This window comes from Lepidochelys olivacea (assembly GCF_965140295.1).
Source record: "Lepidochelys olivacea isolate rLepOli2 genome assembly, chromosome: 3".
Lineage (NCBI taxonomy): Eukaryota > Metazoa > Chordata > Testudines > Cheloniidae > Lepidochelys > Lepidochelys olivacea.
In genome coordinates, this window is record NC_140413.1 from 835673 (window position 1) to 904257 (window position 68585).

Genomic DNA, 68585 nt, shown 5'->3' on the forward strand with positions numbered 1-68585 from the left:
TCCAGCAACCCAATAGTCCCTTTAACGTGCTTGTCCCTTCTCTGCACCTCACTCACAGTTACTTCCTTGACCAGTGCAGTCCCAGAGTTCAGAGGTTCATCTGCAGAGTTCACCTCCCACCCTGGGTGGAGGGGGGGTAAGGAGGCACCTTACACGTTCATTGCCGCAACAGCCGATTGCTGTATCTCTGCGGGGCTCTGCTCTGGCCCTCTCCACCAGCTTCCCTGCTGGCCGCTGGGCATGCCTCTCCCGCAACCACCCTGCTGGCCTCTTACTGCGCCTCTCTGCCAGCTGTCCACTCACCAAGATGTCTTCAGGCCCCCCCACCCACCACCACAGCGCTCAGCTGTTCGTGGGGGAGCCTCACTGCTGGTGCACACTGGGCAGTCTCCTGCAAGAGAGGGGCTGTCCCAAAGTAGGTCTAACACATAGACCTAGGTATCGGTGATTTCAGTTCTGCAGCAAGTAAGAAGACTCTCAGTTGAATCTAAATTAGCTCTTTTATTATACCATAGGGAGAGAAAGGGTCAAATTGTGTTTAGGACCCTTAAACGGGGCCCACACCAGCAGGTACAAATACTTATCCCCACCCTCTCTCAACTCATCAGGCTTCGGAACCTATGTCTCCTGCCTAGCAAGTGCCATTCAGTTGAGGGTGAGTCCCTCCACTGGGATGTAACGTTGCTGCCTTTGGTGGGACACTTCTGAGTGTATCAATTCAGGACAAATTGCTTAGAGCAGGGCAGTCACAGCCCAAGGCTGGGGTTTCTGTGCACCCCAAGGCAAACCAAACCAGCCAGACAGAGAGGACTTTGGTCTCACCCCACTGGCTAACCAGAAGTCACACAAGCAATTCCCTCAGACACTCCAGTTTCCCAGTATCCCCACCAGTGCCCCTCGTTGTGGGGACAGATGGTTATGAAAACCAATGCCCCAGTAAAAGAAAAAAGGTTCTCTCGGTCCCAAAGGACCAAGCCCCAGACCCAGGTCAATATACAAGTCAGATCTTACCCACAAATCATGCTGTTGCCAATCCTTTAGAATCTAAAATCTAAAGGTTTATTCATAAAACAAAAAAGATAGAGATGAGAGCTAGAATTGGTTAAACGGAATCAATGACACACAGCAATGGCAAAGTTCTTGGTTCAGGCTTGCAGCAGTGATGGAATAAACGGCAGGTTCAAATCAAGTCTCTAGAGAACATCCCCAGCTGGGATGAGTCATTCAGTCCTTTGTTCAGACCTTCAGTTTGTAGCAAGTTTCCTCCAGAGGTCAGAAGCTGGATTGAAGACAAGATGGAGGGGTTTCTAGGGTCTTTTATATTCTCTGCCTGTGGAAGGACCCCTTTGTTCTTACTGTGGAAAATCACAGCAGCAAGATGGAGTCTGGAGTCACATGGGTGAGTCACATGTCCATGCATGACTCAGTTTGCAGGCCAACGCTATTGTTTACATGTTAGCTTGAAGGTTCCCAGGAAAGCTCAGATGTGATTGGCATCTCCCAAAGTTCATTGTTAGTTAAGTGTTTCTTGTTTGGGCGCTGACTGAGAATAGTCCTTTCTCAAGAAGCTGACCAAATGCTTCACTGAGGCTCCTTGGAATCAAATACCTTTGAGACACAAGTACATAGCCCATATTCATAACTTCAAATACAAAAATGATACACACATACAGACAGCATAATCCTAACCAGCAAACCATCACCTTGTCACAGACACCTCACACAACAACCTTTGTATAATATTTGCTGCAAATATATAACAGTGGTTGCAACAATGCTCTATATGGTCACAGTTTATGTCAATAATGTCACATGGGGTATGCCAGGTACAGTTCTGTTGCCCTCCGTTCACACAACAAGGATAACAACCCTTTACTACTCCTGCCCCAATAACAAGGAGACTGGGCATCCGACATCAGCCACAAGTGATCCTTTGGGCAAGCAATCCCATCATGCTGAGCACCTAGGCAGGGTGGGTGTGTCCATGCAAATGAGATCAGCTTCTGAAGTCTTTTTCCACAGCTCACCACTAGATGTCAGGAGAGAGCTCATCCAGACCCTGCTTACAAGTGTTTCAATAACAAATGAGCGTGCAGAAGAACCCTGGGGTTAAACCCACAAACTCTTACGAACAAAAAGTCTCAAAAAGCTTTTCCCTGTGCTTTTAGTGAGGGAAATTTGAAGCTGCAGCAAAACCAGCATCTGTGAGCCAGTGGATCAGAGATAAGAAGATTGCTTCTTCTCCCACTCTCTAACAGATAGAGGTGAAAGTTATGGTATATTAAGTCTTGTAAAAGAATAAACACTTTAAAAGACAAGCCTATTTGAAGACACATCCTTTCATTTAGCACTTTTGCATATGTTTCAATAAAAATTTAGCATGCAGAATGATCCCAGGGTTAAAACCACAGAGAACCTGTTTACAAAAGTAATGTATAGTGATAAAACCATTTCCCCCCTATGGTTTAGCCGAACATTGGTCATTTTTTAGTAAGGACAATTTGAAGCAGCCTGCTTTTGCAGCAGGGCCCCTGTTAGCAAAAACAGCATCTGTGAGGAAGTGGATCAGAGATAAGAAGATTGCTTCTTCCGCCACTTTTTAGCAAATACAAGGGAAAGTTCTATTAAGTTTTGTCAAGGAATAAACACTTTAAAAGACAAGCCTATATGGAGACTCATCCCTTCATTTCACATTTTTACAGGTGATTTTCAATAAAAAAAAAAAAGAGTAGAAACACCCCGGAGTGAAAACCACAGACCCTTAGTAACAGCTAGTTTATAGTCAATCCCCTTATTCTGTAATCCTGTGGATCAGAGAGAAGTTTATTTTCCTCCCCACTTTTTAACAAATCCATGGGAAAGTTCTATTAAGCTTTCATTTTCGTAGGACTTTTAGATTAAGTATGCATTTTTCTGTTGCATTATCAGAATCTCTTTGTTTTTAAATGTTTACAACCTGTGCTGAGACACTGGTATAAGCTCCTGTGTTTGTCTAGGGTCCATAGATTGTATTAAAATAATACATCACAGGCTGGAGCTGTGGCTTTCTCTACATTTTAAAAACAGATACGACTAACTAGGCTAGCCAGTGATCCATGCACTATAGCAGGGGTGGGCAAACTTTTTGGTCCGAGGGCCACATCTGGATGGGGAAATTGCATGCAGGGCCATGCGTGTAGGGCTGGAGTGGGGGGCTGGGGTGCGGGAGGGAGTGTGGGGTGTGGGAGGGGGTGCGGTGTGCAGGAAGTGGCTCAGGGCAAGGGGTTGGGGTGGAGGAGGAGTGCGGGGTGCAGCAGGGGGCTCAGGGCAGGAAGTTGGGGTGCGAGGTGCAGGAGGGGTTTGGGGTGCAAGCTCTGGACGGGCGCCGCTTACCTGGAGCAGCTCCGGGGTGGCAGTGGCACGCACTGGGGCCCAGGCTAGGCTCCCTGCCTGCCCTCGCCCCGCGCCGCTCCTGGAAGCTGCTGGTACCACGGCCCTGCGGCTCCTGGGGTAGGACGGCAGAGGGCTCCACGCTGCCCTCGCCTGTGGGTTCCACACCCGAAGCTCCCATTGGCCGGCAATCCCGTGGGCTGGATCCAAAGCCCTGAGGGGCCGGATCCGGCCCGCGGGCTGTAGTTTGCCCAGCCCTGCACTATAGTCTGCCTTAGCACTGCTCCAGGGCTCACCCCTTCAGTTTGCTTGTTTTTTCACACAGCCTTCTTCCTCAACTCTTTAAACACTCTTCAAGTTTTAACAAATGGTGAGATTGCATTGAAAGACACTTTGTGAGAAGTTATAACAAATATTTTATTCCATTTACTGATGGTAAAAGACAAAACCCATCGCTTTGTGACTACACGAAGCTCAGAGATAGCCTATCTGAAGACCACCCCTCGACTTTTCCCCCATACTTTCGACACTTGCTAAACATGCCGTGTTTCGTTATATAAAGGTTTTTTGTTTTTACATTTAACATTAGATGTCCCGATTTTTGGGCCTTTTTCTTATATAGGCTCCTATTACCCACCACCCCCCGTCCCGATTTTTCACACTTGCTGTCTGGTCACCCTATTTAACGTGAAAATACAGCTGTGACTGAGCTGTAACATGACAAGACCTCGTTACATCCCGTGTGCAGCGAGGCCTATCGGACGCGTTATCTGGGTGGGTGTGTTTAAAATTTTCACATGAAAAAGCGGTATTGGCTGAGCGGCTCAGGGATGTTCTGTGGAAGTTTAGTGAACTAAAAAGGCTGAAGATACTGGTCTGGCCTTTTAAAAATTATGTTTTTAACGTACCAAAACAGCAGCCGGCTAAGAATATGAAAACGGGCAATTGAGGGGAGTTTACATCTGTGTTTTAATAAAAAAACAAAATTAACAAAAGAATACCCAAGATTGCGTTTTAAAGCTGGGATTTATACAAAAAACACAAGGAAAAATAGCTTATGTAAAAAAAATTAGCTGTTTTTTAACCAGAGATAAGGAGTCTGCCCCCCCCCACCTTCCTACTCCCCTCTCCCCCCCCCACCCCACTTTCTTTCTGAATGTTTTTTAAAATATAAACTGAGGACAAAGAAATTTCTTAAAAAGCCCCAGCCCCAGATTTAGATTCTAGAAGCCAAGGCCACGGGGTGAGAGAGGGCTCCCTGAGTTGTAGGGGGGATGCTGATAACGCTTTTAGTGCAAGAGGGCTGCAGGCAGCCAGTCCGTGTGAGCTGCCGTGCTTTAGCACAGGCAAGCGTCCGGCATTCGGAAGCACTTTCCCCTTTGTGAGGTATTAGCTCCCACTCCTCCGGCCTGTCAGAAATATTAACACAAACAAACGTAAAGATACTTTGTAGCAGGTCCTGCAAAGCAACATTTACAATGTTGTTGATCATTAGCTTGTCTAAGCCCCTAGAAAGTATTTTTTTGTTTTATTTTGATAAAACACTTTTATGCAAACTGTAACCTTAGATGCTGAACAGCATTAAATAATATGAACCAGTCGACGAGAGACCTGAGGCATTGTTGAAATCAGAGGGGTCATGATTAAGTCCTAATATAGAGGGCCTGCGGGGGGAAATGAAAAGGTCCAGCTGAAGCAGAAGATGGAATGATTAAAGAGGGGTTCTGGGGCTGCTTTGCAATGGTCTGGCTGCCCCAACAGCCTATATCCCTCACGCACAAGTGCAGGGCTGGGTGGGCCTTTGTTAGAGGAACAGGCCACTCATATACCTCTTCTCGTTGTTGACAAACTGTAACCTAACTGCACGTGTACCACGGAGGCAACCTACTTCCCCTTTGACAAACCCCACACCCCGTGAACTCCATACAAACACGCTTCACACTGTTATTTTCAACTGACATTTTATTTTACAACACACCCTGTTTTGTTTCCAAAACACACTCTAACTTTTAGTGTTCTTTCTTAGCAAGATTTTGTAATTTGCTGAACGAAGAAGAGGGATTGCCATTCCATACGGCTAAATTCAGTGCCTTGCATAATGACAGGTTTCAGAATAGCAGCCGTGTTAGTCTTTATCCACAAAAAGAACAGGAGGACTTGTGGCACCTTAGAGACTAACCAATTTATTAGAGCATAAGCTTTCATAGGCTACAGCCCACTTCACTGGATGCATAGAATGGAACATAGAGTAAGAAGAGATATATATACACATACAGAGAAGGTGGAAGTTGCCGTACAAACTGTAAGAGGATAATTATTTAAGATGAACTATTATCAGCAGGAGAAAAAAACTTTTGTCATGATCATAGAATCATAGAATATCAGGGTTGGAAGGGACCCCAGAAGGTCATCTAGTCCAACCCCCTGCTCGAAGCAGGACCAATTCCCAGTTAAATCATCCCAGCCAGGGCTTTGTCAAGCCTGACCTTAAAAACCTCTAAGGAAGGAGATTCTACCACCTCCCTAGGTAACGCATTCCAGTGTTTCACCACCCTCATAGTGAAAAAGTTTTTCCTAATATCCAATCTAAACCTCCCCCACTGCAACTTGAGACCATTACTCCTCGTTCTGTCATCTGCTACCATTGAGAACAGTCTAGAGCCATCCTCTTTGAATCCCCTTTCAGGTAGTTGAAAGCAGCTATCAAATCCCCCCTCATTCTTCTCTTCTGCAGGCTAAACAATCCCAGCTCCCTCAGCCTCTCCTCATAAGTCATGTGTTCCAGTCCCCTAATCATTTTTGTTGCCCTTCGCTGGACTCTCTCCAATTTATCCACATCCTTCTTGAAGTGTGGGGCCCAAAACTGGACACAGTACTCCAGATGAGGCCTCACCAATGTCAAATAGAGGGGAACGATCACGTCCCTCGATCTGCTCGCTATGCCCCTACTTATACATCCCAAAATGCCATTGGCCTTCTTGGCAACAAGGGCACACTGCTGACTCATATCCAGCTTCTCATCCACTGTCACCCCTAGGTCCTTTTCCGCAGAACTGCTGCCTAGCCATTCGGTCCCTAGTCTGTAGCTGTGCATTGGGTTCTTCCGTCCTAAGTGCAGGACCCTGCACTTATCCTTATTGAACCTCATCAGATTTCTTTTGGCCCAATCCTCCAATTTGTCTAGGTCCTTCTGTATCCTATCCCTGCCCTCCAGCGTATCTACCACTCCTCCCGGTTTAGTATCATCCGCAAATTTGCTGAGAGTGCAATCCACACCATCCTCCAGATCATTTATGAAGATATTGAACAAAACCGGCCCCAGGACCAACCCTTGGGGCACTCCACTTGATACTGGCTGCCAACTAGACATGGAGCCATTGATCACTACCCGTTGAGCCCGACAATCTAGCCAGCTTTCTACCCACCTTATAGTGCATTCATCCAGCCCATACTTCCTTAACTTGCTGACAAGAATACTGTGGGAGACCGTGTCAAAAGCTTTGCTAAAGTCAAGAAACAATACATCCACTGCTTTCCCTTCATCCACATGTAAGCAGTGTCAGGATGAGCTCCACCCTGACATCTGGTGGTGAGGTGTGGCAAGTTGTGGAAAAGAACTTCAGGGGCCGATCTCATTTGCATAGGCACACCCACCACGCCTAGAATGAGACCATAGCTGCCCAAATGGTCACTTTGGCTGCTGTGGGATCCCCAGTGTCTCTGTTATTGGGGCAGGAAGAATAAATTGCTATTACCCTGATTATGGGAACTGTGCTTGGAACTGTACGTGGCCTTTTGTTATGATGGAGGGATTCACCATCAACTAAGTAGCACTCGCTAGGCAAGGGTCATGGGTTCCAAAACTGTGTGAATGGAGAGAGGCTGGGGACAAGTATTAATACTTGGTGGCATGGGCCCCTTGGTGAGGGCCTTACATGCTGATTGCACTTCCTCCTCTCTCCACTGTGGAATATCAGAGCTAATTTTGATTTCATTTGAAGTCTAGTTATAGGCTGCTGAGCTCACTTTGGGCTGACAGTGCACCAGCACTGGGGCTCCCCTACTATAAGCTGAATTCACCTAAGAGCTGAAATCACTGAGTGTTGTGTTAAGTAGTGGGGGAGCCTGAAGATATATTGTGGAGCAATTTGCGGGACGGCTGGTGAAGCAGTTCGACGCGGAGCAGTGTGTGGATGGCAGGAGCTGCTTGTGGGCCGTGGAGCTGAGTGAAGGAGTTCGTGGGGCGGCTGGCGGAGCGGAGCGCAGCTGAGTGAAGGAGTTCGTGGGGCGGCTGGCGGAGCGGAGCGCAGCCGAGCGAAGGAGTTCGTGGGGCGGCTGGCGGAGCGGAGCGCCGCTATGGAGCTATGGGGCGGTCAGCTTCAGATCACGTAAGGTGCCTCTTACCCCTGTCCCATTTCCACCCAGATTGGGAGGTAAAGCTCCGCCGATAAACTTTCGAACTCTGGGGCTGCCCTGACCAGGGACAGAGACTTTTGGGGCATTGGACTTTTGGGACTTTGGGTGATTTGGGGTTGCTGGACTCAAGAACCAAAGGGAAAAGGGCATGCCCCAATTTGCCTGGGGTGGGGTTGTTTTTGCTCATGGGTTGTGTTATGAATCCTGTTGGTGGTGTTTCCCCAACATAATGCCACATTGTTTCTCTCTGTTATTAAAAGACTTTTGCTACACTCAGACTATGTGCTTGCGAGAGGGGAAGTATTGCCTCTTGGAGGCGCCCAGCGGGGGTGGTATATATTGGTCCCAGGTCACTGGGTGGGGGCTCGAGCCGGTTTGCATTGTGTTATTGGAATGGAACCCCTAGATATTGAACCCGGCCCTTGTTGCTGCCAACTCTGACGGGCAGAAGGGTTACATTTTTGGGGGCTCGTCCGGGATCGCCTGGGTCAGTACCCCTCGCAAGCACCTGTTGAGTGATCCACTACATTGGGAAACAATTTATATTTTTTTTTTGTTTGTGCTTATATTTTGAGGAAATTACTGTTTGTATAATGGCTAATATGTCAGGTTTGTTGGGCCCTGGCTCAGCAGCTTCTAGCTCAGAGGCTGCAGCCTCGGCTGATGATTGGACAAAAGCTCTGGGGCAAATATTGGAAAAGGTTGTGCTTCCCCATGCTGAGTCAGACTCTTGTCGTAAGTTAAGATTATTTGCTGGGGAGGAGGAGTTTGAACCCTGGTTAGAGCATACCACTGAAATGCTGCAAGAGTGGGCCGTACCAGATGCAGAAAAGCGAAGATGCCTTATAGAGAGCCTTGGCGGCCCAGCATTAGATGTGATTCGCACCCTGAAGCTCATTGACCCTGGGGTCAGTGTGAAGGACTGCCTAGAGGCCCTTGAACACAACTTTGGGAGCGTAGAGGGCCCTGAAGACAGCTACTGTAAGTTCCTTAATTCCCGACAACAAAAGGGCGAGAAGGCTTCAGCCTACATACAGAGACTGGAGAGACTGCTTCAGAGAGCTGTCATGAGGGGAGCAGTGACTGCTGAGCAGATGGATCAGACCAGACTGGCTCAAATTGTAAGAGGAACTCAGTATCAGAACCCGATTCTACTTCATCTCCGGCTAAGAGAACGACGGGAACATCCCCCAAGTTACTCCCAGCTGATAAAAGAGGTCAGAGAGGAGGAAGAAAGGCAGGCTGCCAGTGAGTTTTGGGAAGCCCAAACATCGGAGCCAGCCAGCACAACACCACTGCAAATGGCCAGTGTACTGATGGTGAGCACCAGAGAGGAACTTGCCCAACAAATGCAGGTCCTGACGGAACGGATAGCTGAGCTGCAAAGTACCGTTGACCGAGTTAAGACTTCTAGGAATAAGAAGCCTCAAACTGTGGTGATTGAGAAGCCCGCACTTAGAGCCACCATCCCCCCCAGGCGAAGGGGGAAAGGTCAATTCTTCTGCTACCGATGTGGTCAGGATGGACACAGTGCTGCCAAGTGCCGTAATGAAGAAAACCCCTCCTTAGTGTATGGAAAGCTGAGGATCAGTTGGGAGAGATCCGGTAGCTGCCAGAGGGTCTGGGGACGGGGACCCCCCAGGTCTGCAGGATTTGAAGATTCCCCCAGAAAAGACTGTCCAGCTGGGATCCCTGCAGGACTGATAGGGCCTCGAGCAGAGGTCATGGTGAGGATCGAAGGGGTGGAGTGTAAAGCAGTGCTTGACACTGGATCTCAAGTGACTATTATATTTCAGTCATTCTACCAACAGATGCTTAGGCACCTGCCTATACAGCCACTGACTGGCCTTGGCCTATGTGGCCTCAGCATGGATGAATACCCCTATCAAGGGTATGTCATAGTGCACCTGGAATTCCCAGAGGAGGTTGCTGGGGTAAGAGAAGAGGTAGACACAGCTGCCTTAATATGCCCTGACCCTAAAGGGACTTCTGATGTGTCTGTGCTGATAGGGACCAACTCCAGTCTCTTCAAGGTACTCGCGGATTACTGCAGAAGGCGGGCTGGGGACCAGTACCTGAATACCCTGATGATCCATACGCTTTGTGCTGAAGCCTATAGGAAAATTGAGAGCGCTAAAAGGGACACATCTGAGCTACCGCTTGGGGCACTGAAGTATGCGGGCACAACCCCCTTAGTAGTGCCTGCAAGGACGGAGCAAGAAGTGCTTGTCATGAGTACCTGTCTGAAAGGCAGTAAAGGGACGTTAGCAATGATAGAGCAGCCGATGGGAGGAGAGCTCCCTGAAGGAGTGCTGGTCCCCAGTGGAGTCATAACCCTACCTGCTGAAGCCCAGGAAAGGGTGACTATATTGATTGCTAATGAAACGAGTCGTGATATTTTTGTGAAGCAAGGACAAAAGATAGCAGACCTCTTTGAGCCTGAGTCGATTGTAAAACCCCAGTATGAAACTCCAGTTTCGGCAATAGACCCAGCAAAGTTTGACTTTGGAGATTCACCAGTGTCCGAGGACTGGAAAGATCGCCTGAGGAAGAAACTTTGTGAAAGATCCAAGGTGTTCTCACTGCATGAGTGGGATGTGGGATGTGCAAAAGGAGTAGAGCACAATATCAGACTACATGACTCTCGACCTTTCAGGGAGAGATCTAGGAAGATTGCTCTCTCTGAGATGGAAGATGTGCGACATCATCTTCAGGAGCTGGCTGCGAATGGCATCATTACAGAGTCCCGCAGCCCATACGCCTCACCCATTGTGGTAGTCCGCAAAAAGAATGGGAAAATCTGGATGTGTATTGACTACCGCACCCTAAACAGCCGTACTGTGATCGACCAGTACACTATGCCTCGAGTGCAAGACGCCTTAGACTGTTTGCTGGGAAGCCAGTGGTTCTCTGTGTTGGATCTTCGAAGTGGATACTACCAGATCCCTCTGGGAGAAGAAGATAAGGAGAAGACAGCCTTCATCTGCCCATTAGGGTTTTATGAGTTTGAACGCATGCCCCAAGGGATTTCTGGAGCACCTGCCACCTTTCAACGTCTCATGGAGAAAGTTGTGGGAGACATGAATTTACTGCAAGTGTTAGTTTATTTGGATGACCTGATTGTGTTTGGAAGAACCTTAGAGGAGCATGAAGAAAGACTTCTTAAAGTGCTTGATAGGTTGGAGGATTATGGTCTGAAGCTTTCAATTGACAAATGCCAGTTCTGCAGAACCTCAGTGAAGTATGTGGGTCACATTGTGTCCCAAGAAGGTGTGAGTACTGACCCTAATAAAATAGAAGCACTCACTACATGGCCACGTCCAAGTAACTACAGAGAACTCAAGACCTTCCTTGGATTTAGTGGCTACTACCGCAGATTTGTGAAAAACTATGCTACGATTGTAAAGCCTCTGAATGATCTTACCAGGGGACATCAGTTCAGCAAGAACAAATCTAAGTCCAAGAATAAGGGGAGGTCCCCAAAGCCTCCTGTGCAGAGACACAATGGCCCCTTTGCACCATTTGGGCCACGGTGGGATGAGAGATGTGAAAGGGCTTTTCAAGAAATCATTACTTGCCTAACTCATGCTCCAGTCCTAGTTTTTGCTGACCCAAGCAAACCATTTATCCTGCATACTGATGCCAGTTTGGAGGGTCTGGGAGCAGTCCTGTACCAGGAAGTGGAAGGCAATACCTTACCTGGTGATGGAAAAGCTGGGAGATCTGCCGGTCTACAAGATCAAACCTGAAGACGGTCCAGGGCAAATAAAGACGGTGCATAGAAACCTTTTGCTCCCTGTGGGGGAATTGGTAAGCACCCCTTGTGAGATGGGCCACGGCAGGGCCGCCGGGCAGAACAGAGGTGCTAGACCAAAGCCGCCATCCAACACAGACAGTGGGCCCCCTGCAGCTAACTTACCCCTATTCTGCACATCTGAGAGTGAGTCTGAGGAGGAAGACACAACCCTGGTGTATCCTGGGATGGAGACAAGATTTCAGTCTCGATCAGCTGAACCAAACGAGAGTTCTCCCTTTTCCGCCCTAAACCCATTGGCGGAACTATTTAGGCCCCTTTCTGATACCCCGGTGCTGCTGATGAGACCCCCCTGTGATGACAAACACAGGTTATTGGACAATGGGGACAGACAGGTAGAGGATGTCCTGGGCACCTTGGACCCTCCAGCGTTAGAACTAGGAGTGCAGGGGCCTACGCCAGTAGCCGAGGGACCCTCCAGGGAAGCCTCTCCATCCGTCACTCAAGAGGATGTTCCCCTTACTTCGGCAACAGAGATTCTCAATAGACGAGACAGGGTGATAAGACCAGTGAAACGGTTAACTTATGATGCACCTGGGGTGACTAGTGAGGAGCCAATACATTTAGCACACAGGCTTGTGGAAGCTAAAGTGGGCTTCCTGAGGCCCTTTGGAGGAAACCAATGAGTTGGTATAAAGGGAGTGTGATTTGTCGGGACGACAAAGTCTCGGCTGGGGGGAGGATGTAAGCAGTGTCAGGATGAGCTCCACCCTGACATCTGGTGGTGAGGTGTGGCAAGTTGTGGAAAAGAACTTCAGGGGCCGATCTCATTTGCATAGGCACACCCACCACGCCTAGAATGAGACCATAGCTGCCCAAATGGTCACTTTGGCTGCTGTGGGATCCCCAGTGTCTCTGTTATTGGGGCAGGAAGAATAAATTGCTATTACCCTGATTATGGGAACTGTGCTTGGAACTGTACGTGGCCTTTTGTTATGATGGAGGGATTCACCATCAACTAAGTAGCACTCGCTAGGCAAGGGTCATGGGTTCCAAAACTGTGTGAATGGAGAGAGGTTGGGGACAAGTATTAATACTTGGTGGCATGGGCCCCTTGGTGAGGGCCTTACATGCTGATTGCACTTCCTCCTCTCTCCACTGTGGAATATCAGAGCTAATTTTGATTTCATTTGAAGTCTAGTTATAGGCTGCTGAGCTCACTTTGGGCTGACAGTGCACCAGCACTGGGGCTCCCCTACTATAAGCTGAATTCACCTAAGAGCTGAAATCACTGAGTGTTGTGTTAAGTAGTGGGGGAGCCTGAAGATATATTGTGGAGCAATTTGCGGGACGGATGGTGAAGCAGTTCGACGCGGAGCAGTGTGTGGATGGCAGGAGCTGCTTGTGGGCCGTGGAGCTGAGTGAAGGAGTTCGTGGGGCGGCTGGCGGAGCGGAGCGCAGCTGAGTGAAGGAGTTCGTGGGGCGGCTGGCGGAGCGGAGCGCAGCTGAGCGAAGGAGTTCGTGGGGCGGCTGGCGGAGCGGAGCGCCGCTATGGAGCTATGGGGCGGTCAGCTTCAGATCACGTAAGGTGCCTCTTACCCCTGTCCCATTTCCACCCAGATTGGGAGGTAAAGCTCCGCCGATAAACTTTCGAACTCTGGGGCTGCCCTGACCAGGGACAGAGACTTTTGGGGCATTGGACTTTTGGGACTTTGGGTGATTTGGGGTTGCTGGACTCAAGAACCAAAGGGAAAAGGGCATGCCCCAATTTGCCTGGGGTGGGGTTGTTTTTGCTCATGGGTTGTGTTATGAATCCTGTTGGTGGTGTTTCCCCAACATAATGCCACATTGTTTCTCTCTGTTATTAAAAGACTTTTGCTACACTCAGACTATGTGCTTGCGAGAGGGGAAGTATTGCCTCTTGGAGGCGCCCAGCGGGGGTGGTATATATTGGTCCCAGGTCACTGGGTGGGGGCTCGAGCCGGTTTGCATTGTGTTATTGGAATGGAACCCCTAGATATTGAACCCGGCCCTTGTTGCTGCCAACTCTGACGGGCAGAAGGGTTACACACAGAACCAGTAATCTCATCATAAAAGGCGATTAGATTAGTCAGGCATGACCTTCCCTTGGTGAATCCATGCTGACTGTTCCTGATCACTTTCCTCTCATGCAAGTGCTTCAGGATTGATTCTTTGAGGACCTGCTCCATGATTTTTCCAGGGACTGAGGTGAGGCTGACTGGCCTGTAGTTCCCAGGATCCTCCTTCTTCCCTTTTTTAAAGATGGGCACTACATTAGCCTTTTTCCAGTCATCCGGGACTTCCCCGGTTCGCCACGAGTTTTCAAAGATAATGGCCAATGGCTCTGCAATCACAGCCGCCAATTCCTTCAGCACTCTCGGATGCAACTCGTCCGGCCCCATGGACTTGTGCACGTCCAGCTTTTCTAAGACTGGGTCTGGACACAGAGAATAGTCGACACCCTGTTTCCTGGCCACTGATGGCCTGGGCCCTTCCCCCTGCAAGATGGGAGCTAAAGGGTTGGAGAACAAAGGAATCCCGTGACCTCCTGGCCCGGGAAAGGGGAAAGCCCAGAGAAGGAGGGGCTGGAGGGAGTTTTCAGTTTGGGGCTGGCTGGGGACGTGGAGTGAAGGGCAGATGGGGTTGTCTGGCTCACGGCCCCCCAAAATGGACCCAGCTGAGGGGTCTTGTTCTCTGCACCTACAAGCTCTGTTTTAGACCATGTTCCTGTCGTCTAATAAACCTCTGTTTTATTGGCTGGCTGAGAGTCACGTCTGACTGTGGAGTTGGGGGGCAGGACCCTCTGGCTTCCCCAGGAGCCCGCCTGAGCGGACTCACTGTGGGAAGCGCATGGAGGGGCAGAGGAGGCTGAATGCCCCGAGGTCAGACCCAGGAAGGTGTGAGCTGTGTGTCCTGCAGACAGGCTGCTCCCAGAGAGGAGACCTCCCCAGAGTCCTGACTGGCTTTATGGGGAGCAGTTCCAGAGCATCGCCCGGGGACTCCATGACAGAAGGGTTGCACCTCGATACGTCAGAAGTGATGTGTAACTTGTCTGTACCTGTGCATAAGATGCATCCCTGGGGCGGTCTCTCTGTCCAGCCTAGGGGGCAGTGGAGAATCCCGCCAGGGACTGAGCTGTGTCCATTGCCAAGGAGCACATAGGGACTAACAGAACTGTAGACATCTGATCCGGGGAGCTAGAGATTGTGTTTCTTTTGACAATAAACCTGGCCGGGTGCCTTCGTACCTTATTGGAGTCTGTGGTCATTGGGGGTTCTCTGGGGGTCTGCTGTGTCGGCGATCTGCGCAGAGCCGGGGCAGCACACAGGGAGAACACACACGCACGCACGCAGCCGACTGTTCTCAACATTGGATAGAGCAGAGCACCACACCCGTGGCGTCTGCCGAGACTCTCTTTGCCCCCCAGGGATTGCAGGGATGTGCTGGCTGCTTTCAGGAGCAGCATGTGGCCAGGGCAGGCAGCCTTAGCCCCCCTGTGCCGCTGGACTTTTAGCAGCCTAAAATCTCCCTGTTTGGCTCCAGTAGCCCCTGGGAGATTGAGGCCGATTCCGGGAGACTCCTGGGGAAACCGGGGGGGTTGGCGACCCGAAGCACACTGGGCACAAGGGACGGGGCAGGGCAGCCAGTGGGGATGCAGGGAAGCTGCCTGGGGCTGGAGTGGACAGAGGGGGCTGGGGCTCCGTGACCCAAGCTGGCATCGTCCCTGCATTTAGCATGGCCCATGAGCTGTGCTCTGCAGCTTCCCCCGGAGACCCATCGCCGGGCGCTCGTCTCCCCGCATGGCGTGGGGCAGGCTGCAGGGGACAGGGGCTGTGGGCCAGTGCGGCCGCCATGCAGCAAATCTGGCTGGGGGCTTGTGGGCGAGATGGGAGCCACGCGCCACATGGGCCGCAAGGCCCTGGCTGGCGGCAGCCGGCGGGTCCCGGGGGGCCAGGACAGGCCTTTAGCGGGGCAGACGTGGCCAAAGCTTTTGCGATGAGCTCCTGGCAGAGGGTGGGGAGCCCAGCCGGGGGCGTTCACCCCTCCCCACCCAGCCGGGGGGGCCTCCCCCACCCAGCCAGCCGGCAGGGGATTTACCCCCAGAGCCCGTCTTGCCGTGGGGGGGGGATTTACCCCCAGAGCCCAGCCGGCCGGGGGGGGGGGGATTTACCTCGCAGAGCCCGGCCGGCCGGGGGGGGGGGGATTTACCTCGCAGAGCCCGGCCGGCCGGGGGGGGGGGATTTACCCCCAGAGCCCGGCCGGCCGGGGGGGGGGGGGATTTACCTCGCAGAGCCCGGCCGGCCGGGGGGGGGGGGGATTTACCCGCAGAGCCCGGCCGGCCGGGGGGGGCGGGATTTACCCGCAGAGCCCGGCCGGCCGGGGGGGGGGATTTACCTCGCAGAGCCCGGGGGGGTCACCCCTCCCGCGGCGCGGTCCCCCTCCGGCCGGGGGCGGCGCTGTGAGCGGCCGGGCCCGGCGCAGGCGGCAGCGATGGCGGAGCGGGGCGGGCGGAGCGGTGAGAGCGAGCGGCGGGCCGGGGTCCCCTCCTCCAGCCCCCCCCGGGATCAACCCCCCGACCGCCCCGCGAGCCCCCCCGGGATCGACCGCCCCGCGAGCCCCCCCGGGATGGCCCCCCCGACCGCCCCGGGATGGCCCCCCCCGACCGCCCCGCGAGCCCCCCCGGGATCGACCCCCCCCGACCGCCCCGCGATCGCCCCCCCGAACCGTCCCGCGAGCCCCCCCCCGGGATCAACCCCCTCCAACTGCCCCGCGAGCCCCCCCCCCGCGATCGCCCCCCCAACCGCCCCGCGAACCCCTCCCGAGCTGCCCCCGAGCCCCCCCGTTTCACCCCCCAAGCCCCCTCACTCCCCGCTCTTCTGTTTCAGGGGCCGGCCCCCTGCCGAGCCGCGAGACGCCCTCAGACGGACAGGTGAGGGGCCCCGGGGTGGGGGTTGGTCTGGCTGCAGGAGGGGGCTGCCCCCGGGGTGGGGGTTGGTCCGGCTGCAGGAGGGGGCTGCCCCCGGGGTGGGGGTTGGTCCGGCTGCAGGAGGGGGCTGGGCAGGGGGCTGCCCCCGGGGTGGGGGTTGGTCCGGCTGCAGGAGGGGGCTGGGCAGGAGGCTGTCCCCGGGGTGGGGGTTGGTCTGGCTGCAGGAGGGGGCTGCCCCCGGGGTGGGGGTTGGTCTGGCTGCAGGAAGGGGCTGGGGGGCCGGCGGGGGGCTGCCCCCGGGGTGGGGGTTGGTCTGGCTGCAGGAAGGGGCTGGGGGGCCGGCGGGGGGCTGCCCCCGGGGTGGGGGTTGGTCTGGCTGCAGGAGGGGGCTGGGGGGCCGGTGGGGGGCTGCCCCCGGGGTGGGGGTTGGTCTGGCTGCAGGAGGGGGCTGGGGGGCCGGCGGGGGGCTGCCCCCAGGGTGGGGGTTGGTCCGGCTGCAGGAGGGGGCTGGGGGGCCAGCGGGGGGCTGCCCCTGGGGTGGGGGTTGGTCTGGCTGCAGGAGGGGGCTGGGCAGGGGGCTGCCCCCAGGGTGGGGGTTGGTCTGGCTGCAGGAGGGGGCTGGGCAGGGGGCTGCCCCCAGGGTGGGGGTTGGTCCGGCTGCAGGAGGGGGCTGGGGGGCTGCCCCCGGGGTGGGGGTTGGTCTGGCTGCAGGAGGGGGCTGGGGGGCCGGCGGGGGGCTGCCCCGGGGTGGGGGTTGGTCCGGCTGCAGGAGGGGGCTGGGCAGGGGGCTGCCCCCGGGGTGGGGGTTGGTCTGGCTGCAGGAGGGGGCTGGGCGGCCGGCGGGGGGGCAGGGTCAGGCTGCCCACAGGGGGCCGGGCTGACTCGTGGCCCCCCCCAGGCCCAGGAGCTCTCCAAGGAGGAGAAGCTGCAGCTGCGGAAGGAGAAGAAGCAGCAGAAGAAGAAGCGGAGAGATGAGAAGGGGCAGCCAGCTGAGCCCTCCCTCCCTGGGCACCCGCAGGGCCAGCTGCCAGGTACAGCGGGGGGCTGCCCCTTCTCAGCACGCCCCTGTCACTGACCCCCAGGGCCGGGCTACGGCCCAGCCTGGGAGCAGGCCCTGGGAGGGGCCTGCAGTGACCCAGAGCCCCGGGGTCTCGCTCTTCCCCCAGGGTGGGCCACGTGGTCTCACCGCCTCCTGAGACTGGGCCCCTGGGCCTGCAGCCCCCCTGCCCCACCCCGGGAGCCCTGGGCAGCGAGTCTGGGACAGACCCTGGGGGAGACGTGTCCCATCTGGGGGAGCAGCACCCCACTGCCAGCGTCTGCAGGGACACCCAGCCAGCGCGGGCTGACAGGCGGGTGTATCGGTGGCCTGGCACACAGAGAAGTGGTTCCAGCAGAGTCCGTTCTGGGCAGCCAGCGCCCAGCCCAGCCACAGCGACCCCCGGGGTTCAAGCTCTGTCTGGCTCCGGCTCGCTCCTTGGTCCGAGCCCCGGGCAGTGCTTCCAGCAGCCAACGCTTATCCCCCCGCCTGCCTGTTGCTCTCCGCTGGGGAGTGGTGTTCAGCTGCCCTGTGGAGAGGTGGGACGTGATCTTCTCCCCCTTGGAGCTGCCACTGTTTCCTCTGGTAGGGGGCTTGGGCAGCTCTCCCCCTGCCCTGAGAGCACACAGCCCTTTTCCCCCCACTCAGTAACGATGCAGCACAGGGGGAAACTGAGGCACGCACAGGGCTCATAAAATATTACAAAAAATTCCCACTTTGTCTCAAGCCTTTGCTCATTTGCACGTGACCCCTGGGTTATGAGCTCTCTGTCTGTCTGGGTTCCATCTCTGACCGGGGCACACCCGACCAGCCATGGCACAGCCCGGCTACTGTCCCCATGCTACTGGTGGGGACTGGAGACCCAGTGCCTGGCCAGTCTGTGGTGAAGCAGGGACATGACCCCTGGTCTCCTGCATCCTCGTTGCGTGCTCTGACCACTGCGTCCCCTCTCCCTCCCGCCATGGGCCGTGTGCTCTCTGGATCCTGGGGGTGCAGGAGGCTCCTGCATGCTGAGCGGTCTCTCCTCTTGTAGGGGCTGTGCCCCCCATGCTGGCCCCAGTGCCCAGCGAAGGCCTGGCTGGCAGTGAGAAGCCGGCGGTGGGGAAGAGCAAGGCAGAGCTGCGAGCAGAGCGCCGGGCCAAGCAGGAGGCTGACCGCGCCCTGAAACAAACCAAGAAAGTGGAGTCGACCCCGGCAGCTGCGCCGGCCAAGCCCAGGCTGCCACCCAGCGAGCCCCAGTCCAGTAAGGCATTCCCCTCAGCATTGTGGGCTCAAAGGGGTGCGGTGCAGCGCCCGGGGTCCAAAGCAGCGCCTCCTGGGTGGGCTGGGTGAACCGATGGGGGTTCAGGGCAGCGACCCTGGGTGGGGCTGGGTAAGCTGGTGGGTGGCCCGGGGCAGTGCCCCCAGGGTAGGGCTGGGTGAGCTGGCGGGGGTTCTGACACAGCATCCCCTGGGTGAGCTGCCAGGGAGCCCAGAGCAGTGTCCGCTGGGTGAGCTGCCAGGGGGTCTGACACAGCATCCCTGGGTGAGCTGGCGGGGAGCCCAGAGCAGTGTCCGCTGGGTGAGCTGCCAGGGAGCCCAGAGCAGTGTCCGCTGGGTGAGCTGGCGGGGAGGGGGGGTCTAGCTCAGCACCCCCTGGATGGTGCTGCCGCATCTCCCCTGTGCCCAGGTCGCTGTGATTGTGCTTTTGCCCTCGTCCCCCACCCCCTTCCCGGGTCCCCATGCTCTTTGTTGCCCTCCGCCCCTCCAGGATGCCTGGGTCACCGTGGAGTGTGGTTGTGCCCCTCCCCCGGTGCCTGGGTGGCTCCGTGTTAGGGTCATGCCCTAGCCCCCAGCTCAGCCTGTTCTCCTGGCTCCTGCTAGTGGTGAAGCGGGTTCCGGAGCACGTGCAGGTGGACGACCCAGCAGCACAGAGGAGACTGGCGAAGAAGCTGGAACGACAGCAGGTACGGGGTGCCCGGGCACTGCCACATGCCGTGTGGTCTCGTCTCCGTGAAGGGGGGCGCCTGGGGTGGGCGGGCGTAGTGGGCTAGAAGGCTGTGCCCAGGGGGGGTCAGGGGCAGGAGATAGGGGCATGGGGCAGGCTGGGTGGCAACGGAGGCGGGGCAGGCGGGTGGGGTGGCTGTGGGTACAGACAAGGTGTGTGGATGCAGATCCTTCCGTGTCAGCGCATTCTGTTATACCCAGGGGCTCTGCCCGCTCCCTCCCTGGTGCGTTCGGCTGTGACCCAAACTAAGGGTCTCCCTTCACGCCAAGTGAGGGAACTCACTCATCTGCTTATTAACGATAACCAGCCTGTCTCCGTGCTGGTCAGGGGCTTTGGGGCCCTGCCTCGCTGGTTCTGTTCGGCGGGGCCGTCGTGACCTGTCGTAGCCCCGTCCCTGTTCTGTGCCTAGATATCAGGGACGGTTCCAGGTAAGCCAGATGGCTGTGTTTGGTACTGCTCCCCAAAGGGTAATCCCAGGCACCCCCGTTGTATAGGTTACATTGGCCAGGTGCTTGTTCATGTAGGTTCCTAAGCAGCATGTGATATCAATGTGTATATGGATCCTTTACATACACTTAGGCCCTAATCGCTGGCTCACCTCCTGATGGGCAGGTTGGCTGTGCCAAGCGAGGGGGTGTCGGGGCTGTGCCCGGCGGGGTAGGAGTGGGGAGTGCGCCGGGGCAAGCTGTGCCCACTGGGGAGGAGGAAGGTTGGCGGTGTCTGGCAGGGGTGAGGCCAGGGGTGGGGGATGTGCCATGGACAGGCTGTGCCCACTGGGAAGGGGGCAGGTGGGTGGTGTCTGGGGGGGCAGGGGCAGGTGGGCGGCACCCAGCGGGGTTGGGGGCAGGGGTGGAGGTGTGTGCCATGGGCAGGCTGTGCCCATGGGGGAGGGGGCAGGTGGGCGGTGCCTGGTAGGGGAGAGGGCAGGGTGGAGGTGTGTGCCATGGGCAGGCTGTGCCCATGGGGGAGGGGGCAGGGGCAGGTGGGCGATGCCTGGTAGGGGAGAGGGCAGGGTGGGGGGTGTGCCATGGGCAGGCTGTGTCTGGCAGAGGGCCTTTGCCGACCTGCACTGAAGCAGCGTGCTCTGAAATTTCCGTGCCAGGTTCCTCTGAGGCCAGACTATGGCGCCAAAGTCAATCTCTTCTCCCACTTGCACCAGTACAGCCGGAAGAGGCCGCTGACCCAGCAGATGAGGTTTGTGCTCCCCGCCCGGCCCTGAGGCTGGTGAAGATGTCTGCTGCAGCCTGTGCTCTTGGGCTGGGCTGTGCCCACGCAGCCTGGCCTCCGTGTGTCCTTCCTGGATGAGGGGAAGCTGGTGAGCCCCAGCTGGGGCGACGCCCTGTTGCTGTGGGCTGCCCAGCTCTGTGTGCCCACCCCAGGGGCAGGTCTTGCTGCCCCGGTGGGGCTACAGGGCGAAGGGTGAGCCATGGCCAGTTGGGGTGGGTTGGCCGGGACATCCCATTTGCCTCATGTGGGGAGGGTATGGGGCAGGGGACGTACTGGCTGTGTGTGTGTGGGGGGTGGTGGTGGTGGTATGGAATGAAGGGGGCACCCAGTGTGTGTTGGAGGGGTATGGGGTGAGGGGGGCACCCTATTACTGTGTGTAGGGGTGTCTGGGGGACGCGGTAACCTGGATGGTTAGGGGAATATGTGACAAATAGGGAACCCTGGCCTGGAACAAGTGTGGGGCAAAGGGTGATGCCCCAGGTGTGTGCGTGGCCGGGTGACGGGGATGTGCTGGAGGTGTGTGGGGGGGAGGAGGCGTGACGGGGATGCCCTGGGTGGGTTACGGGGTGACGGGGATGTCCCGAGTGTGTGTGGGGGTGTGTGTGACAGGGATGTCCTGGGTGTGCATGGGGATTATGGGGTGACGGGGATGCCCTGGGTGTGTGTGCAGGGCTGATGGGGATGCCCTGGGTGTGCGCGGAGGTTAGGGGGTGACAGGGATGCGGTGTGGGGGTGACGGGGATGCGCTGGGGGGAGGTGATGGGGATGTGCTAGGTGTGTGTGGGGGCTATGGGGTGATGGCGATGCCCTGGGGGTGTGTGCAGGGCTGATGGGGATGCCCTGGGTGTGTGCAGGGGGGTGTCTGGGATGCCCTCGTTGTGTGCGGGGGTTACAGAGTGACGGGGATGTGCTGGGTGAGTGTGGTGGTGATGGGGATGCCTTGGGAGGAGGTGATGGGGATGCCCTAGGTGGGTGTGGGGGGGTTATGGGGTGTCAGGGATGCCCTGGGTGGGTGTGGAGGTGATGGGGATGCCCTGTGGGGAGCTGATGGGGATACCCTGGGTGTGTGTGTGGGGTGGCCTGGTTCATGAAGGGCACATGTGCCTCTCACTGACAGGTTGATCGCTTGGGGGCTCACCATGGAAGCTCTGGGGAGGTGACCCAGCACTGGGGGCCGTAGGGTCCTTCCCCTTCCTCGCTGGTGGAGCCTCCCAGCTCCAAGGCCTCTCATCTGTGCCCTGTGTCCCCAGCATCCCCTCCACGGCGATCCATCCCGCCGTGGTGCGGCTCGGCCTGCAGTACTCCCAGGGGCTGCTGAACGGCTCCAATGCACGCTGCCTCGCCCTGCTGCAAGTCTTCAGACAGGTACCGCTGACCCCCCGCTGCACCAGTGCCGGCTCCCCCCAGGGGCGCAGGCTGAGAGGCAGCGTCCTGCCCTGGCTCGGGGCCTGGACCCGGGCCCCTCGCTCCCTCGAGCTGCGCCAGTCTGTCGTGTGCCGGCTCCCTAGGCTGGTGAGGCCAGGCCCTGCATGGTGCCGCAGCCCAGCCTGAGGGCAGAACGGGTGGGGCTGCTGGCAGCTGCCCGCCACGGAGCCTGACTAACTGCCCCCCTCCCCCCACAGCACTGCGGGTGCCCCCTGCCCCACCCCAGCTCTGCCGGTGCTCCAGCCCCAAGCACCCCAACCCTCCACTGCCCCACCCCCCCGTCGTCTGGAAGCCTTGCTCTCCCGCTCTGCCAATGCCCCTCTGCAGTGACCGGCGAGGCAGGCTGTGCTAACCGAGCAGAGGCAAACCAAGACAAAACGGATCGTTTACATTTTTTAAAGTTTATAAGGGAAAACCCCACCACTGTACCAGGCGCAGAAATACCTAGACGGTTACCGAGTACTCACTGCTTGTGACGATAAGCTTTTGGTTCCCCCTCACTAGCCTCGCGCACGCTGCTCTTCCTCACGCTGTCCAAGAACACGGAGCTGGATCAGCGACAGTCCGGGTCACTCCGGAGAATGAACTTTTCCTCCCCTGGGCTGGAAGTCCAGCTCCTCGCTGGCTGTCCTGCTCTTTGCCTCTCTTCAGCTTGCCGTTCTCCTTAGAGTCGCTGTCCTGCGGCTGCATCTCTTCCCATGGCGTGTATCCACAAGCGGGCTTCCTACACCTAGTGGGCCCTCACCTGCCCACTGGGCGCATTTCCTTCAGTACCTGTCACGCTCAGTCCATACGCTGCAGGCCTGGGGAGGGCGGGCTTCTCGTTTGCTGGTTCCAGGATCTGCTTTGTGATCAGTTCCCTTTTCACCAAGCATCTTTCCCTGATACTTTCTCCAGCACGTCTGTAGTTTTTATTCCCATGCCCTCCCGTCTCTGGTAGTGCCTGTTCACATACCCAGCTCTGCTTTCTTCTGCTCCTCGGGCCCTAAAACCTTCCCTCTGTCCCTCCGTTGCACTTCCCAGCTCCTCCTTCTCATCTTCCTATTTGATCACCTCGCCGCCCAGCCCAGCCCAGCCCAGTTCACCGCTAGCTCAGCACCTCCCTTCTCCTCCGCCTCCTCAGAACCTGTCCCAGCTGCCCCCTCCCAGCTCGCCCTGCCCCTCGCCCCATGACAGCACTCTGAGCTAGCACGGGCTCGGGTATGCCACCTCCGCCCCACACCAGCCCAGTCTCTCTCCATGTCCCGCCCGCCCATGCCTGCTCCTGGGAGATGTTCCCAGTTAACACGCCTGGGTACCTGCTGCTCTCCCTAGATGAGCCCCGGCTGCCTGCCCCCTCCACTCCTCTGCCAAGCCAGGATACCCTGTCCCGGTGCCTGGGTGTCATGGTCTCTTGCCCTGCTTGTTCCAGGTGATCCGGGATTACTCAACGCCACCCAGCGAGGAGCTCTCAAGAGACCTGGTGGCCAAGCTGAAGCCCTACATCAGGTGAGGCCGAGAGAGATGGGACGGCAGGATCTTCCAAGGGAGGGGCTCTTGGGGCTGCAGTTCATATGGGTACCGTGCCTGTGGTTCTCCCCTGGCCCCCCCAGTCCAGGCTGGTCATCTCCACTGGCGCTGCCATTCTCCCCCAGCCTGCTGTTCCTGCTCCCCGCCAGGCCCAGGCTGGGTATTACTGGGCAGGGGCTTCTCTGCAGATGCTGAAAAGCTGCTAATCCCCATTAATGAGCCTAGGTGCTCCCCCGCCCTGGGGGTGCTGCCTGCCCCCCCCAGATCTGGCTCCAGTCCGTGCCCCTCAGCGTTTGTCTCCTCTCTGCAGTTTCCTGAACCAGTGCCGGCCCCTCTCTGCCAGCATGGGCAATGCCATTAAGTACCTCAAGAAAGAGATCTCAGGCCTGTCCAGCACCCTGAGAGAGGAAGAGGTGAGCAGGAAGCCTGCAGAGGGGTCTGTGGGTTCACCAGGGCTCCAGGAGGGGCCTGCTCAAGGGGCGGTAAAGACACTAAGTCGCTGTGGGCTGAGGCAGGTACTGCCAGGGATCAGAAACTGGTTAGGAGACAGGACACGGGGTAGAGTAAATGGTCACCTTCCATCACGGCTGAAGGCAAACGGAGGCCTTGAGGTGCTGAACTAGATCTCGTTAATGTATTTATTGATGATGGGAATTGGGGGAGCAGTGAAGGGCAGAATGTGCCGATGACACTGAGTTACGTAGGGTCATCAGGACCAGAGGAACTTCAGGGTACATCTGCACTGCACACTGCGTGTAGAATACATTCACAGCCAGCCCCCAGCACTGGTATAACTAGGACTGCGGCCAGGGAGCTCTGCTCAGGTGAGTACAGACCCTCCTGACCTCTGGGAGTACGCACCGGGGCACGTACCCTACATGGCTGGGCTCGCCCACGCAGCACCCCATCCATGCTGATGTTCTTAGCATTGTAGTGTCCCACCGCTAGACTCCTACCCCGCTGCAGGGAGAGGCTCCGGAAGTGGATGGGAGGCAGCTGGGGAAGGCTCTGGCAGTGGGGAAGCAATGGGGAAAGGCGCTGGCGGCTGGGAAGCAATGGGGAAAGGCTCCGGCGGCAGGGAAGCTGTGGGGGAAGGCTCCAGCAGTGGGGGAAGGCTCCGGCGGCAGGGAAGCTGTGGGGGAAGGCTCCAGCAGTGGGGGAAGGCTCCGGCAGCAGGGAAGCTGTGGGGAAAGGCTCCGGCAATGCGGGAAGGCTCCAGCAGCTGGAAAGCCGTGGGGGAAGGCTCCGGCAGCTCCCTGTTGCAGGAATCTTTCCCTACAGTGGGGAACGTTTCCCGCAGCTCCCTGCTACCTCCCACCTGCCAGGGCCTTTTACCGATACGTGCAGCTACACATCACAGTGTGGACGCAGCCAGCGTGTACCTACCTTAACCTACGTGCTGCCCCAGGAGCGGTGCCGTGTAGATGCATCCTCAGAGAAGGCAGCAGAACAGGACTGCCTGCAGTGATTTCCGTGTGCTCGTAACACCTGCAGCTCTGCATTGTGGCAGCGACTATATTCAAATCTCATGCTTTGTGTCATCGGCCACTGACCTGCAGGGGGTCAGGAAGGAATTTTCCCCTCAATGCACAGGTGGCAGGATGGATTCTGTTTTTTTCGCCTTCCTCTAAAGCATCAGAGACTGGCCACTGCTGGAAATGGAACACTATGCAGGGTGGTCCATTGCTCTGGGGTGGTGCAGAGAATCCTTTCTACGTGCCCAGCTGCTGGTCTTGCTCACAGGCTCAGGGTCAAATTGATGGATAGATTCGAGGTCGGGAAGGAATTTTCCCCAGGTCAGGTTGGCAGGAGCCTTGGTGATTTTTCATCTCCCTCTGCAGTGTGGGGCTTGGATCGCCTGCTGGGATCATCTGGGCATGTCTGACCTGATCAGTTCTCTGCCACTGCAGGGGCCACAGCCCTGGGGGCACCTTGGTCTCTCCAGTTCTCTGCCTGGTGCCACAACTGCTCAGACTCCTGAGGGCTGAATTGTTGTAGTTTAACTAAAACCTTTTTGGGGTTTGTGTAGGGCTGGAGAAGTGGGGTTCTGGGAGGGTAAGGAGTGCGCTCGCGGTGTCTGATAACAAGTGACACGTCTGGAACTGGGTGTGGAGGCCTGGGGTGGAGGAAGGTTGCCTCTTCCACAGTGATAATCACTTTGTGGTGCCAGGGATTGTGATCTTGTAGCGTGAGAGTTCTTTGACAAGGGCTGTCTTGTACCCAGTGCTGCTCAGTGTTAACATGTTCCATATGGTGAGAGACCCCAAGGTCTAGTCGGGACGTCTGGAGAGCTGGGGCCATGGGGGCTGGGCCTTCACATGGCACATATTGACATCAAAGTGGCATTTGCTTGGTTGCCGAGTCAGCAGCCCTCCCTCGGTTCCCTCGCGCCACTGTTGTATTAATTTAGATGGAGCAAATGGGCCAAAGGTGGTAACAGAACCCAGCCACCGTCCAACATTAAACAGTTTTGAACCGGGGGCAGGGCAGGGGTTGGTATCCAGAGACCTCAGCCTGCCCAGAACCAGGGCAAACACCCCATTAAACAGCCTGTTCACCTGCTATTACAGCTACAGAAAAGAAGGGCAAACAGTTAAAGCATTTGAAATATAAAGCATTCAATCAGGCTTTCCTTCCAACAGCATCCCTTGTTCCCTTGCCCTGTAGCCGGAGAGGGTTTTAGAAGGAAATTCACCCAGCTGTTTGACCCTCTCTCGACGGTATCGGCTGTCGTTATGGGCAGAAAAGAAGTGCGTTGCGATGAGCTGGAGCTGCTGCTGCTGCTGTTAAAGTCCAATCCTGCTTCATCCCAGGTGGTATCTGGGATTCGACTATGGCCGGTGGAGGTGGCGATGTTGTCTGGATCTCTGTCTGGCCTGTTCTGGTCAGGATGCCTCTAAGGGCAGGAGGTGGAGGTAGCAGCCATGATGGTGAAGTTCAGTTGAGTAGTCACCATCTGTTCTTCCTCCCCATCCTTCTGTCTGTCTTCTCCCCCCCTTCCAAAGTCTCTTGAAGGACCCACAAGGGGAGCAGTAGGGGAAGAGCTCATCCCCTCGTTATTTTGTCCACCAATTAGGCCTGATCTCTGTTTCTAACCATTAGAAGGTCAACACTCCTCGGATTGGATCAGCATGGCTTTCTTGGTGCAGGCTACTCCCGTCTCTCTCTGGTTCTCTTGCACCTGTTGATAACATTCTTTATGGAAAATGACTTGACCTACTTTCCACTGTACGTTTCGAAGCAGGCAGAAGTTACAGACCACCCGTGCCAGAGATAAGGAGCCTGGCGAGCACTCGCCTGCTGACTTTCTCCTTCCTTCAGACTCCTCTTCTACACCCAGTTCGGTGACAAACTGCTGCTTCTTCTGCTCTTCGTGTCGCTCCGCGCTCTCCTGTGGACATTTCCGCTGCCCATCCCCCATGCGGCGGGAGGCAGCGCATTGCACTGACCATGTGTTAGACTCTAAACCTGCAGGGTGTAAGCCAAGCCCCTCCTGCTAGGGGCTCGGTCCCCTGCCAACAGACATGGCCGATGCCTTTTCTGCCTGGGGCAGAGCCACTTCCCCATTAGGTGCACAGGGGGTAAGGACTTGCAAGTCGAGGGAGGCGTGGCTGAAATGCACCTGCTCGAGCAGTCCGTGCGTGTCACTCAGACCTGGAGGAGACGTCCACCTCCCTCCAAGGAGCCCACAGGCTAATCCTCAGCGCGTGCCCTGCGAGCAGACCCATGCCCGGGCAGCAAGACAACTTTAGCAAATCGGCACGGGTGACACCAACGCTGTCAGCACCCCCTGCTGCTATCTCAGCCCAAGGCTGGCTACTGCCTTGGCACCGGTCCCAACAGAGCCGGAGCCAGCAGAGACACTGTCATCGCTGCAGCAGGCAGGAGTGTGGGGCCAAGCAGAGACAGGCACGACTCCAAGCACAGAGACGTCGCCCCGTTGGGAGGAGAGGGCAGGCTGCCGTCGCGCTCTGCCAGGAGAGCAGGGCTAAGTCACGTGGCACTGACAGAGTGCCCCGGGAACGCCCTCACTGAACTATTGGGATCCCTGCTGGGCCACTGCTGGTGCAGAGCTGGAGCAGAGGCCTCCCCTGTGGCACTGGCCGAGGAATGTGCCTCGTCACCCTCACCAAACTGTGCCTTCTTCCCAGCACCAAGCAGAGACGCCTCCCCGCGTCTGTCTGACGGAGGCCTAGAGGTGGTACCGGGGACCCCTCTCGCAGGAGGCCAGAGTGGCTTTGAGCTGACCTGTATACCATGCTACACTGGCTCCGTGCGGCTCATCATCCCACATGTTCCCCAGCAGATCCCCTTTGGGATGTCTAGGAGGAGGAGATCGAGCTCTTCCCGGTGGCCTCACTGCCCAGACCACCGTCTCCAGAGTCTGACGTCAGCACTCCAGGATGGAGAGCACTGGAGAAACCCTAGGAGCCCCAGTCTCTGCTGGAGGAGGCGGTCAGACCAGCCCTTGCCTAGCAGTTGATGACGGAAGCGTTCCAGCATGTCCTGGCTCAATGGCGGAGACCCTGGATATCCAAGTGATGGCCATACGAGAGGAATCTCACAAACGTTGACTCCCTCACTGCGTCAGCCCTGGTCAGAACTGTTCCACCTGTGACAGAAAGCACACTGGAGCCAGTCGGGGGGTCCAGTCACTATCCACCCTACCTCTGAACAGGTGAAGTCAGATCAGAGACCTCTGAAAAATGGAGCCCTTTGACTCCCACCCAAACTCAGGATTGTGAGGTAACTACAGCAGTGTGGGAAAATCAAAATAGACAAAATGGACAAGGACCCCCCCAAAACTGGATGTGTGCAGGCGCGAGGTCTCCTCAACTGCTTCATTGCAGCGCTGGGTGGCGACTGCTGGGGGTGTTCACCAAATCTAATTTCCTGGGGCTGGAGAGGGTGACCCCGTCCTGCTGGAAGTGCCACAGGGTGCCAGGAGGACTTAAAGGAGTCATGAGAGATGGCCAGAGCAGCCGTTCAGGCTCTGACATGGCCACAAGGTCGCAGGCCATGGCTCTGACCAGGAGCTGGGCCTCCTGTCAGCCTCAGGAATGCCGGGAGAGATGCAGCATGCCGTGTGTGATGTGTCTGGGAAGTTATTGAAGGTGGGCATAGCAGTGACTTACTGCCCGGGAACTGCCTGCCAGTGACTAGGGAAGGGTTCAAATGCGGCCCGGGAGCAGAGCAGGAGACTGGAGGTGTCCGTGGAATTGGCTAGGGGGAGGCGAATGGGTCATGAAGGACTGGCTGAGACTGACTGTATCAAGGGGTGATTTCGAAAGACAGCGGGAATCCCAGCCTCTGAACAAAGGACACTTAACAGCAGGTGGCTCTCGCAGGAGGCAGGGGTGAACTCGGCAGGCTCTGCGAAGGCGAGGCCGCTGTGGTAAGAGCTCAGCTCACAGAAAAAGAGGCACTTGGCCAGTCTGAACCCTGTCTTAGCCTGTGTTTCTCTCTGCTAACCGAAGGGCTCCTGAGGCTGTGTCCAGGTGACTGGGAACCCAGCTCTCTTTGGAAAGGCTGCCTGGAGCTGCTGCAGGTAGCGCCCAAAGATCCCCGAGGGGCTGGAAGTTTCTGAACAGGGCTCTGCTTGGGTTGGCCTGGCTGGGTAGAGCTCATGGTGAGAAGCAGGAGTGCTGGAGCATGGAGGCTCAGTGTTGGAGGCGTTGAGGGTGCACGGCCAACCCTTGTGGAAAAGGGTGGCCCTTTGGGGTCTGGCACGTTGACGGGGTGCTCTCAGGAAAGGCCACAGCATAGCACAGTCAATCCGGTGGATCCGTGACACCATGTGAGGCTCCCATTCGGGAGGATAGAGCTCTTCAACAAAGGAAGCGACCCAGTGCTCACTTCGATGACTTCAGAGCCACCTTGAGAATCTACACACCAACCCCTTACAGCAGGGGTGGGCAAACCTTTTGGCCCGAGGGCTCATCGGGGTGCGAAACTTCTGGAGGGCTGGGTAGGGAAGGCTGTGACCCCCAAACAGCCTGGCCCCCGCCCCCTCCTCCCACTTCCCGCCCCTGACTGCCCCCCTCAGAACCTCCCACCCATCCAAACCCCGCCCCGCTCCTTGTCCCCTGACCGCCCCCTCCTGGGACCCCCCACCCCTAATCACCCCCGGGACCTCACCCCCTATCCAACTCCCCCTGTCACCTGATTGCCCCAACCCCACCCACACCCCCGCCCACTGACAGGGCCCCTGGGACCCCACCCCCTATCCAATCTCCCCTGTTCCCCATCCCCTGCCCCTGCCGCCCCGAACCTCTGCCCTATCCAACTGCCCCCTGCTACCTGTCCCCTGACTGCCCCCCAGGACCCCCTGCCCCATATCCAACCCCCCTGCCCCGACCCTCTTACCAGGCCACTCAGAGCAGCATGTCTGCAGACGCGCCGCCCCACATGAGCGCACAGCCCTGCCAGCCAGAGCACTGCCCATGCGGCAGCATAGCTGCGGGGGAGGGAGGACAGTGGGGGAGGGGCCGGGGGCTAGCCTCCCGGGCCAGGAGCTCAGGGGCCGGGCAGGACGGTCCTGCGGGCCGTAGTTTGCCCACCTCTGCCCTACAGAAAACCCCAACTGAGGCAGCAGGCTCCCCTCTTCTCCCAGGGCAGGCAGCCACGGTACCCGTTGTAAAAACTATTGTGATATCCTCTGTCACCCACCCTTCCCCACTGCAGACTTGATGGGAGTGTTTGGCTCCAGTGCAGGTCCCATCAGGAGCCAGTCTTTGGGGGCTGCCTTGCCCGTTCCGTTGAGCGTGGGACGATCTCACCTCAGACAACGGATGCTGAACGTAGTCTCTGGAAGACAAAAGGGGGCTTTTGTTTCATGCATGACCAGAGGAGACTGAACTGCTTCAGGACAGCAACACTTCCCTCCATGGTTCCACCTCTGCAGCCCAGGGCTGGTGCATGGCTCCTGGCTTCAAGACACGGCCACCCAGGAAGACCCAGACGTTCGTGGGGGATCAAAGCGTTACCATTCAGGCTCCCTGCGGCCCTGAGAGTCTCCAGGAAATGCCTCACGCTGGTTGCGGCTCCCCTGAGAAGTCAGGGCACTTACGGACTTGCTGCTCAGAGGCAAGTTGCAGCAGGCGGAAGTAGTAGGCTTGGAACATGCTCTGTCCCTGTCCCCCCCACTGGTGAACTATTACTAATAACTGTTAGGGGCTTCCCCTCCGTGCCCCCGCCCCTTGTCCCGCAGACAGAAGACAGAAGACCAGGAGTCCGAAGTGCAGGCAATCCCATGTTAATTGGGGTTGATCAAGCAAGCATATCCAGAGCTCTGCACACTGGGAGAGCCTTTTTCCCTTCCCTCCTTCTTCTTAGCAGGCCCAAATTGACCTGTAGTGCCCGGCCCTAGCCCCACCCCTTACAACCTGTGATCATATTCTGTCTTGGGGGGCCTTGAGTCTGGGGGCTTCAGTACCACCTCTTGGGAAGGGTAGGGAGTGAAGTTGTGTTTCGGGCAGGGTCACTGTTTCTTTGGTTTTTAGTGTTTCTTATGCCCCCCGCATGCACACAATTCCCCTTGCCCCTCCTGACCAGTTGCTTAACCTTGGCTTGGGAGAGGAGTCGGGCAGCCTTCAAGTGTATGCTCCTACATTAAACTCCCACCATACCCAGCAACACTTTACCTCTCTTCCTTGTCTTTTCACATTGTGCAATAAACCCCATCGATAGCGGGCAGATGCAACACACAGCGTCTTTGTTCACACATGTTAGTTAGAATATCAAAGATCAAACCCCAAATTCTCTCTCAGGCTAACAAAGAGGCCTTGATCCTAACAGTAATGTCTCACCCTCCTGGGCACAGCATTCACAGGAGCCTTGTCGACGCCAGCCAGAAAAGTCATGCATGACCAAGGGTGGGCTCCAGCACGGCAGGGACTCACTCTTCATGGCTGGGGCCAGGACAGCCATGGCTGGCAGCGCTAGCTCGCATGTTAGCATGCTCAGGAAGTCTCGTGCCAGACGCCAGCTGCGGTCCCTCTGAGTCTGGATCAGGTCAGTCTCGTCTCCACTGAGCCTTCAGATAGCAGGGACGTGTCTGCCCCAGCATGTCGCGGCAGAGCTGCCGGTGCTTGGGCCCCACACACACTTGGAAAGGGTTGCCCTTTCCATCCCCTCACCGATGAAGACACTGATCACGAATGTCTCAGGCTGGGGCCTCACTTGGGTCACTTACAGATTCACGGGACTTGGTCCCCGGCTGGCATGGAGGGAATGTCTTGGAGCTCAGGCCGGTGTGACATTCCTCCCTGTCCACTGGAATTCAGCCCTGCAGAGCCTCCTGCATGACACACCCAGCATCGAAAAGGGGAGGCCTGCTCCTCACACGTCCGGAGGCCGTCAGGGTCTGGACTCGACGCCATCCAAACAAGGTGACGCCGCTGGCCCTACCATCCCCCATGGCAGCCAGCAAGAACCCAGAGGGTTTCGTGAGCAGTCTGTGAGCAGCCCCTTCGCCACCATGGACGATGCTGACGCTCAGAACTTTGGCTCCCAAGAAGGACTGAGCCCAGGATTGTCCCCAGAGCTCGTCCTCCTGCAGTGGAACAGCCTGCTGCACCCCATTCCACCTGCTCCCCGATTCCCATGGTGATCTCCCACAGTCCGTCTCATTGCCCTGTCGGGCAAGACAGCTGTGGCTCACAGCCCTGTGACAAATGTCTGTCAAGCCGCCGATCCAGCTCCTGGACCTGATCTCGCAGCACTGTGGCCAGCTGCTGCATCCAGACCTGTGGTCGCTGCACCTGATATTGGCTGTGGGCTGACTCAGTGCTGCAGGTAGGCACTGTTCCCTCTGGGCCTAGGAAATCCTGATCGAATGCAGGAAAATATCTGCCAGACCGATGGACTCATCTAGGTGGAAGGTGGTCTCAATGTGGCAGCCCAGCCCAATTTGTTCTGAGCCCAAGTTTCAGTACCAAAGATCCTGGACTCCCTGTTACACTGGAAGCAGGCTGGCCTTCACTTCGCTCTGTTAACGCGCCCCTCGCAGCATTTCAGCTTGCCCATCTGTGCGGTTGTGCCTGGTCTTTTCACACACCCCTCTCCCCAGTATCGAGATTTCCAAGGGACTCCTGCGTTGATCAGAGAACCTGCCTCTGTCTGGGACCTCCATTCAGTCCTCCTGAGAGTCGTGGTACCTCCGTTCGAGCCGCTCTCAGGACGTTCCCTGCACCACCTCACTCTGAAGTTGGTCTTGCTAGTGGCTGTGACTTCAGGGACATATTGTTGAGCCTCCCTGTGGGACAAGGTGTGCTGAGCCCTTAGCTGATGTTCACAGCTGAGTTGGTCTCAGATTTCCATCTGAATGAGCCAGTCCACTGCCAGACTTCCTCCCCCTGCTGCACTCGGTGCCAGGAGAAAAGAAACCACACGCGTGATGCTTTGCTTTGTTGTATTGACCAAACCATTCCGACTCCCCCATCCATTTATTGCCAGAGCACTGGACCAAGCCATCTCTTCACGGAGAATATCGAAGTGGATCACAGGCTGTCCCTGGCTGCGTTACCAGCTGGCTGGCGCGCCTCCCCACCGAACACGCTGGCGCTCTCCTTCAGAGCCCAGGCAGCTCTTCCGTCTGCTTCAGACATGCGCCAGGATCAGGGACCTGCATGTAACCCGCGGACCTTGCCAAACCCTATGCCCGGTCTGAGCCAGGTCCTCTAGTCCTGGCCAGCTGGAGCCCTTCATTCCCCCGCCGTGAGGGGCACTGCTTGACAGTCACCAGCAGCGGGCTCCATGCTGGCCTGTACTCGGAGAGACTGGTTACTTACTGGGCCGGAGCTGGGGTGCTTCGCGATGATGCAGTCCGTGTGGATCCCATGACCCACCCTCTGTCCCTGCTTTCAGAGCCCTTAGCTACCAGGGGCTTCGAGCTGCGAGGGACCGTCACAGCCGCCCTGCCCCCCTCCCGTGGCACGGGAGCAGGAAGGGGGCTGGGGTGCATGTGTAGCCCTGAGGCACATGGCTATTAAAACGTTACATCCCATGTGCACGAGGCGCCTGGCCACGTCCAGAGGGACCGGCACTGCCTACACCCAGCATCTCGCAGAACCACCGCCCCAGCAGGGGTGTAACAGCTCGCGAGGTGCTCTCTGCCTCATCGCTACAGGGGATGAGACTCCCATTACCGGTGGATTTCCTGCTGCTGGCTGATCACTGATGAATAAAGAGACGGGGGACTCAAGTTCAAGAGTATCCTGCCTCTGTCTCCCTCTGCCTATATCCACCCCTCAACCTGGCGTGTCCCCCCTCCTGCCTTGGCTCCCGCCTCCTCCGCACCCTGTCCCCCATTTCACACAGCTCTGCATTTGAGTCAACAACTTCCTCTTTCTCCTGCTGCCCGGAGCCGGGCTGGGGACTCGGCAGGGAACATTCCCCCCTGCAGCCAGGTCTGGCCCCAGTGCAGAGCTACGAGCAGTGTGCTGCAGGGAAACGGGCAGGGGACTCGGCAGGGAACATTCCCCCCTGCAGTCAGGTCTGGCCCCGATGCAGAGCTACGGGCGCTGTGCTGCAGGGAGCCGGGCAGGGGACTAGGCAGGGAACATTCCCCCCTGCCGTCAGGTCTGGCCCCGATGCAGAGCTACGAGCAGTGTGCTGCAGGGATACGGGCAGGGGACTCGGCAGGGAACATTCCCCCCTGCAGTCAGGTCTGGCCCCGATGCAGAGCTACGAGCAGTGTGCTGCAGGGAAACGGGCAGGGGACTCGGCAGGGAACATTCCCCCCTGCAGTCAGGTCTGGCCCCAGTGCAGAGCTACAGGCGCTGTGCTGCAGGGAAACGGGCAGGGGACTCGGCATGGAACGTTCCCCCCTGCAGCCAGGTCTGGCCCCGATGCAGAGCTACGGGCGCTGTGCTGCAGGGAAACGGGCAGAGGACTCGGCAGGGAACGTTCCCCCCTGCCGTCAGTGCTGGCCCCGATGCAGAGCTACGGGCGCTGTGCTGCAGGGAAACGGGCAGGGGACTCGGCAGGGAACATTCCCCCCTGCAGTCAGGTCTGGCCCCGATGCAGAGCTACGGGCGCTGTGCTGCAGGGAAACGGGCAGGGGACTCGGCAGGGAACATTCCCCCCTGCCGTCAGGTCTGGCCCCGATGCAGAGCTACGGGCGCTGTGCTGCAGGGAAACGGGCAGGGGACTCGGCAGGGAATGTTCCCCCCTGCAGTCAGCGCTGGCCCCGATGCAGAGCTATGGGAGCTGTGCTGCAGGGAAACGGGCAGGGGACTCGGCAGGGAACATTCCCCCCTGCCATCAGGTCTGGCCCCAGTGCAGAGCTACGGGCGCTGTGCTGCAGGGAAACGGGCAGTGGACTCGGCAGGGAACATTCCCCCCTGCAGCCAGGTCTGGCCCCAGTGCACAGCTATGGGCGCTGTGCTGCAGGGAGCCAGGCAGGGGACTCGGCAGGGAACATTCCCCCCTGCAGTCAGCGCTGGCCCCGATGCAGAGCTATGGGCGCTGTGCTGCAGGGAAACGGGCAGTGGACTCGGCAGGGAACGTTCCCCCCTGCAGTCAGGTCTGGCCCCAGTGCAGAGCTACGGGCGCTGTGCTGCAGGGAAACGGGCAGTGGACTCGGCAGGGAACGTTCCCCCCTGCAGTCAGCGCTGGCCCCAGTGCAGAGCTACGGGCGCTGTGCTGCAGGGAGCCGGGCAGGGGACTCGGCAGGGAACATTCCCCCCTGCAGTCAGGTCTGGCCCCAGTGCAGAGCTACGGGTGCTGTGCTGCAGGGAAACGGGCAGTGGACTCGGCAGGGAACGTTCCCCCCTGCCGTCAGGTCTGGCCCCAGTGCAGAGCTATGGGCGCTGTGCTGCAGGGAGCCAGGCAGGGGACTCGGCAGGGAACGTTCCCCCCTGCAGTCAGGTCTGGCCCCAGTGCAGAGCTACGGGCGCTGTGCTGCAGGGAAACGGGCAGGGGACTCGGCATGGAACGTTCCCCCCTGCAGTCAGCGCTGGCCCCGATGCAGAGCTACGGGCGCTGTGCTGCAGGGAGCCGGGCAGGGGACTCGGCAGGGAACATTCCCCCCTGCCGTCAGGTCTGGCCCCGATGCAGAGCTACGGGTGCTGTGCTGCAGGGAGCCGGGCAGGGGACTCGGCAGGGAACATTCCCCCCTGCCGTCAGGTCTGGCCCCGATGCAGAGCTACGGGTGCTGTGCTGCAGGGAGCCGGGCAGGGGACTCGGCAGGGAACATTCCCCCCTGCCGTCAGCGCTGGCCCCAATGCAGAGCTACGAGCACTGTGCTGCAGGGAGCCGGGCTGGGGACTCGGCAGGGAACGTTCCCCCCTGCAGTCAGCGCTGGCCCCGATGCAGAGCTATGAGCAGTGTGCTGCAGGGAAACGGGCAGGGGACTCGGCAGGGAACGTTCCCCCCTGCAGTCAGCGCTGGCCCCAATGCAGAGCTACGGGCGCTGTGCTGCAGGGAGCCGGGCAGGGGACTCGGCAGGGAACATTTCCCCCTGCCGTCAGGTCTGGCCCCGATGCAGAGCTACGGGCGCTGTGCTGCAGGGAAACGGGCAGGGGACTCGGCAGGGAACATTCCCCCCTGCCATCAGGTCTGGCCCCGATGCAGAGCTATGGGCGCTGTGCTGCAGGGAGCCGGGCAGGGGACTCGGCAGGGAACATTTCCCCCTGCAGTCAGGTTTGGCCCCGATGCAGAGCTACGGGTGCTGTGCTGCAGGGAGCCGGGCAGGGGACTCGGCAGGGAACATTCCCCCCTGCCGTCAGCGCTGGCCCCAATGCAGAGCTACGAGCACTGTGCTGCAGGGAGCCAGGCTGGGGACTCGGCAGGGAACGTTCCCCCCTGCAGTCAGCGCTGGCCCCGATGCAGAGCTATGAGCAGTGTGCTGCAGGGAGCCGGGCAGGGGACTCGGCAGGGAACGTTCCCCCCTGCAGTCAGCGCTGGCCCCAGTGCGGTTGTAGAGGGCTCTGTCCCACTGAGATGGCAAAGGCCTGACCGACCATATTAAAGATCCTTGCCACTTGCTGTCTGTCAGAGTTGGAGTGTTATCTCCTGTGGCCTGGCCAAATTCAAGCCCAGGTAATTTATGTTGAGCTGAGCTAACCCCCTGCAGTTGTTTCATAGAGGATCCTCCTTCACCTGCTGTTCTCATCTATTTTGCAGCATTTCTGTGTGGCTGTTACTGGTGCCCAGTTCCGTCCCAGAGTGGACTGCACTTCCATAGGGGTGGGGTGGTGGGAGAGTGCTTTGGAGCCTCATAGCTGGCAGGTGCTACAGGAATGGCAGCGGCTCTGAGCCAGCCTATTCCCTGCCGGAGAGAGGGAGTAACCCCCCTGGGTTTCCTCTCCAGCCCTGTGGGGTGATGGGTCCTTTGGACTCAGGGTAAGGCCTGTGCCATGCAGTGCATCCTGGCTCCTGCTCATGAGGATGGGATGGGGGAATGGGAGCTGCCCTGGCTGAATTGTACAGCACAGACCCGTTCCCTTCCCTTCCTCCTCCAGTGCGGAGGGGCTCTCCCAAACCACGTGCTGGGGACCTGCGGCTGCTAGGCCCAGTCAGGGCGCCCTGGGTAGGTGGGATGGGAGTGCTCCCTCCTGGTAGGAATGTGGAGCATGGCCAGCTGTGGGATGAGCCGGAGGGAAAGATGTCAGGGCTCTCAGGCCCCAGTGTGACTGTCACTGCCTCTCCCCAGGCGAAGGGGAAACTGCAGGGCAGCATCGAAGGATACGTGAGGGAGAAGATCCATCTGGCAGCCGAAGCTATCTCCAAATATGCCTTCGAGAAGATCAGTGACCGTGATGTCATCCTGGTGTATGGATGGTATGGAGGAGGGGGTTTCCCTATGCAGATGATCTGGCCCAGGGTGGAGGAGCCTTCCTTATGTTCACTGTGGGCAAACTGGACAGTCCCAACCAAAAATACAGATACTTCCAAAGGCTAATGCCCATGAGCAAAGTTGACTGGAAGGAAAATGTATACAGAAAAATGTGAATGGAAATCAGGTGTTCTTTAAGATAAATTATTTAGATAACTAAAAATCCATGATTCCACAATCGCAGAAGAGAACAACTGTGCCTAAAAGCCCATCCTGAATCAGTGGGGAAGTGAAGGTTGCAGTAAGAAATAAAAAAGCAACATATAACAAATGGGAAATAAATAGTAATTGATATAAACTAGAAGCTAAGAAGTGTAGAAAATTGATAAGGGAGGCTAAAGACCTCAGGGAAAAATCAATGGCTGTCAGGGGTAAGGATAATAAGGAGTTCAAATATATCAGGAACAGAAGAAATCCAAGCAATGGTGCAGGCCCATTACTAGATGGAGATTTTGGTAATATTGTTAATGATGTGGAAAAGGCAGAACTGTTCAATAAATATTTCTGTTCAGTATTTGGAATGAAGCAGAATGAGCTTTAAAGAGTTTGATCTGTTTAGTTCAGTAAGAAAAGTGAGAGGTGACTTCGTTACAGTGTCATTACAGCACCTTCACCGGGGGGAGAACAGTGAGGGCTCTTCAATCTAGTGCAGAAAGGCAGAACAAGAACCCATGGCTGGAAGCTGGAGCCCAACAAATCCAAACTAGAAAGAAGGCACAAAATTCTCACCAGGAGGGTTATGAATTCTTGGGACAAACTGCCAAGGGCAGGGGTGGAGTCTCCCTCTGTCGATGGCTTCAGATCCAGACTGGCTGCCATTCTGAGTGTGCGTTAGCCTAACGCACGTTATTGGGCTCAGTGTCAGGGTAACTGGATGAATTTCTCTGACCTGTGATATGCCAATTAGTCTAGATGGTCCCTTCCTGCCTTAAGCTCCATGAATTCACTTGTGGTGTCCTGTCAGCTCCTCCTTAGTGAACCGCACACTGTGTGATGCCTATGCCAACGGTTGTGCCTTCCGGGTGATTGTGGTGGACAGCCGGCCGCGGCTGGAGGGCCGAGACACACTACGCAGGCTGGTGCGCAAGGGCATCCGCTGCACCTACGTCATGATCACCGCCATCTCCTACGTGCTGCCCGAGGTGAGCAGGCAGCTGTGCTGAGGGGAAGGGCATTGCTAGGGTGATGGAGGCAGGGCCTGCTACAGCCGTAGATTGGTGCTAGTTGACGTGCTCCCCCCGCAGGTCTCCAAGGTGCTGCTGGGGGCTCACGCACTGCTGGCCAACGGCTCCGTCATGTCCCGGGTGGGGACGTCCCAGATCGCGCTGGTGTCCAAGGCCTACAACGTGCCTGTGCTGGTGTGCTGCGAGACCTACAAGTTCTGTGAGCGGGTGCAGACGGACTCCTTTGTCTCCAACGAGCTGGGTACGTGTCCTGCGTCCTCCCGTGCCGTGGGTTCCGCTCCCCTCAGAGCAGCTGCTGGCCACCGTGCAGCCAGGCTGACCAGTGTATGGCACGTCCCAGCACTGCATCCTCCTCTGGCCAGTCGGGGAAGTCATGGGGGGCAGGGAGGGGCTGTGTGGTGCCAGCCAGCTCCTTTGGCTGGGGGGCTGTCCGAGTGCTAGCCGGTTCCTCCGGCCAGTCAGGGAAGTCATGGGGAGCTATCCCCGTGCCAAGCAGCTCCTCCCAGGGAGGGGGTGCAGGTGCACCCTAGTGCTTGACCCTGTAGCATGTCTCTATAGACGACCCCGATGACCTGATCATGCCTGGGAAGGGAGGAGCCCAGCTGCGTAACTGGAAGGAGAACTCATCCCTGCGCCTTCTCAATCTGGTCTATGACGTGACCCCCCCGGAGCTGGTGGACCTGGTGATCACGGACTTGGGCATGATCCCGTGCACCTCGGTGCCCGTCGTGCTGCGTGTCAAGAACGTGGAGCAGTAGTGGGGGAATGGGGGCTGCACGGACCCTCAATAAACCCTGCTGATCTCACGGCTGCCTGCTGGGACTGCGTGATTGGGGGACAGGACCAGAGCTGCACTGCATGGGCCCCCCACCTGTCCTCAGGGGAACCGGCCCCGCCCCACGGGTTCCTCTCAGAGTACTCGGCCCCGCCCCGGCCTGCCCCTAGGGGAACCGGCCCCGCCCCACGGGTTCCTCTCAGAGTACTCGGCCCCGCCCCGGCCTGCCCCTAGGGGAACCGGCCCCGCCCCATGGGTTCCTCTCAGAGTACCCGGCCCCGCCCCGGCCTGCCCCTAGGGGAACTGGCCCCGCCCCATGGGTTCCTCTCAGAGTACCCGGCCCCGCCCCGGCCTGCCCCTAGGGGAACCGGCCCCGCCCCATGGGTTCCTCTCAGGGTACCCAGCCTCCCACCCAGCCTGCCCCCAGGGGAACCAGCCCTGCCCCATGGGTTCCTCTCAGGGTACCCAGCCCCAACCGGGCCTGGCCCCAGGGGAACTGCCCCCCTGGCCTGCCCCCAGGGGAATGGCCCCGCCCCCACAGGTTCCTCTCAGAGTACCCAGCCCCCGCCTCTGCCAGCCCCCAGGGGAACGGCCCCGCCCCACGGGTTCCTCTCAGGGTACCCAGCCCCCGCCTCTGCCTGCCCCCAGGGGAATGGCCCCACCCCGCGGGTTCCTCTCAGGGTACCCAGCCCCCCCCTCCCAGCCTGCCCCCAGGGGAACCAGCCCTGCCCCCACGGGTGCCTCTCAGAGTACCTGGCCCCCCGGGGAACCAGCCCCGCCCCCCGGGTTCCTCTCAGGGTACCCAGCCCCCCCCACCCAGCCTGCCCCCAGGGGAACCAGCCCTGCCCCATGGGTTCCTCTCAGGGTACCCAGCCCCAACCGGGCCTGGCCCCAGGGGAACTGCCCCCCTGGCCTGCCCCCAGGGGAATGGCCCCGCCCCCACAGGTTCCTCTCAGAGTACCCAGCCCCCGCCTCTGCCAGCCCCCAGGGGAACGGCCCCGCCCCCACGGGTGCCTCTCAGGTACCCAGCCCCCCCCCCCCAGCCTGCCCCCAGGGGAACCAGCCCCGCCCCCACGGGTGCCTCTCAGAGGACCCGGCCCCGCCCCCGGGGAGCCGGCCCCGCCCCCCACGGGCTCTGTCCCAGGACCCGGCTGCAGGCGGTGCCCGGGGCTGGCGAGGGGCGGGGCCGCGCATGCAGATCTGGGCGCGGGGGCGGGGCATTGTGAGAGCCGGGCAACATCCGTTCCCCGGGGACGCAGCCGGAAGTGACGCCAGGGAGCGCCGCGCGTCGATTGCTGCGCGCCTGCGGAGCGGCCATCTTGGAGCCCCCGGTTCCGCGCGGGCCGCCGGGAGCCGAGGTGAGGGCGGCGGGGCGGGGCGGCCCCGCGTGACCCCCGGAGCCCGCCCCGGAGCCATGCGGGCGGCGCCGGCCTGAGGCCCGCGGGCGCTGATGGCGGCTCGTGCCGGGGCCATGGGGGCGGCCGCGGGCCCCCGCGGGTCCCTGCGCTCGGAGCCGCCCTGCGCCGCGGAGGCCGCCGCGGGACCGTCCGCCCCGGGCGCGCTGCGGGAGGAGCCGGGCCGCCGCCGCCGCACGAGAGGACGCGGGTCTCCAGGGAGCGAGCGGCCGGAGCCGAGCTCCCCGCAGGCCGCCGCCCGTACGTACCCGCCGCCGCCGCCGCCTCCCCGGCCCGGCCTCTGCGCGGGGAGCCCCGCGCCGGCCGCCTGGGGTCCCCCCCGCGCCGCCGGCCCCGGCCCCGCGCCGCCCCGCCGGCCGCCTGGGGTCCCCCCCGCGCCGCCCCGCCGGCCGCGGCCCCGCCGGGCCTACTCCCCGGCCGGCCCGACGCGGCCCCCATTGCATCGCTCGCGGACTGGGGCAGGGAGGGGAAGGGCCTTGTCAGTTTATGAGTCGGTGGCAGTGGAGAGGATAAACCTCCGGCTTCCTAGTCCAAGGCCTGTGCTTGCGCCCTAAGGGCGCCTTTCCTCTCCCCCAGCCCCCCGTGCTCCTTCAATGGCTGCTCTAAAGCCCTGCCGGGTGAAGCAGCTGCCCGGCTCCCCGCAGGTGGCTGCATTTCAGTGGCGGTTTCTGGGATAGCCAGGGTGCCAGCTCTCATTAGGTTGTCTGAGCCTTTCTGTTGCCAGCCCCCCGTTTGGGGTTGCCGTAGCATAACTCTCTGAAACGTCCATCTGTGGGCCTGTGAGGTCTTGGCTCAGGACCTTTTGGAGACTTTGAATCAACCCTGTTCAGATTGGGAGGCCATGTGAATGACTTTCCCATGTGAGAATCTGCCTGCTGCTGAAGTCTGGAGAGCTCTGGGACTGATCAGTGGAAATCACCCTCTGCGTGCAGTTGGGGAGCTTCCTGAGTGCTGGCAAGCTGCATTGAGCTCCAGCTCAGCTCATGGAATCTCCTGATTTAGGCCCTGTTGGGGGAAAACTGAGACCCATCTTGGTCCTCCATTTCTCCTTACCTGAGAACTTCACCCTCAATAATCTCCTGTGCTTCCCAGTTTAAATGAGGTCTCACACCCCCCCCCCCCCCCCCGGAGGGTGTTGGGTGAGCTTTGCCCCGTGGAAAGCTTATAGGGTCAGGAACGGAACCCAGCTCTCCGGGATCTCAGAGCACTAGACCACAGAACCTGATAGGTGGACTTGGCTCTGCCTGCCCATGCGGCTGCTTCGGGTTCCTCGCTAGTTGAGTACCTTACAGTTGGCAGCTGCAGAAGGGTCAGGCAGGTGCTAAGCATTGGCACTGGAGAGTGAGGGCACGGGGCACGGGCAGCAGCTGGGCCAGAAGGGACTGTGGATGGAGTGATGTGGCTTCTAGTCTTGGCTCTTACGCTATCACTCTTGAGTTCTGCAGTCCTGTTGACCTCACCTGTCGCTCACCTCGTGTGCTCTGCTGGTGCCCTCTTCTCTTTCAAATAACCCAGGGTTCCTTCGTCCTGCAAGGTCCTGTCAAACATGAAACAATCCAAGCCAGCTCGTTGTCTGGCGCCCGGCCTTGGAGGGAGCCCCTCTCCCCAGAGGGGTCCTTTTGGCTGAGGAGTGCCCCTGGGAAGGGGCAGAGTGGGTGCGCCCTGCTTGCTGCTGGAACCTGGGGCCCTCGTGTCTGCCAAGCTGGGGAGTGGTGCCCTGTCACCCCCACACTGGTGGCTTGTGGGCCATAAGGCAGCTTTGAGTGGGGAGAGGTGAATGGTGAGTTGAGCTGCTCATCACTGACATCTGGCCCTCTTCTCTTTGGCCAGGTGAGCTTCCAGCACTGGTGGGCTGGGAGGTCTCAGCCCACCCCGAAGGGGAGGTGGCAGCTGCCATGCCCAGGAGGAAGCCTGTCCGAAGCCGAAAATCCAAAAGGAAACGTCCTGCCCGCAAGTGTCCAGCCTGGGCAGAGGCTGAGGGGGGTGGGGAGGCCGCTGGGACCTCGGAGAATGGGCCCACCTCGCCCATGAAAGTGCCAAAGAAACGAGGCCGTAAGTCCAAAGCAGAGCTGCTCCTGCTGAAGCTGTCGCGGGGTCTGGACTGCCAAACGCCAGAGCCCATCTGTGTGCAGAAGGTACTGGGGAGCAACGAGGCACCTGATGGCTTGGAGGCCACGCCCAGTGAGCGCCCCAAGAGGCGGGCAGCTAAAGTGTAAGAGCGGGTGTGGGGGGAGGAGGGCTCCTAGCACAGAAGTGCAATGGGGTGGGGGGAGGAGGGCAAGGGTGCTAATGCCAGTGTAAGAGTGCCCTTGGGGGCAGAGCTGGCATCATTTCTTTGTCCTGGGTTTATACAGCTCCTAGTGCAATTGGGCTCTGGGCCGTGGCTGGGCTCCTAGGTCCTACGGTACTACAAAGAATCAATAGGAGGAAGTGAGGCTGCGCATGTGAGCATGGTGCTCTTGAGGCCGGTTCTGTTCCTTGCGGGGGCATCGCTGCCATTGTGGATGCAGCAGGGAGAGCCTAGTGGGTGCCGTTGTCGACTATATGCTGTTAACTCCACTTGGGACTTTTGTCCTGGCTGGGTCCCCCCGAGGCCCTTCCAGGGGAGCTAGCATCCCATGCAGCATTCGGGCACCTGGCGGGCCTGCAGGCATTGTAAGCCTCTAGAGCTGGGGAAGAGGATTAGATCTGCCAGCATGCTGCTCATTGGCCTGACGTGGCCAGCTCTGGTCTCTGCCCAACAGTGACTCTTGGGAATTTTGAGCTGGAGGACGCAGATTCCCTATAGTCTGCCATGCCTGGGCCAGGTTGGCATGTGTCTGCCTGGAAACAGAAGGCTTGGTTTGAGCCTAGCTTGCTGGGATCCAGTGGGGATCCTGCAGTCTGTGGATTTCTCTCTCTGGTGTGAGACCTGAAGGAGCTGCAGCCCAGGGTGCCTTGTGTGGGGCAGAGAGGGGATAGCTGCTGTTTTGCAGTCTGTGTTGCAGGAGTGGCTCCTTGTGGAGCTCCATGCTGCCCTTTCTGAAGGTGTCTGTGCCCCCCAGCCTGCTCAGCTGCTCTGTGGTGACTGAGGTTCATCTCCACCTCACCCTAGAACTTCCCTGTCTGCGCTCTTGGGAAGGCGCCTGGGAAAGTCACAAGAACAGCCATAAAACTGCTGTGGAGGTGGTTTGGGCTGCCCAGTGAAGCAGTCTGAGCTGGGGAGGGCCCTGCCCCTTGTGTGCCTACAGCAGCAAGGGGCCAGCTTTGACTGTGCTCTGGGGGGCTGGTTTTCAATGCAATAGACTGTCTGACGGGATCTGTAGGGCAGCTGCTTGCCATGCTGTGTGCTGGGCTGTGGTTAGCGGACCGACCGGGGAATCCATTCCCATGAGCTGCAGTTACTCACTGCCTTCACCCCCCAAACACACACGTGTGTTCCCTGCAGAGCATAGAGTCACACTGGACATGGGTTGGTATTGGCTGTGTGTGGGTCTGACTTCACTGTCCTGTCCTCAGAGGGGCCCCTGGGAGGGCAGTGCTGCTGGCTGAACAGGAAATGGCCATGGGATGCTGACAGTCCGGGCTGGGGGTGGGAGAGCTTGAGGGGCTGGACACCTGCCGGTTCAGCAACTCTCATCTGAAAATTCCTGACAAAACAGTCGTTAGCCCAGAGATAAGGTTGCGTGGCAACATCTGGTGCCCTTCTACATCATCGAGTTTGGTAAAACTCAAACCCAGGAAATAGAATTACAGTGCATGCCTCCATAACCTTTATTCTGCCCCCCCACCCCAGAGCAGGCATTAGCCACGGGGAGCTCCTGTGTTAGGTATAGCTGTATTGAATGATGGATACGTTATTTGGAGCAGTTTGGCAGAGCTGAGTGTGTAATATGAGGCGATCTGGGGGGCTGTGGCCCTCTGGGGTGTTTGTGAGCCCCTCTCCATGATCCCTGTGTGTGTGATTGAAGGAAAGAGGTACTTGTGTGCCTTAGGAGATTCAGCAGCCCTCATGTCAGTATTGCATTGTGTAGGCTTTGTCGGGAGCAGGACACGGGTTTTCTTGCAATGGGGATTGCCAGCAGTTTGTGTGAGGTGAGTGTGGCTGTGGGTTTAATGAAGGGTGAGTGAAAGCAGAGTGCTGGATGGCACCATGTGCGTAGGAGTGAAGGCTCTGTGAAATTTAGCAGGGTGGTGGTCTTTCCATGGAGCAAGCCATGTTTGAATGATCTCCTGTTCAATACAATGCAAAGGGAGACTGTGAGTAAGCATGCAATGAGTCTGTTGGGGCATTGCTCAAAGAGGGCAGAGCTAAGGCTGCATGGGTGCGTACCCTAACTCAGCATTTCCTGGCTTTCAGAAGCTGGAGTTTTGGTGAACTCAACATTCTAGAAAGGCGCAAGATGCCACCAGGCAACCGCGCCTCTGCATTGTTGACATTTTAGTCAGTGAACTTCCTAGTTTCTTCGAATGTGGTGTTGGTAGTTCCGGTCACTTAGGCAGATGTAGGAGTGCAGCTCAGACACTACTGTGGTCAGGTAATGATAACACCTAGCCCTGACATAGCACTTTGCATCAGTACATCTCAAATTTGGTCCAGTGGCAGAGCTGGGAATAGAGCCCAGGGCTCCTGTGTCCCCATCAGCAGCCGTGTGGGTTAGTGATGTGATGCCAGACGGTATGTCTACACTGCAATGTAAGCCCAGGGTTAGTGGGACTCGAGTCAGCTAATCTGAGCTAGGGAACCCTGGGCTTGAGCATCTACATTGTATTTTAACCCTACATTAAGACTTTTCTAATCTGTGCTTGATCCTAGGGCTCCAGTGTCCACACTGCAGTGCGCAGACCCTAGTCAAGGTGACCCTATCCCCGACTCCCTAGCATCCTCATCCCCCTGAAATGTGGCCGCTCTAGCACTAGGACCGTGTGGGGAAAACTTTATATCCCACCCTGCACGTTACAGGAAGGTTGAAGCTGCTCACTTTGCAAAAGGTTTGATCCGTTCGCTCTCCACTGCAGACCCAGGAAGCTCTCTGACAGTGCGCTTCCAGATTGGTGATCAGTAGAGAATGGGTTAATGCTGACCTGAGTTGCTGCTGTTCGCAAAGGGGGGGAAGGGGGGGGCTTCCATTTTCAATATAGTGGATTGCAGATTGTTGGGATAGAGAGGACTAAGGAGGTTGTCCCATGGAATTGTGGGATACTTCTGGCTGAATCCTGGGACCCGGATCAAGCAATTGCAGTGTAGACACAAGGGGAGAGGAGGCTAGGCTAGGCTAGAGCCCAGGCTCAAGCACAGGCTTACAGTGCAATGTAGACATTCCCTAAGTGGCCCACCCCCTGCTCTCTGTTATCGTGGGCTGGGAATAATGGCCATGATTGGAATATTTGCAGTGTTCAGTTCCCACCAGGGCTGCAGAGAGAGATCTCAAACACGGCTGGTCTAGCTACCAAGAGTGTGACAGTTTTATTACGTGATGGTTGCAGGAACTTTAAACCTGTGAAACAAGGCTGGTGCCTGTCTCTCCATTCCCTGCAATGTATAACAAGCACTTTCCAAATATGTGGCCCCACCTACCGCCGACATTGCCAGCTCACCCTCCTCCCCTTCCTGTGCCATTAAGCCATTAGTTAGAAGCCAGTTGTGCATAAAGAAACTGTGAGAAAAGTAGCCACAGTTCTGCTATATCCAAATTCCCAACATAGGAGAACCTGGAAAGCTTGGGACGGTCTGCAGGGTGTGATGTAGCCCATCCATGTGATGGTCTCAGCTTGAATGACAACACCATGGAGATGAAACAGGGGAACAGCCAAAGGAGGGCAGTGGTGCTCCCAGTCTCTGGTGGCCCTGGCTGACTCAGAGCAGCATTGCTGGGCTCTGTTGGCACTCCTGTGGGGGAAGCTTGGCTTTCAGACGCAGTGTAAGTTTTCCCCTAGAGGGGCAAGCCATGTTTCCTGAATGCAGAGCTTGGCTGGGGTGCAGGAAGTTGCTGGTAAGATTTGGTCTCCAGTCCTGGTGCAGCCTAGCCCCTCCGGGCATCAGTGGCAGAAATGCTCCTTCCCAGAGCACCAGGTCCAATGTCTGTAGCCCAGGGAGACGCCCTGAGGGGGCAGGGCAGCTCTCTTACCAGTGATCCTTTTGGTGCCCCCAGGGCCTTGCTTTACCTGCAGGAGCTGGCCGAGGAGCTGACATCGGTCTACCAGCCCCTGGCTCCCAACGAGGGCCCCCAGGAACCAGAGTCTGACAGTTCGAGAAAGAAGCGCCGGAGCAGGAGGAGGAAAGAGGAGGAGGCGGCTGATGACGATGACCTCTCCCAGGATGTGGACTTTGTGCCCTCGAAAGAGGTGTTGCTGGAGGCGGCAGAGGAGGAGGAGGAGAGTGATGTCCTGCTCAGCGAGGTCTCTGAGTCAGAGCCAGAGGCTGTCCGGGGCCACACCCTGAGGATGCAGTCAGCAGGGGTAACAGCATCCTATTCACGTTGCCCCCTTGTCACACCAGCCCTGGGTTAATGTTTGTAGGAGGGGGAGGGGGCTGGCCACTGGGCCTTGATGTGTCATCCGTTCCGTGTCTCTCCCCACCCACCCCCTCCAGTGTGTATGGGGTAGAGTGGGAAAGGGGTCACCCTTGACCCGGGTATATAGAGCATGGCTGTGGGGGAAGGAAGCAGTCCCCCCAGGGGGAGGGGGCTCTGGGACATGGCATGGAGGCAGAGCTGCTGGTTTAAAGTGACTCAAACTCCCTGTTTGAACACAGGGCCTAGGATTGGCAGGGAGCTCCTGGTCCCCTGAGATTGCAGGCAGCTTCTTTGTGAGTTTGTCGAGCTCCATCTTAAAGCCAGAGAGGTGGTTTGCTCCCACAGCTGCTGTTGGGAATCTGTTCCCAACCCTCCCTCCTCTGATGGTCCAATATTTTTTCCTCTCCAGCCTCAGCGTGTTCATTGTCACCTTATTCCTGTGTGGTCTTGTGCCAGATTTGGCCTTTAGCTTCAGCAGCTCTCCCCTGTCTTGGGCATTACCCGTGCTGTATTCCCAGGGAGCAGTCAGATCTCCCTGCCCTTCATTCTGCGTTTTGCTCGGGTAGTCAAAGCTCTGCCAGCCTGCTCCCATAAGACAGGCCCTGCGTTCCGCTCATCAGCCTAGCAGCTCTTTTCTGTGCCTGCTCCCGTCTGAGTTCCTGGAGGAGGAGTGATATGGGTAGGAGTTAGTGGTCATTTAAGTAGTGGTCATTACGTAGGTATGCAATCCAGATGCTGCTGTGGCCAGGTAATAAAGGGGATAACCTAAGTCTTTCATGGTGTTCTTCATTATATTTCAAGGAGGGAAAAATCATTGTCCCCATTGTACAGATAGGGAAACCGAGGCATGGAGATTTGGCCAAAGTCACTCATCAGGTCAGTGGCAGAGCTGGGAATAGAGCCTAAGCTTTGAGTCGCAGTCCACTGCTCTCACCACTAACCCACATGGTTGCTACGTGAATCATAAGTCCTGTCCCCACCATGCACTTTGTTACAGTGGACCCGGCATAATGGTCATGCTTTGAAATGTTTGTAATGTGTAGTTCCCAGCAGGACTGTGAGGAGAAATTCGCCCAGCCGTGGGCTGTCCCCCAAGAATCTGACTGCTTTAATACATGGTGGTTACAGGAACTAAGCATATGAGAGAAGACTGGTGTGTCTCTCTCCATCCCCCCAAGTAACAATCCCCCCACTTCCCAGCTCACCCTCTTCCCCATCCCATCCCTTTAAGCCATTAGTGCATGAGAAGCCAGTGGTGTACAAAAAGCATTAATCAGTCAGCAGCAGCTTTGCTAAATCCAGACTCCTAGCACTGGAGAATCCTGAAAGTGTAGGAGGTTCTGAGTGGTGTGAAGTGGCCCATTCGTCCCAGTGTGATAGGCTCAGCTGAATGGAGACAAGTAAAGCCTAAACCTATAGCTCTGCTGTGCACTGCTCCATTTTTGGAAGTTCTTTGGAACCAACTCCGGGACACAGCCCCAAGATCAGAGCTGCCAGACCTCAACACCCTACCAACCACATGGTGCAGAAGCTGGAGTTCCCCAGATGACCTAATCCTGACTGGCCATCACATTCATCTCAGTGGCTGTTCCCATCCCCACACCTCCTGCTTCAGAAACCTGTGATGTGCAGCAAGTACGCCCAGTCTCAGTTCTCACCCAGTCTTAGCAGTGTGCTCTAGGCTCATGCGCCCACCATGCCTCTTGGGAGCTCCCCAGCCCAGGGACAAGGCACCTCCCTACATGCTGGCTCATGTGGAGCAGGAAGAGGGGCTGCTGTCCTCCAGGAAGCTAAGGGGAGAAGCCCCTCCCCCCAGATCGCAGCACATACATGGGAGATTAGGGAGAGGGCTTCAGGCCCCCTAGATACTGTCTTATGTGAGGGGAGGCAGGGGTGGAGACCCTGTAGAAGGGCACAGGACCCTTGGATCCTGATGCACACACAGGAGGGGAGAATGTGGGGCTGACAGGTGCCCTGCCCCTATTCTTCCCCAGCTCCTTACCTCTTTCCCATGTCCAAGGCCATCCATCCGAAATCTTCACCCCCTCACCTGAGCCCACTCCCTTTCCCAGGATGAGAGTCTGATTTTTTCCAGAGTACTTTGCTTACATCCCTAGAAAGAAAGGTGTAAGCTTCATGCCGTCGTCTTGGCCTCTTCCAGCGTTCTGCCCTCGGATTAGACCTGACCTGGGATGGCTGGGTCAGGATCAGAGGCTGCTGCTTAGCCCTGGAGCTCTGCAGCTACCGAGAGACTGCTGAGGCTGCAAGCCCTCCTGTTCCTCTGTCTACAATTGCTCAGGGTGATCTGTGTCGCTCTGACATCGCAGAAAAGCTAAACAGGCTGGGGACTGCGGCTCCTTGGATCAGTGGTGCCAGGCGCTCCCAGGGGTAACTCTTTGCCAGGGCCAGAGCCCTGCTTTGACTCCCAGCTCCAGCCCCAAAAGGTTGGCAGAATGTGGCAACCCTAAGAAAAGCCCTTGTTGTCCTGGGAGGGCTGAGTCTCAGGAACCCCTTTTTCCAGTGATCCCAGGTGTGGCGCTACCCTGCCGCGCTTGCCGGACGCTTGCCGGAGTCGGCGTTAACCAGAAAGCTGGTCTGTACTGTGACTGTAATGCAGGGGGTGGCCTGCTGTACTAAGGCAGGTTGGCCAGTCAGTCGCAGGCTCTCCAGCACCCACCTTGCATTTCCTGAGCTCAGAAACGGAGCTGTACGTGCCCAGGTCACTTTTCCCCTTTTTATAGATCTAGGTCTGGGGCTGGCTGGCTGCATCTCCCTGCCGTTCAGGGGTTTTGGCTGGCCTGGAGCCGATAGGTTAATTACAGACCCTTGCTTGTTTGCACTGGGCCAGTTCTTCCTGTCTACTGGGCTGGAGGTTCTGAGACTGACACTGACCAGGGTGTTGTCAGACGCCACCGGTGTGGTGCTCTGCTCTATTCAATGTTGAGAACAGTCGGCTGCGTGCGTGTGTGTTCTCCCTGTGTGCTGCCCCAGCTCTGCGCAGATCGCCGACACAGCAGACCCCAAGAGAACCCCCAATGACCACAGACTCCAATAAGGTACGAAGGCACCCGGCCAGGTTTATTGTCAAAAGAAACACAATCTCTAGCTCCCCGGATCAGATGTCTACAGTTCTGTTAGTCCCTATGTGCTCCTTGGCAATGGACACAGCTCAGTCCCTGGCGGGATTCTCCACTGCCCCCTAGGCTGGACAGAGAGACCGCCCCAGGGATGCATCTTATGCACAGGTACAGACAAGTTACACATCACTTCTGACGTATCGAGGTGCAATCTCTCTACGCAGTAAGGTGCCACCTCTCACTTTGTACATGTTGGTTCGAACAAAACCACTCTATCCATCATAGTACCCTTTTGCCCCTGTCTTTGGGATGGGTCGGCCTGTTCCTTGTTACGTGTGTGGAATGTGCAAGTTTCAGAGTGTTCGGATATCGCTAGGGTCCAGGACCTTTTAGGTATGTGTATTTTGCAACATCAGCCCTTTCCTTGCCAGCTTCTATGAGCAGGGCCTGCCTTTGGCTCACAGCTTAACTGTGCTTTGTTAGCAAAGTCTTGACCATTACTTTAGCTCAGGCCTCAGACCAGGCCTCTGATATAAGGGTTTATGTTTCAGGGCCACATCTTAATACACAGGGCTGAGGCTGGGGTGTGGGCACACATCTGCTGGTCCCTGCGCTTCTCCAGCCTGCAGCAGCCTTTGTGCTCCGACCGAGCCAGCGGGCTGAGCAGGGGCTCTCGGCAGACACAGCCCTGGAGAGGGAGGCAGGGTAGGGGCTCCATGGGATGGCTGCATCCCCCCTCTGTTTCTGGGGCTGGGTGGAGGGTGTGTTGGGGGGTTGCGTCTGGGGGCATGGGTGGGTTGGGCAGGGAACTAGCTGGGGCTAAGGGCATGGGTGTCTCGAGAGTTGGCCTGGGCTGGGTCATCTCTTCGGCATGGCTGGGTAACTAGTGTCTTGCTCTAACCCTGCTTTCTCTTATGCTCAGAAGTCCAAGCCCCAGTGCCGAGGGCTTGCTCCCAATGGCTTCCACAACTCCATCATGGCCCCCGTGTGGAAGTGTCCCAGCATCACCCACAGCCTGTGAGTATGGCCATCCTCGCGCAGGTCTAGGGGGGGTGCTGAGAGGTGAGCGCCTGGCCCTGGGGCTGCGACAGGATGGGTGACCCGCTGGGCTGGAGGGGCTGCAAGCAGTCTGTCCCGGGGCCCTTTAGGTGGTCCTATCATGCAGGGCCAGCCTGCCTGCAGTGGCATGGCTAAGGCTCCCTTGCCCCTTAGTCTGGGGTGGCGGGGCTGGGTGCATCAGTCTCACTCAGGGCTGCCCCATGGGTAGAGGCCTGCAGGGTCCTTTGCAGCACAGGTGGCTCGAGAGGGGCAAGGAGCCCTTGGCAGAAGGATCTCTGGGGTGATGAGTTTCAGGGGTGACGGACTGGGGCCAGGCTGGGCTCGAATTCCCCACTGTCTTCATGCCCCAGCCTGCGGCTTCTGCCTCTAGCCTGGGCGTGTAGCAGCAAGGAGAGCAGCTGGGCGGGGGCATGTGGGATTCTGATGCCTTGTGCTCCACAGGAGGGACCAGCACTACTCCCCCTGGGAATTTCCCGACTGGCTCCCTTCCACACGCAAGTGGACGTTTCTCTCCGAGAGGTAGGTGAATGGTTTTCCGCAGGCTGGGGCGAATGTGGGCATGGGGCAGCCCCTGCCTTGGGGCTGGCAAGGGAGCAGTGGGTAAGGGGTGAATGCACAACATAGGGGCAGTTCCCGATACTGACCTTGATGGTTGTCAGGTGTCTGATGATATCAGAGGGCTGGACCAGTTCCCCAGGGAGGGGGTTGCAGAGGGTCGGGCCGGAGCCCCGGGGAGGGAGTTGCTGAGGTATGGGCTGGGGCCCCAAGCCGGGTTTGTTTCCCAAGTCAAGTCCCTGAGAGAGGAGACAGTGGCTGCTCATTCCTCTCCTTCTGCCCCTTCAGCGAATGTGCCCAGTACCTTCCGGGAGAGATGAAGTCTCCGCTCTTCTCCATCCAGCGGGAGGGCATTGAAGAAGACGGTGTCCTGTACCGCATCAACAGGTATGACCAAGCCCCAGGGTCACTGTCCAGAGCTGGGCCTGGCAGCTGGAGGGTTGTGCCTACTCCAGAATGACTTGCTGGGTCTTGGCACCCCCCCAGAGCGGCTTCTGCCCCTGAGATCCAGTGCAGCCACCGCCCAGAGCTGATGGGAATCGAGGCCCCCGGCAGCAGGGCCAGCTGAGCCTGCAGTGTGCTCTGTCCCTCCTTGCAGGCTTCCCTTTGCATTGTACCCTGGGCACTGGGTTCAGGTCCAGGCAGGGCTCCCACCCCCAGAGCACGGCTCGATTATGGCGCAGTGTCAAGCCAGCCTGCAGCTGCCCTGCCTTGCTCTGCATGGTCCCCTGGACAGCAGAGCCCTTAGCTGGCCGTGCCTCCTGCCCTGCCGCCCGCTTTTTACCCACTGCTCCCATTCCCCTCGGCAGGTTCAACTCCCTGCAGCCCCACGAGGAGCGCCTGGATGTGTCCTTCTTTGTGGGTGGCCCAGTGTGGGCCATGGAGTGGTGCCCGTGTCCAGAGGGCTCTGCCGCCCCCCAGTACGTGGCGCTGTACTGTAACAAGGGCATGGACGAAAGGCACAGCCTGGCCGAGCTCCACACAGGCCCTGCACTGCTACAGCTCTGGGCTCTGGGTATCCTGCAGCCGGAGGCAGGGTGAGTCGTGTGTGCAGGAGAGGCTCTGGTGAGCGCAGAGCCTGGAGGGTGGTGCGGGGTGGGGAGTGAGGGCAGAGACTGGTGCAGGGTCGGGGGAAGGGGGAGCGCAGAGCTTGGGAAGTGCTGCAGGGTGGGGGGAAGGAGGAGCGCAGAGCTTGGGGGGGGGGGAAGGGGGAGCGCAGAGCTTGGGGGGGGGGGAGTGAGCTCAGAGCCTGGGGGTGGTGCAGGGTGTGGGGGCGGTACAGAGCCCTGGGAGGCAAGCCCAGAGCCCTGGCGGGGGGAGAGTTGGGGTGGTGAGCCCACAGCCTGCAGGGGTGGGAAGTGCAGAGCCCTGGGGGACAGAGTAAGCGGACAAGCCCAGAGCCCATGTGTGAGGGGGGCGGGCAGCTGAGCCCAGAGCCATGGGAGAGTTGGGGGTGGCGAGCCCACAGTCTGCAGGGGTGGCAAATGCATTGCTCGTGGGAGTGGAGCAGGGCCTCCTCCCCCACATGGGATGTGGGCCTGGGGCCTCACCCCCACGCTCCCCGGGGCACATGGCCATGCCCTGCACAGGCCGTCACTCACTCCAGCACCCTGGAGCTCAGTGGCCCAGTCCTGGGCAGAGGCCAAGGCTGAGTGCTGTGGGAAACCGCGACCCAGGCGCCCAGGAGCTGCTCTGCAGGGAGGGCATGACTTACCTCCTTGGTCCCGGCTGGAGGCTTGGCCCGTGCCCAGGGTGGGGGCTCTGGGTGGCAGAGCCAGCAGCTGTAGAGCACTGCAGGGCTCTCCCTGCCTGCCCCATGTGCCTGGGGGCTGAGCTGGAGCTATGCCCCTGTGCGGGTGGAGGGGGGCTCCTGACACCCACCAGCCAGGCCCCCCCTAACTCGCCTGTCCCTGCAGCTCTGCCACCAAAGCCAGGCTGGCTTATGCCATCACCGCCGACCACGGCTGCATCTGGGACATGAAGTTCTGCCCCAGCGGAGCCTGGGAGCTGCCCACCACCTGCAGGAAGGTAGGGGTGTGGTGGAGCAGGGGGGAGGCTGGGTCTGCCTGCATGAGGGCTCTGGGGATGATCCCAGCAGTGGGCCCCACAGAAACGGATCCCGCTCCCCTCCGAGCAGCCTGTGGAGTGGCTGCCCCCCAGCACAGAGCGATGCCCATGGATTGTACCCGCTCCTGGGCGCAGAATGGAACCATTGCACTGCAGCGCTCCGCATGACCCGGCGGGGGGTGGGGTGCCTTGGGTGAGTCTCCCCAGGAGCCTGAGCCTGGCTCCTCAGCCTGTGCGTCTGTCCCTCCAGCCCCCTCAGATGAGCCGGCTGGGCCTCCTGGCGGCAGCCTTTTCTGACGGCAAAGTGCTCGTGTACAGCCTCCCGCACCCCGAGGGACTGCTCGCTCACAAGAGAGCCCAGGTAAAAGGTAGGAAGAGCCATGCCGCGGGGCGGAGAGGGGTGGGGTGACAGTACTGAAACCCTGGCGGGGCAGCGCATGGGGCTCTGGGAAAACCCTGAGAAATGCAATGCCCAGGGCCCCACCCATGGATCCTGGGCCTGTGTGAGCCTCAGGGCACCCCCAAAGCAGCCAGGCGGCTCCCTGTGTCAGCCCACGCTCAGCTATGTGGCCTGACACAGTAGCTTCCCAGCCCTGGTGAAGCCCAGCGAGGTTCTCACACCTCATTGCACTCTGCTGGCAGACTAAACCCTGGTGGGGCCCGGCTGTTCGAGCCAGGTTCTCGCCCCGCGCTCTGCTGGGTGGGGCCCGGCTGTTCGAGCCAGGTTCTCGCCCCGCGCTCTGCTGGGTGGGGCCCGGCTGTTCGAGCCAGGTTCTCCCCCCGCGCTCTGCACCGGTATTGGAGTGCCTCGCCTGCGTTGAGCAGTGTGACTCCACAGCAGCCCCCAGGTTTGTTCATGTGCCATGCAGCATTTGGGTTTGGTAACGGTTGGGGTCTAGACGTCCCTGCTGTGGGGTGTGTATCAGAGAAGGGAGGTTAAAGCAACGCGCTCTTCCCTTGGAGCGGAAGTGGGAGGCTGCTTCAGGGTGAGTTCACTCCACAGTCTGGGCCCACCCCTGTAAATGTCCCATCTCCGGCACAGACCAGCTGTCCTTGAATTGCTGAGCGCTCCACTGGGCCAGAGGAGCAAAGCTGTCATCTGCTGTCTTTGTCCAGCGCTTCAGACAGTCTTTCGGGTCCCGGGAGCCCGGTCCACGCAGTGCTTTGAAGAGAGAGGCTGAGCCCTGGGACTTGCTTTGAAGAGCCTGGGAAGGCAGCGTAGCGCAGAGACAGGGCTGATAGATTGGCGGTAGCCATGGTGCTGAGGGGAACTGCTGCAGCATTCTGAAGGGGTTGGCAGCTCCATGCCCAGGTCCATTGCGCCCCAGAGGAGTGACTGAGGCAGAGTCTTCATCTGCCGGGATGGGGCAGGCCTCCTAGCCAGCCAGAGCTGGTTGTCGGCATTACTGCTGGGTGCTGCTGTGTGAGAGCTCAGCAAGGAATCCAGCCGTCTCCCAGGCCAGGGACTGACCTGACCCTCACCCATGGAGATGGCACTGGGGCCAGAACTCCTCAGCCTGGCTTGGGGGCGCTGCCAGCCAACTGTTCTCCAGGCCCGGGGCCATCTCGGGGGTCGTGTGCGGTGGAATGTGGCAAAGGGCAGACAGAGCGGGAGGTGGTGCTGGAGCCCCGGTGTCTGACCGGCTCACCTGGCGGCTGCAGGTGGGTGTTGAGACGGGCCCGAGGGAGACCTGGTCCTTGTGGCGCACAGCCAGGGAGTGGCCCTTCCCAACCCTGCTCTTTGGGTGCATCCCTCCAGGAAGGACTCAGCCCACTTCAGTGCGTTCCCTTGGACCCGTCCTCCACTCTCGGGCGAGCCAAGCTTGCCCTGGTCAGCAGGTCGAGCTCAGCCAAGGGGACGCAGGACAAGGTTGGGTGTCTGACCTCTGTCCGCTGGCAGGTGGGAGCCATCCATCAGCACCTCTAGGGCTGTTTGCTGATTCTCCTTAGAATCATAGAATATCAGGGTTGGAAGGGACCCCAGAAGGTCATCTAGTCCAACCCCCTGCTCGAAGCAGGACCAATTACCAGTTAAATCATCCCAGCCAGGGCTTTGTCAAGCCTGACCTTAAAAACCTCTAAGGAAGGAGATTCTACCACCTCCCTAGGTAACGCATTCCAGTGTTTCACCACTCTCTTAGTGAAAGTTTTTCCTAATATCCAACCTAAACCTCCCCCACTGCAACTTGAGACCATTACTCCTCGTTCTGTCATCTGCTACCATTGAGAACAGTCTAGAGCCATCCTCTTTGGAACCCCCTTTCAGGTAGTTGAAAGCAGCTATCAAATCCCCCCTCATTCTTCTCTTCTGCAGGCTAAACAATCCCAGCTCCCTCAGCCTCTCCTCATAACTCATGTGTTCCAGTCCCCTAATCATTTTTGTTGCCCTTCGCTGGACTCTCTCCAATTTATCCACATCCTTCTTGAAGTGTGGGGCCCAAAACTGGACACAGTACTCCAGATGAGGCCTCACCAATGTCGAATAGAGGGGAACGATCACGTCCCTCGATCTGCTCGCTATGCCCCTACTTATACATCCCAAAATGCCATTGGCCTTCTTGGCAACAAGGGCACACTGCTGACTCATATCCAGCTTCTCGTCCACTGTCACCCCTAGGTCCTTTTCTGCAGAACTGCTGCCTAGCCATTCGGTCCCTAGTCTGTAGCTGTGCATTGGGTTCTTCCGTCCTAAGTGCAGGACCCTGCACTTATCCTTATTGAACCTCATCAGATTTCTTTTGGCCCAATCCTCCAATTTGTCTAGGTCCTTCTGTATCCTATCCCTGCCCTCCAGCGTATCTACCACTCCTCCCAGTTTAGTATCATCCGCAAATTTGCTGAGAGTGCAATCCACACCATCCTCCAGATCATTTATGAAGATATTGAACAAAACCGGCCCCAGGACCGACCCCTGGGGCACTCCACTTGACACCGGCTGCCAACTAGACATGGAGCCATTGATCACTACCCGTTGAGCCCGACAATCTAGCCAGCTTTCTATCCACCTTATAGTGCATTCATCCAGCCCATACTTCCTTAACTTGCTGACAAGAATACTGTGGGAGACCATGTCAAAAGCTTTGCTAAAGTCAAGAAACAATACATCCACTGCTTTCCTTAAGCTAGCCCAGCCTGGCTGTGCCCCTTGGCTGTCTGTGGGGCGTTTCCTCCCCTCTTGGCCTGGCTGACTCTCCCCCAGTCTGGCCATGTTTCCTTGTTCATGGGGGTTCCCTCTCCAAATGGTCAGGCTGGGTGCTGCACAGAGAGGAGCTGGGCCGGGCCAAGGCAGGCCAGGTGGTAGAGGGGTGTGCCCCTGGGAGGCTCTGCCCATGGTGGGGGTCTCGGTGATGAGCTGGTCATGTTAGTACCCTGGTTTCGTGCACCAGGCCCTTCCCAGGGCCCCTCGTTCGAAGCATTGTACCTGCATTGCGCCCCCGGACACGCTGCAGCCTGGCCGAGGCCTCCCTGCCGGACAGTGAGAGCCAGCGGTGGGCTTAGATCCTGCTTGGGAGCCCTGCTGCAGATAAGGCAGTGCCTGCCGAGAGGGCTGCCAAGGCGAACAGGCTGACGGGGAGCTGGGCTTCCCAGCGACGTCCCCACCTGGCTGGGTAGGGGAGCAGGCACCTCTCTCACGGAGCACTGCGGCCCTGGCACCTGGGACAGTGCGGGTGAGTGCAGCTGTTCCTTGTGGCCACCAGAGGGTGCTACCGTCTGCAGGAAAGGGGTCCAGACTGGGAGGTGCAGCTCTGCGGCTTCTTGGGGGCCCCAGCTGCTCCCTGGGGAGTCATCGAAGCCTGAGCTGGGTTGGGGAATGTGGGGCCTGCCTTAGGGGCTGGGAGTGCTGGGGAGCTCCTCCCGCTCCTCCTTGGGCTGGGAGCGGCCTCGGTGCTCAGCCAAGTCAGTCAGCTAACGATGCTTGTAACTAGGCTTGTCTGCGGGGGCTGGGTGTGATGGATGGCCAGTGCTCCTTCAGCCTGGACCAGTGTCTCCTCTGCTGGTGCTGTAACAATGGGAAGCCAGGCCCACTCGCTCCTCCATGGGGCAGGCCTGTGCCAGAGCTAATCAGCATCTGCAGCCCCACCCCCTGAAACCACTCCAGGCACCCGGTGGGGACTGGGCCCTGCTCCTCTGGCAAAGCCCCTGTAGTTCAGAGCATCCCTGCCAGGCCCTCAGGCAGCCAGCTACAGGGGTTCACTCTTTGCCTCCTGGTTTGATCCCCTTGGGCTAGCAGGTTAATCCCTGCTGGCACAGTGCCCCCTTTGTGAGGTGGGGGCTCGCCTGCTGGCTTGGTGCTGCTGTAGCGCAGTGCAGACAGCTCTGGGCTCAGCGTGGGGGAGCTATCCCCGCTGGCCTAAGTCCAGCCCAGCCGCCATGGCCTAGGGGCTGCTGGTGCTGGAGATCCCCAGGTCAGTGTGAACTGCTCTCCCCCTGTTCCATGCACCCCCCTTCCCGGGGTAGTGGGCAGAGGGGCTGCCATGGGCGCTGCTCCCCTCCCCTCCCCACCGCCTGGAGGAGGTAATTGACAAGCTGGCCATCTGTAATTGAAGCACCCGAGAAGATGCATGACTGCTCCGCTCCGCGCAGTAATTGAAGTGCCTGTCTGCTGCCTGTCATGTCTGAGTGGGAGGAATGTGGGGCAGGGAGGGGCTGCTAGACCTGCTGGTCTCACAGGGATCTGCTCCCCCTGCCTCCTTGGGGTGGGCTGCTGTCTGTATCTGGAACAATGGGGTGGCTTCATTACCCATGCCAGAGGTTTCCTGCTGTACTGGACAGGCCGGGGAGAGGTGCATGGCAGACTGTTGGATTGGGTGGGTGGGTTGGGAGAGAGGCCTAGGGCACCCAGCCCGCTGGGTGAGTTGGGAGGGCAGGAATGTTATGTCTGCTGGGCAGGTTGGCGCTGCGTGGCTGGGCCTAGGGGAGAGGCTGTAATGGGGGAGGGGTCATGGTAGTCATATTTGGGGGGTGGCACCTCAGTTCAAGTTGCTGGGTGACTGTTGGCAGGACGAGCTACACAAGGGCTGCCAAAGTATGAGAAAAGCCAGAGGCCTGGTCCCTCATCGTCAGACTCCCACCCCCTGGCCCCAGTTTGCCCTATAGGTAGCTGAGCGCCCTGTGCCTAGGCCCAAGGGTGAAGCTGCCATCCCAGCCTCCCCCACAGAGTTGGGAATTTGTGACTCCCTGGCCTAGGGACTGCTGCCCCGTGGGGACAGAAGGGGTAAAAAGCTGCCCTGGGGCAGACCTGGAGGCTAGGTGTTTGTGTCACATGACTGGGCATTAAGGACTGGCTAAAGCCAGCCCACGGCAGTGGAGGCTCCATCAAGGCAGGGGGAGGTCCGGGGACTGAATCTATCCAGGGGCCGTTCTGGTGGCGGAATGTGTGAACGCAGCAGGGCTCTGCAGGAGGAGGACAATGGACTGAGAGGTCCCAGGAGGCTGGGACGAACTCAGCTCAGACACAGCTGCCCTCCCCAGGACTGACAGACACAGCTTAATAAAGAATTAATGGAGGATGATGTAATTCATGGCACTCATCTGGGTTTATGGGAAATAGATGTGGTCCAACTAACTTGATCTATAGATATTATTAGGCACTTACAGGCTTGGCTGATCCTGGTAATAGTGTTGACCTAATATACTTAGGGTTCTCTAAGGTATTCGACTTGGTATCGCACAACATTTTGATTAAAAAGCTAGAATGATATAAAATGAACCTGTCCCACATTAAATGGATTAAAAACTGGCTAACTGGTAGGTCTCAAAAGGTAATTGTAAATGGGGGTTCTCATTATCAAGCAGGTTTCTTTCCAGTGGGATTCCATAGGGATGGGGTCTTGGCCCTACACTATTTAACAGTTTTATCAATGACCTGGAAGAAAACAAACCCAAACACTGATAAAGTTTTTAGATGATCCAAAGATTGGGGGAGTGGTGAATAATGAAGAGGACAAGTCAGTGACACAGAGCGATCTAGATCCCTGGGGACACGGGGCACAAGCAAGCAGTGTACATTTTAGTATGGCTAAATGTACAACTAGGAGCAAAGGCTGCAGGCCAGACTTACAGGCTGAGGGACTCTACCCTGCATGTCGTGGTGGACAATCAGCAGGACATGAGCTCCCAGTTTAACACTGTGTCCAAAAGAGCTAATACCAAGCTGGGAGCATAAACAGGGGAATCTCAAGTCGGAGCAGAGAGGTTATTGTACCTCTGTTTAGCACTGGGGCGACTGCTGCTGGGACCCTGTATCCAGGTCTGGTGCCCACACTTCAGGAAGGATGTTGATAAATTGGAGAGGAGTCCGAGAGGAGGCATGTGAATGACTGAAGGCTTAGAAAGCCTGCCTTAAAGCGATTGAGCTTCTGGAGTCTCTTTAGTTTAATAAAGACAAGGTGAAGGGGTGACTTGATTACAGCCTATACCCCTACATGGGGAACAAAAATTTAATAACGGGCTACTCAGTCTAGCAGAGAAAGGAAGCTGAAACCAGACACATTCAGACTGGCAGTAAGGTGTAAATGTTTAACAGGGAGAGTCATTAACCATTGGAACAACTGACCAAGGGTTCTGATGTATGTTCCATCACGGCCAATGTTTCAGTCTGGATCAGCTGATGAATGAACTTCCGATGAAGTAAGCTGTAGCTCACGCTCAAATAAATTGGTTAGTCTCTAAGGTGCCACAAGTACTCCTTTTCTTTTTACGAATACAGACTAACACGGCTGTTACTCTGAAATCTGGATCAGCTGTTTTTCTCTAAGCTCTGCTCTAGGAATCCTTGGGTGGCTGATCTCTGGCCTGTGGGACACGGGGTCAGATTAGCTGCTCACAAGGGCCTTTCAGGCCTCAGGATCTAGGAAAAGGGACAGACACAGTAAACCAAGGTTATCTCACAGCAGCCTGGCTTGAGGGAGCTCTGAGACTGGCCAGGCTGGACCATGTTAAATTGCAGCACGGGTGGTTTAGGTTTGACATTAGGAAAAACTTCCTATGTGTCAGGGTGGTTCAGCACTGGAATAAATTGCCTAGGGAGGTTGTGGAATCTCTGTCATTGGGGATTTTTAAGAGCAGGTTGGACAAACACCTGTCAGGCATGGTCTAGATAATACTTAGAATATAAGAATAGCCATACTGGGTCAGACCAAAGGTCCATCCAGCCCAGTATCCTGTCTGCCAACACTGGCCAATGCCACGTGCCCCAGAAGGGGTGAACCGAATCATAGAATATCAGAGTTGGAAGGCACCTCAGGAGGTCATCTAATCCAACCCCCTGCTCAAAGCAGGACCGATTCCCAATTAAATCATCCCAGCCAGGGCTTTGTCAAGCCTGACCTTAAAAACTTCTAAGGAAGGAGATTCCACCACCTCCCTAGGTAATCAGTAATGGTCTAGTGATCTGTCTCCTGCCATCCATCTCCACCCTTGGACAAACAGAGGCTAGGGACACCATTCCTTACCCATCCTGTCTAATAGCCATTAATGGACTTAACCTCCCTGGATTTATCCAGTTCTCTTTTAAACCCTGTTATAGTCCTAGTCTTCACAACCTCTTAAGGCAAGGAGTTCCACAGGTTGACTGTGCTCTGAATGAAGAAGAACTTCTTTTAATTTGTTTTAAACCTGCTACCCATTAATTTCATTTGGTGGCCCCTAGTTCTTTTATTTATGGGAACAAGTAAATAACTTCCTTATTCACTTTCTCCACCCCACTCATGATTTTATAGACCTCTATCCTATCCCCCCTTAGTCTCCTCTTTTCCAAGCTGAAAAGTCCTAACCTCTTTAATCTCTCCTCATATGGGACCCTAATCATTTTAGTTGCCCTTTTCTGAACCTTTTCTAATGCCAGTCTATCTTTTTTGAGATGAGGGGATCACATCTGTACGCAGTATTCAAGATGTGGGCGTACCATGGATTTATATAGAGGCAATATGATATTCTCCATCTTATTCTCTATCCCTTTTTTAATGATTCCTAACATCCCGTTTGCTTTTTTGACTGCCGCTGCCCACTGCATGGACGTCTTCAGAGAACTATCCACGATGACTCCAAGATCTTTCTCCTGATTAGTTGTAGCTAAATTAGCCCCCATCATATTGTATGTATAGTTGGGGTTATTTTTTCCAATGTGCATTACTTTACATTTATCCACATTAAATTTCATTTGCCATTTTGTTGTCCAATCACTTAGTTTTGTGAGATCTTTTTGAAGTTCTTTACTGTGTGCTTTGGTCTTAACTATCTTGAGCAGTTTAGTATCATCTGCAAACTTTGCCACCTCACTGTTTACCCCTTTCTCCAGATCATTTATGAATAAGTTGAATAGGATTGGACCTAGGATTGACCCTTGAGGAACACCACTAGTTACCCCTCTCCATTCTGAAAATTGACCATTTATTCCTATCCTTTGTTCCCTGTCTTTTAACCAGTTCTCAATCCATGAAAGGATCTTCCCTCTTATCCCACGACAACTTAATTTACGTAAGAGCCTTTGGTGAGGGACCTTGTCAAAGGCTTTCTGGAAATCTAAGTACACTGTGTCCACTGGATCCCTCTTGGCCACAAGTTGGTTGACCCCTTCAAAGAGCTTGAATAGATCAGTAAAACATGATCTCCCTTTACAGAAACCATGTTGACTTTTGCGCAGCAATTTATGATGTTCTGTGTGTCTGACAATTTTATTCTTTACTATTGTCTCAACTAATTTGCCCAGTACTGACGTTAGGCTTACTGGTCTGTAATTGCCAGGATCACCTCTAGAACCCTTCTTAAATATTGGCATTACATTTGCTATCTCCCAGTCACTGGGTGCAGAAGCTGATGTAAAGGACAGGTTACAAACCATCGTTAATAGTTCCGCAATTTCATGTTTGAGTTCTTTCAGAGCTCTTGGGTGATGCCATCTGATCCCGGTGACTTGTTACTGTTCAGTTTCTCAATTAATTCCAAAACTTCCTCTAGTGACACTTCAATCTGTGACAATTCCTCAGATTTGTCACTTACAAAAGACAGCTCAGTTTTGGGAATCTCCCTAACATCCTCAGCCGTGAAGACTGAAGCAAAGAATTCATTTAGTTTCTCTGCAATGATTCTATCATCTTTAAGTGCTCCTTTTGTATCTCGATCGTCCAGGGGCCCCCCTGGTTGTTTAGCAGGCTTCCTGCTTCTGATGTACTTGAAAAACGTTTTGTTATTACCTTTTGAGTTTTTGGCTAGCTGTTCTTCAAACTCCTTTTTGGCTTTTCTTATTATGTTTTTACATTTAATTTGTCAGTGTTTATGCTCCTTTCTATTTACCTCACTAGGATTTGACTTCCACTTTTTAAAAGATGCCTTTTTATCTCTCACTGCTTCTTTTACATGGTTGTTAAGCCACGGTGGCTCTTTTTTAGTTCTTTTACTGTGTTTTTTAATTTGGGGTATACATTTAAGTTGAGGCTTCTATTATGGTGTCCTTGAAAAGTGTCCATGCAGCTTGTAGGGATTTCACTCTAGTCACTGTACCTTTTAATTTCTGTTTAACTAACCTCATTTTTTGCATAGTTCCTGCCTTGAGTTCAGGGGAGTGGACTAGATGACCTCTTGAGGTCCCTTCCATTTCTATGATTCCTCCAGCCCTCACATCCCAGGCCAACCAAGCTGCCAGGCCGCAGGTCCCCAGGACAGTATGGACCCTTAGGGACTGGGGCAGCCTCACCTAGCTCAGCTAGCCCTTGGCACAGCTCCTGCCCTTTCTGACTGTCCTGCTCTCTCCTTTCTCCTAGGTGGGCCCTTCCCAAAGCACACCATCTGCAAGGTGAGTGTCTGCTGGTGCGCTGGGCTCAGCCCATACCCCCGTTCCTGGCAGCCCTTCACTACCATGCTCTCCGCCCCATGGACCAGGACTGCAGGTGGAATCTGGGTTGCTAGGGGGCACCAATGCTGAGCCCCAGCAGGGGTCCTGGCCCCTGGGGAGCATGGGGCTGGGAGGTGGAATGGGAGCAGCACAGGGCTTTTCCCCCTGTGGGGGCCCAGTCTAGCAGGGGGATGGGAGTTGGGTCCCGCAGGGCCCTAGCCCTGGTGGTTGTGCAGCTCATGGTGCTGCATGACGCCCGGTTCCATGGGGCTGGTGCCATGGGTGTGGGTGCTGGCAAGGGGGCCTGGAGGGGCTGACTAGCACCAGGACTCTGCTAACCCAGGCCGTGTCCTCGGCACCCGCAGGTGCAGTGCATCGCCACCCTGCAGGTTGGCTCCATCCAGGCAGGGAACTCGTCTGAGTGCGGCCAGTGCTTCAGCCTTTCCTGGATGCCTTCCAAGCCCCACCAGCACCTGGCAGCTGGCTTCTACGATGGTGAGTCAGCCTCCCGCTTGGCCCTAGGACGGGCAGGGCAGGGTGCGAAAAGGCTGAGTGAGATGCCTGGCAGGGCAGGAGGATGGGCAGGCAGGTGGCAGGGTAGGCACTGGACAGGGTGGCTGGGGGCAGGGGTGGGAAGGGGACAGGGTGTGGCTGCAGGGCAGGAGTGTTACCCGCACAAAATTCTGTTACTCACACGCTCTGGGCCGCTCTCTTCCCGCCCCCCCGTTCCCAGGGCTCGGGCGCCACCTCACACTCTGGGCGCCTCCCCCTCGCCCCGTTCCCAGGGCTCGGGTGTCACCTCACACTCTGGGGCCCCCCCTCGCCCTGTTCCCAGGGCTCGGGTGTCACCTCACACCAGGGGTGGGCAAACATCGGGTATAGAAATTGTCTGGAGGGCCGGGTAGGGAAGGATGGGGGAGGCTATGTCTCCCCAAACAGCGAGGCGTGGCCCGGCCCCCGCCCCCATTCCAGCCTCTCGGAACTCCCTCCCCCATCCAACCCTCCCTGCTCCCCACCCCTGACTGCCCCCCGGGACTCCTGCATCCTATTCAAAAGCCCCTGCTCTCTGCCCCCTGACCATCCCCCCGGGATGCCCGTCTCCTATCCAATCTCCCCTGCTCCCCGGGACCCCTGCCCCATCCAATCTCCCCTGCTCTCCACCCCCTGACTGTCCCCTTGGGGCCCCCGCACCTCCTATCCAACCCTCCCTGCTCTCCCTGCCCCATGTTACCTGTGGGGTGGGGGAAAGAGGGGGCTCAGTCCTTTCCCTGTCTGTTTCCCCTGCTCGTTTGGCAGCTCGCTCCCTGTCTGGGCTTGGCTGCTGGGGACAGGGGCCAAGCATGCTGGAGATGGAGGGGGGCCCTGGTTTGCTCTGCCCCATCCCTGGCAGCAGGGCCCAGGCCTCTTGACCACCTCCTTTCAACCCTTCCGTGCTCCTAGCCTCCCCACCCTCCTGAACTCTGTGAACTGTGACTGTGAGGGAGGCAGGGAGGGAGGGGAGCAGAAGGGGAGGGGCCAGGGGCTAGGCTGTGCCCCACTCACCAGGCTGCTGCTGAGCGGGGAGTTGGGCTGGCTCCTCTGCAACCCTGTCCTGACCCCGCTCCCTGGCAGGAGCTCGGGGGCCAGAGGGAAGGGTCCTGCGGGCCGGATGTGGCCCGTGGGCCGTAGTTTGCCCCTGTCTGCTTAACACTCTAGGGCACCCGCCCTCACCCCGTTCCAAGGACTCAGGTGTAACCCTCCCAAGTTTGCAGTGTCTTTTGCCAGTGAAAGAGCCTTACACAATAATATCCTACTTAACCTCTATTTATTAACAATCACCAAAAACAGACTACACACACTATGCATACAGTGCTCACCACTCCCAATAAGACAGATGAACTTTTATTGAGGGCCAGTCAAGATCAGGTCTGTCAAGGTTCTTCCCCCACTCTGAACTCTAGGGTACAGATGTGGGGACCTGCACGAAAAACCTCCTAAGCTTATCTTTACCAGCTTAGGTCAAAACTTCCCCAAGGTACAAAATATTCCACCCTTTGTCCTTGGATTGGCCGCTACCACCACCAAACTAATACTGGTTACTGGGGAAGAGCTGTTTGGACACGTCTTTCCCCCCAAAATACTTCCCAAAACCTTGCACCCCACTTCCTGGACAAGGTTTGGTAAAAAGCCTCACCAATTTGCCTAGGTGACTACAGATCCAGACCCTTGGATCTTAAGAACAATGAACAATCCTCCCAACACTTGCACCCCGCCTTTCCTGGGAAATGTTGGATAAAAAGCCTCACCAATTTGCATAGGTGACCACAGACCCAAATCCTTGGATCTGAGAACAATGAAAAAGCATTCAGTTTTCTTACAAGAAGACTTTTAATAAAAATAGAAGTAAATAGAAATAAAGAAATCCCCCCTGTAAAATCAGGATGGTAGATACCTTACAGGGTAATTAGATTCAAAACATAGAGAACCCCTCTAGGCAAAACCTTAAGTTACAAAAAAGATACACAGACAGAAATAGTTATTCTATTCAGCACAGTTCTTTTCTCAGCCATTTAAAGAAATCATAATCTAACATGTACCTAGCTAGATTACTTACTAAAAGTTCTAAGACTCCATTCCTGGTCTATCCCCGGCCAAGACAGAATATAGACAGACACACAGACCCTTTGTTTCTCTCCCTCCTCCCAGCTTTTGAAAGTATCTTGTCTCCTCTTTGGTCATTTTGGTCAGGTGCCAGCGAGGTTACCTTTAGCTTCTTAACCCTTTACAGGTGAGAGGAGCTTTCCCCTGCCCAGGAGGGATTTCAAAAGGGTTTACCCTTCCCACTATATTTATGACAAGGTCCATCTGGAGGATTCCAGTTTCTATGCGGTGTCATTGGCAGGGTGTTGAGGTCTGGCAGCTCTGATCTTGGGGCTGTGTCCTGGAGTCGGTTCCCAAAGAACTTCCTTTTGGACCCCAGTTTGTACAGTGAAACTTGAGTCCTGCTTAGCTCTACCTTCACCAATCATTTTACTAAAATTTTACTAACCAATCCTAACATTGTAACAAAATTCTCTAGCCAGTTACACCCCACCACTTTAATTTACACCTAGCAAAATTAATTACGTAACAGTCAGAAACAATCAAAGAACCAGAGATCATACATCAGACAAACAATAGGGAAGTGGGGACCATACTGACAATGCAATAAAGGTGGTAGAAGCTGCTGTCACAAGCAAGCTCTCTGTGTCCTGTAGGGCAAGCCCAAGCTGAGCAGCAGGGGAACCCTTGCTTGCGCTTAGACATCCTCGCCCTCGCAAAGTCCAAGCAGCACAGAGACACCGTTTCTTCTTGTCAGGGATTTTTATCCCCTTCCCCCAGAGCTCAAGGTGAGACCAGGAGTTCTCATGCGTCTCCTTCGTGGGGCCGGGGGAGGCAGTTAACAAAGGCTTTGTTCTTGCTAGTTCACAGTGCTCAATGGGACGCCTTGGTGGACAGGATAGTGCCTTCTGTAAGAAGCCAGCATTTTCCATGAATTAATGCTGCTTTCCTGGGTGATGACTTGCACCGTTAGAGCGTTGCAATGCAAACACTTACTACCCCCTTGTCCCGTGGGGCACAGATGTCAGAAGGGAGAGGACCACAGGCAGCATTCTGCAGGCGTCTCAAAGTCTGAACACCTTGGTATAAACTTACCCCGTGTTAGCAGCACTAGTGCAGGTGAGTCGGGCAGGTTCCGGCTGTCTGTTGGTCAGCGTTCAGGTGAAATCTCGGGGCCTGGGCATGAGCTGACACCTGGTCTGTCAGCGTCACAGCAGCAGTGCCAAGCGGATCTCTACAGAGTCATAAAGATAGTTCATAGAAATCAGACAATTCCCACAGGCCCCCTAGCCCCGATGCTTCCCCTTGGCAGGATGGGGGCTCCCGAGGTCTGTGGGCTGCCGGTGCTGGGCTCACGGGCATCTCGGTGTGTTCCCCCAGGCACTGTGGCCATCTGGAACCTGCCCACCAAGTCCCTGCTGCAGCGCGTGCGGCAGCCCGATGGCTCCCTCAAGATCTACCCCTTCAGGTGCTTCCTTGCCCACGACCATGCCGTCAGGAGCATCGAGTGGTGCAAAGTCAACAGGTGAGCAGTGGGCCGGGCAGGGGCAGCTGGTGCCTGCCAGGGAGGGGCCCAGCCTGGCTAGGGAAGGCCCTACCCCCATGGGGTTGGGGGGAAGTGTTACCTGTTGGGGAGGGCGTGAGGGTCAGGCGTCTGAGCTGGCCCTGAGGTGCTGGCTCCCAGGGGGGATGGGGAGGTGGCCCAGGGCTCTTGGGGTGTGGGGGCGCGGGGCTCTGAGCACTGCTCCTCTTCTGGCTCTCAGCAACTTTCTGGTTACGGCGGGGAATGACCGGAAGATCAAGTTCTGGGACCTGCGGCGTCTCTATGAACCCATCAACAGCATCAAGCGTTTCCTGACCACCGAGATCACCTGGCTGCTGCCCTACAATGGCGTCACTGTGGCCCAGGACAACTGTTACGCCTCGTGAGTGACCCTCCCCTGGGGCTGGGCCTGGGGGCTCCCTGCATTGCCCTCGCCCGAGCCCAGTGCTGCCTGGCCCCTGGGGTCTCACTCGCTCTCTCTTGCAGGTATGGA

At 57.3% G+C, this 68585-nt stretch overlaps 2 protein-coding genes across 3 annotated transcripts in view; both read left to right on the forward strand.

Annotated features, from left to right (window-relative positions):
* Window positions 1-15964: 15964 nt before the first annotated feature.
* On the forward strand, window positions 15965-39501 carry EIF2B4 (eukaryotic translation initiation factor 2B subunit delta). Its single transcript, XM_084622801.1, has 13 exons — window positions 15965-16076; window positions 16447-16490; window positions 17386-17518; window positions 18557-18766; window positions 19387-19469; window positions 20613-20704; window positions 21988-22102; window positions 23574-23650; window positions 23982-24084; window positions 37329-37456; window positions 38476-38653; window positions 38756-38936; window positions 39254-39501. Exons 1-13 carry the CDS (start codon window positions 16052-16054, stop codon window positions 39451-39453), a joined length of 1569 nt encoding a protein of 522 aa, XP_084478927.1. The 5' UTR covers window positions 15965-16051; the 3' UTR covers window positions 39454-39501.
* Window positions 39502-40905: 1404 nt separating this feature from the next.
* Window positions 40906-68585, forward strand: part of GTF3C2 (general transcription factor IIIC subunit 2) — a 31101-nt gene continuing 3421 nt past the window's right edge. The window contains exons 1-15 of one of the 2 annotated variants that reach the window (XM_084622796.1): window positions 40906-41125; window positions 42716-43097; window positions 47017-47323; window positions 51379-51473; window positions 51957-52034; window positions 52359-52457; window positions 52880-53107; window positions 53987-54098; window positions 54388-54505; window positions 63899-63930; window positions 64335-64464; window positions 67206-67337; window positions 67930-68074; window positions 68313-68474; window positions 68579-68585. The exon at window positions 68579-68585 is cut by the window's right edge and continues 81 nt beyond it. In XM_084622796.1, coding sequence (XP_084478922.1) covers window positions 40921-41125; window positions 42716-43097; window positions 47017-47323; window positions 51379-51473; window positions 51957-52034; window positions 52359-52457; window positions 52880-53107; window positions 53987-54098; window positions 54388-54505; window positions 63899-63930; window positions 64335-64464; window positions 67206-67337; window positions 67930-68074; window positions 68313-68474; window positions 68579-68585 — 2232 coding nt within the window. In that variant the 5' untranslated portion in view covers window positions 40906-40920. The remainder of the gene's footprint in view (window positions 41126-42715; window positions 43098-47016; window positions 47324-51378; window positions 51474-51956; window positions 52035-52358; window positions 52458-52879; window positions 53108-53986; window positions 54099-54387; window positions 54506-63898; window positions 63931-64334; window positions 64465-67205; window positions 67338-67929; window positions 68075-68312; window positions 68475-68578) is intronic. The other variant, XM_084622797.1, reaches the window with a different exon arrangement.

Excerpts from the sequence above, each read along its gene's own strand:
- EIF2B4 (XM_084622801.1), top strand. The coding sequence starts at position 16,052 with ATGGCGGAGCGGGGCGGGCGGAGCG. Across the intron at positions 17,519-18,556 it reads CCCGCAGGGCCAGCTGCCAG|GGGCTGTGCCCCCCATGCTG; the intron begins GTACAGCGGGGG and ends CTCCTCTTGTAG. Across the intron at positions 20,705-21,987 it reads CCGCTGACCCAGCAGATGAG|CATCCCCTCCACGGCGATCC; the intron begins GTTTGTGCTCCC and ends CTGTGTCCCCAG.